Source organism: Camellia sinensis, chromosome 2 (assembly GCF_055761805.1).
Source record: "Camellia sinensis isolate YWXY chromosome 2, ASM5576180v1, whole genome shotgun sequence".
NCBI lineage: Eukaryota > Viridiplantae > Streptophyta > Magnoliopsida > Ericales > Theaceae > Camellia > Camellia sinensis.
This window is the reverse complement of record NC_138962.1, coordinates 223,433,087-223,505,175: the sequence shown is the minus strand read 5'-3', so window position 1 is coordinate 223,505,175 and position 72,089 is coordinate 223,433,087. Positions and strand designations below refer to the sequence as shown.

Genomic DNA, 72,089 nt, shown 5'->3' with positions numbered 1-72,089 from the left:
TATGTAATTTATGTGATTGTATCAGTGTTGACCAACTATCAATTGCTAATGTTTTAGTCATTGTCCATGGTTGGTTTAGTGTATTTCTACTGGGCTGTGGCTCACCCTATATGGGAATATCATTTTCAGGTACAGGTAGCATGCCACCTCCAAGGACATAGCTGGGAGGCTAGTGGCGGGCATAGTTTTGTCGTTTTACTTTTGATGTATTACATGTAATTTCAAGCCAAGGGCTTAATGTGTAAACGAGTTAGAACTCTTTGTTGTAACCAAGTGTTAACTTGGAAAGCTGTAAGCCCGTAGGGCATTTTGTTATGAGGTTAACATGTAATACTTATGTCTTGGAATTCTAATGAATGAAAGGAATGCGGTTAGTTTAAATGTAAATGCATGTCTTATCTGATGGGTTTATTGTTATTATTTTGAGGGCGTTACAACTTGGTATCAGAGCGTACCGGGTTCGAATACTTTGGGTACGTGGGAAGTGATTAGTATCACAATGGGTTTGTCTTGCTTGGTAGAGACTTAGATGTAGTATCATATGCTATGTGCTTAAATGCTAACATGCTTATGTGACTATGTGGGTATGGGATTTAATTTCTAGGATGTTGATTGGATCCTTGAGTTTCTGGGAGTCTTGTTGGAAAAGCACTTGATCAATGCTGTTTCTAACCGGAACTCTAGTAACGTCTTGGGACTATCATTATCCGGAAATGAAATTCGTAAGTGCTTATGTGTTTATGTGCTTATGTGGAGTGAATTACACTTGTCCATGCATTAGGACGTGAGTGTTTAGTTTCGGCACACCTATGAATGTGCTAACGTTCTGTGTTGCCTTTATTAGGATGTCAGGACGAGGAAGAGGTGCTAGGCGTGGTAGACCTGCGAGGCAGGAAGTACCGTTACAGGGTGAGATTCCGGCAGTGCAGGAGGGAGTTGGGCAGGCCAATGTGGCCGAGCCAGTAGGTCAGCAGGCTATGGGTGCCTTGGCCAGAGAGATAGCAGGAGCTTTAGGTATTCTTAGAGCTGGGAATCAGGCAGCTGAGGCAGGGCCTTCCTTCTTGAAGAGGGAGTTCTTTCGGTGTAATCCGGACGAGTTTATCGGGGATCCTAAAGAGCCGCTTAAGGCAGATGAATGGCTCGAACAGACAACGAAGACGTTTGAGATGCTTGGCATCGAGGACGGAGCACTGAAAGTGACCTTGGCATCCTTCCAGCTGAAGGGAGATGCGGGTCAATGGTGGAAGTACGAGAAAGCTCGTGTTGGTGGTACTTGGGAGGCGTTTGTGAATGCTTTTCAGGAGAGGTTTTTATCAGCAGCAGCTAGGGAGAAGTTGAGGGATCAGTTTAGCCGGCTTAATCAGCAGGGCTTGTCAGTAGCCGAGTTTGAGGCTACTTTTACCAGTCTGTCTAGGTTTGCACCTGAACTGGTGGCGTCAGAGGAACGCCGTTGCTATGAGTTTGAGAGGAAGTTGAGGCGGGGCCTCAAGTTGAGAATTGGTGGGTCTTATATTCGAGAGTATAGACACCTAGTGGACGCTGCAGCTCATATGGAGCTTATGATGCAGGAGGAGGATGAGGGTCAGAGAGGCTCCAAGAGGAGCCAAGATAGTCAGAGTGATGGCAGGAGACAGAAGGGTAATAACCCTCAGCAGTCTCAGGGTGCAGTCTCTAGATCGACCTTTCCAGTGCCGAGTGTAGGCTCGGGGAGAGGCAGTCAGGGGGAATTCACTTGTTACAAGTGTGGCCAGATGGGTCACAAGGTTTCAGTTTGCCCGCAGAAGGGTGGGGGTCAGAAAGCTGCTTCTTCTTCAGCTAGACCGCAGAGTCAGAGTTTGGGCAGGGGGCAGCTCCTGACTTGTTATCAGTGTGGACAACCTGGGCACATGAAGAGGTTTTGCCCACAGTTGAGTGCCACTTCGGGAGCGTCTGGTTCTAGGCAGACGCAGGATTTTCAGCCAGCTCAGTCTGTGCAGGCCTCGAGGGCCAATCCGGGAGTTTCGTCATCCCAGTCTGTGCAGCAGTCTTTTGCTCCGAGAGGTGAGCAGGTAGACCAGGGGCCTACGGGGCGCGTGTATGCTGTTACCGCGCAGGATTTAGTACCGGCTCCATCAGTAGTGAGAGGTACTTTTCTGTTTTGCAACTCAGTTGCTAATGTGTTGATAGACACGGGTGCATCTCATTCTTTTGTATCTGCTGCATTTGCATCTGTTTTGGAATTGGAGTTAGCACAGTTAGCATCTCCTATTTGTGTGGTATCGCCTTTGGGTGGTGAGTTGATTCTGAAACAGGGTGTTAGAGGATGTGATATAGAGGTCGCCGACTATAGGCTTCCTTTTCCGTTTGTTGTCATGCCCATGAAGGGTTTTGATGTTATTTTGGGTATGGACTGGTTATCGTCATACCGGGCTGTTATTGATTGCTACCGCCAGAGGGTTACATTGTGTACCTTGAGCGGGGAGTGGTTCCATTTCTTGGGAGACCGGGTTGGTAGGGTTTTGCCACCGGGGTATGATTCGCGAGGGCGAAGTGAGCTTAGTAGTCTACTTGCTAGCTTTGAGAGTGGTGAGAGTGGTGAGACTCAGCATGTATTGCCGAGGGTGGTTTGTGAGTATTCGGATGTTTTTCCCGAAGATCTTGTTAGTTTGCCACCTCACCGAGAGATAGAGTTCTCTATTGATTTAGTGCCTGGTACGGCGCCGATTTCTATGGCACCTTACCGTTTTGCTCCAGCAGAGTTGGTTGAGTTGAAAGTTCAGCTCCAGGAATTGCTAGATAAGGGCTTTGTTCGCCCTAGTGTTTCACCGTGGGGAGCACCGGCCCTCTTTGTTAAAAAGAAAGATGGTGCCTTGAGATTGTGTATAGACTACCGGAAGTTGAATCGGGCTACGATTAAGAATAAGTATCCTATGCCCCGTATAGATGATTTGTTTGACCAGTTGAAGGGTTCCCGTTGTTTCTCTAAGATAGACTTGAGATCGGGTTACCATCAGTTGAGGGTCAGGGAGGAAGATATTCCTAAGACGGCATTCCGTACGCGGTATGGCCATTACGAGTTTCTGGTGATGCCATTCGGGCTTACCAATGCACCGGCAGTCTTTATGGACTTGATGAACCGGATTTTCCGGGAGTTCTTAGACCGATTTGTGGTCGTCTTCGTGGACGACATTCTTATCTATTCGCCTTCTGAGGAGGAGCACGAGGCACACTTGAGAGTGGTGCTTGAGTTACTTAGAGCCCATAGACTGTATGCCAAGTTTGGGAAGTGTGAGTTCTGGCTGGGGGAAGTCAAATTCTTAGGCCATGTGGTATCCGGGGAAGGGGTGTCTGTTGATACATCCAAGGTTGAGGCAGTGCAAGATTGGGCACAGCCTAAGAGTGTATTTGAGATTCGCAGTTTTCTGGGATTAGCTGGGTATTACCGTCGGTTTGTGAAAGATTTCTCCAGGTTAGCGTCACCGTTGACTAGACTGACTCGGAAGGGAGTCAAGTTTGTGTGGAGTGAGACTTGTGAAAAGTCGTTCCAAGAGTTGAAAGTTAGATTGACTACCGCTCCGGTGTTGATTATTCCGGAGAGAGGGTTGGGTTATGCGGTTTATTGTGATGCCTCACGAGAGGGTTTGGGTTGTGTGTTGATGCAAGAGGGGAAAGTGGTAGCTTATGGCTCACGTCAGTTGAAAATACACGAGAAGAATTACCCCACACACGACCTAGAGTTAGCAGCTGTGATCTTTGCCTTGAAAATCTGGAGGCACTACCTTTATGGTGAGAGGTTCGAGGTATTCTCGGATCACAAAAGTTTGAAGTATCTGTTTACACAGAGAGACTTGAATCTGAGGCAGAGGAGATGGATGGAGTTCATCGAGGATTATGATTTTGAGTTGCATTATCATCCGGGAAAGGCCAATGTTGTGGCTGATGCCCTTAGTAGGAAAACCATTAGTGATGTAGCTTGTATAGCCATCCGGGAATGGGTGATGTTGGGAGCACTTGGCGAGTTTGATTTGCTACTGGGCGAATCTGTTGAGGCTGCGGCCTTGTTTTCTGTTGTTGCGCAGCCTACACTTGTGACTAGAGTGTTAGAGGCACAGAGAGGTGACCTTGAGGTAGAATCCCTCCGAGAGAAGATCTCCAGTGGGAAAGTTGAGAAGGGTTTGACGGTGTATCCCGACCTGAGTGTGAGATACCGAGACCGTTTGTTTGTACCGGAGTCTTGCCGAGAGGAAGTACTCCGAGAGTTTCACCATTCGCGCCTTGCGGTGCATCCGGGAGGTACTAAGATGTATCAGGATTTGGGTCGCCAGTTTTGGTGGCGGGGTATGAAAAGAGCTGTGGCTGTTTTCGTATCGAAATGCCTTACTTGCCAGCAGGTGAAGGCCGAGCATCAGAGGCCAGCGGGTTTGTTGCAACCCTTGCCTATTGCCGAGTGGAAGTGGGAGCATGTCACTATGGACTTCGTTGTAGGTCTTCCGAAGACTCAGCGGGGTAGTGATGCTATTTGGGTGGTTGTAGACCGGTTGACTAAGTCGGCGCACTTTATTCCTATGCACATGAGAGATTCGGTAGATCATCCTGCCAACTTGTATATTCGGGACGTAGTAAGATTGCACGGGGTCCCAGTGACGATTGTCTCAGATAGAGATCCTCGTTTTACTGCTAGGTTGTGGCAGAGTTTGCAGAGTGCACTGGGCACTAAGTTGACCTTTAGTACGGCTTATCATCCTCAGACTGACGGGCAGTCCGAGCGTACTATTCAGATCCTCGAGGATATGCTTCGGGGTTGTGTCCTGGACTTCAGTGGGACGTGGGAGAGGCACTTGCCATTGGTAGAGTTTGCCTACAACAATAGTTTTCAGTCTAGCATCGGTATGGCACCGTTTGAGGCCTTGTATGGCCGACCGTGTAGGTCTCCAGTGTGTTGGGCCGAGGTGGGTGATGCACCTTTGTTGGGTCCAGAGTTGGTTAGGGAGACGACGGAGAAAGTTGAGCTTATCCGTAAGAGGCTTGTTACAGCCCAGAGTCGACAAAAGAGTTATGCCGACCGTAGGAGGAGGCCTTTGGCGTTTGAGGTAGGTGATCATGTCTTTCTGAAAATATCACCTAGGCGAGGCCTGATGAGGTTTGGGAAGAGTGGGAAGTTATCCCCTCGGTTTACTGGTCCTTTTGAGATCCTTGAGAAGATAGGCGAGGTTGCTTATCGGTTAGCCTTACCGCCGCAGTTGTCCGGAGTGCATGACGTGTTTCATGTGAGTATGCTTCGGAAGTATGAGCCAGATCCATCACATGTGCTGGATTGGAGCGACTTAGAGGTAGATGAGGATGCCTCGTATGAGGAGAGACCGGTTCGGGTCTTGGATAGGCGGGATCAGGTCCTGCGTGGTAAGACCATTCCTTTGGTGAAAGTCTTGTGGAAACATCACGGAGTGGAGGAAGCCACTTGGGAACGTGAGTTGGAAGTCCGTGAGAAATATCCGGACTTGTTTGTTGATGTGTGATCTTGTATTTAAATTTTACATTATGTTGAACTTAAGAGCTTTTATATATGTCTTAAGTTGTAAAACATTGAGAATGTTTTGATTATTGGAAGCATGTTTTGGAACTTGCCTCATATGGTAGTTGGATGTAACACTATATATGTTGAATATATTGTTGACATTGGAAAGTTAGTGCATAATGTTGGTGCATGTTAATAATACATATGTTGTTTACATATTGTGATATGTCTCTTGTTAAAGGGATGGGATGACCGGTAATGGGTCGAATTGTTGAATGTTAAAATGTAACATTGTTTAAAATGGAGGAAAACTTGTTTTTGAAAACTTGTGTTTAATTTCGGGGACGAAATTCTTTAAGGGGGGGAGGTTATAGCGATCCCGGGTTTACCCTTGTTGTATAGTGATCCGGACATGTGTCCGTGGATGTTGGTAGTTGTTTATTATCTTGTTTACATCCTTTCTTACTTTGTATTTGAGTTATAGGATGTGTTGAGCGGGTTTGTTACAGGTTGGTTGAGTTTAGAAACCAAAACTAGTTGCCCAGATTTTTGGCCTGTACGCTCGAGCGGAGGTGTTGGCGCTCGAGCGTAGATTACACCCATTCAGTATTTTCCTGTGCAGCGTTGTACGCTCGAGCGTGGTATTGGCCGCTTGAGCGGGGTTGTCTGAGTGCCGCTCGAGCGTAGGGTTGGGAGCTCGAGCGGAGGCCTGGTTCTGCAAAAGTGCTGGGCGAGTGCATTCTGCGCTCGAGCGGGAGGTTGGCCGCTCGAGCGGAAGTCTGTGAGTGGCCGCTCGAGCGGGGTGTTTTACGCTCGAGCGGAGACCTGGGTTAAAGTCCCGAATTTGTGACTCTTTAAATCACTTTTTCACTTTCTCTTCTCTCTCTTACTTTTCCAAAATCACCATTGTTGAGCCTCTCACTCTAGACTCTACCTTCTCTCTAGGTTTTGATCTAGTAGGAGTGATTTACTCACCTTTGGCCTTTACAAAAAAGTTGTTGATCGTCGAGGGCTTCATTTTAATCTGAAAATCTCGGGTTTTGGAGCACGTTGGGTTTTGTCGTCTTCTCCTTTGGGACTCCGAATTTGAGGTAGGGATAACCTACTCCTCTCTATGGGTTTTGTCTTTAAATTTTGGTATTTTGAGATGTTGGGCTTGGTTTGGTAACTTTGTGAAAGTTTGGGGCTTATGTGTAATTTTACAAAAGTTGGGGTTTTATTCATAATAAACCTAGATGCATGTTTGGCATAGAAAAATAGAATGATTGTTGAATCATTGATGAAAATGAGACCTAAGGGTTGAAATGGTAATTATGGAAATTGGCCTAATTACATTGTTTAATTAATTGGGATAATTAATTGGTGAGAAATGAGGAAATGAAATGTTGATTGAATATCCATTTGTGCATTTATTTTCTGTTTTAGAAATAACTGCTTTGGGCTATCGGTGGAGGATAGTCGAGATTGTTGTAGACAATGCATGATGATTAGGTAAACGGAAACTAATCAATGGAATGTGTCATGGAACTTGACGGTTGATAGAATACATTAATTGTGTGTATTGTGTGATTGTATGTAGAACCAATGTGTTTATATACGTTATGTGTAGAGGAGGAGATAGGGGATGTACTCCGCGGTTTAGGGGAAGATAGGGGATGTACCTCTAAACCGGATAGGTATTGGGAGGAGATAGGGGATGAACTCCGTAGACAGAGCTCATATGCTTGTCTAGAGAAGTGAAGATAGAGCTCATATGCTTATCTTTGTGAAGTGTGGATACAGCTTGTATGCTTATCTGTGGATATTGTTGATATACATATCTGTTGTAGAATGTGGATACAGCTTGTATGCTTATCTGTGGATATTGTTGATATACATATCTGTTGAGAATGTGGATATAGCTTTTATGCTTATCTGAATGTGAGATATAGTTTTTATACATATCTGTGGAAATGATGATAGAGCTAGCATGCTTATCTGTTGAAAAAGGGAAAATGAAAAGTAATTGGGACTTGTAAGTCGTTGACATAAATATGTAATTTATGTGATTGTATCAGTGTTGACCAACTATCAATTGCTAATGTTTTAGTCATTGTCCATGGTTGGTTTAGTGTATTTCTACTGGGCTGTGGCTCACCCTATATGGGAATATCATTTTCAGGTACAGGTAGCATGCCACCTCCAAGGACATAGCTGGGAGGCTAGTGGCGGGCATAGTTTTGTCGTTTTACTTTTGATGTATTACATGTAATTTCAAGCCAAGGGCTTAATGTGTAAACGAGTTAGAACTCTTTGTTGTAACCAAGTGTTAACTTGGAAAGCTGTAAGCCCGTAGGGCATTTTGTTATGAGGTTAACATGTAATACTTATGTCTTGGAATTCTAATGAATGAAAGGAATGCGGTTAGTTTAAATGTAAATGCATGTCTTATCTGATGGGTTTATTGTTATTATTTTGAGGGCGTTACACTCTCCCTATCCGGTATCTCAATTGAATGCACTTCCAGTTCCCTCGGTCTCTTTGTAGCTAGAAGATAGCATGCCTGTACCGACTGCTAAGAGCCGCAAATCTGTTCAATACCGTATTCAGTCGAAAAACAGAACAGTTGGTGGTAGGTGCTTGGCACGACTTACATCGTATGTAACCAAGTTCTGCCCATGATCAGATTATACGGCGAAGAGAGCTTAACAACTAGAAACTCTACGTCTACTGATTTGGTTTTGGCCCGTACGGGGTAGTGTGATCTTGCCCAAAGGATACTCCGGGTTAGCATTGAAGCTGAATAACGGATAATCAGCCAGAGATAGGTCCGAATTGGTAAAACCAAGTTTGACAAAAGTTTATAATACATTATCTCTAAAGTGCTACCCTGGTCAATGAGAACACGCTCGATGGTGAATCTATTTACACGTAGCTCGATGACAAGGGGATCAGTGTGGGGGTGGGTTACTCCAACTAAATCACTGTCATCGAAACTAATCCTTCCAGTGTCGTGTGGCCGTTTCGCTGGCGTCATCGAGCTATGTGTGCTAGACGACAGCTAGATTGTGTGCACCTCTGCTGGTGCGGGCAAGCTGTATATCATATGGATTACACCAAGAGGGGGTGACTCTGGCCGTAGAGCTACTGTATTTGTTGAATTGTTCTTTCGAACGTATTGCATAAGACGGCCATCTTACACCAATTCTTCCAGGTGATCTCTTAAAGAAAAACAACTATCGGTGTCGTGACCATGGTCTTTATGATACTCATATCATTTATTTTGTCTTCTCGCATCGGGGGGTCCCGTCATCTCGGGCAGCCACTTGAAGAATGGAAGGTGTTATATTTTCGACAGAATCTTATTGATCGGCTCTGTCAACTCCATGTATTTTTTTCCCGGACGCCTTGTGCACCTGTTATCCACTTGGTATTGTTCATTAGCTCGTTGTGAACATTAGTCGGTTGATCGGTGTGAATCATGCATTTTGTCTCGTTTAGGTCGATTTTGCCGTTCGAGGCTTCTTGGAGGCACAGAGCTAATCGATTGAACAACTTCGTCGTGGCCGTCTCAACGGCTTTACGCCCGACCTTGACTCGAAGGGCATCATCTTCCTCTTTGTAGTATTCTTCAACCTTCTTCATTAATGCCCAAACGGTTTTGGGGGGACGCTTGGTCAATGAACTGTGGAGGGGGCTATCAGGATGCAATCCCATCTTAAAGACGGTGATGGCCATGGAATCATTGCAAGCATCATCAACCAGATTAAAGCATTCCCAATAGCGGGCTGAGTATTCGCAAAGAGTTTTTTCCGGTTTAATTTGCATGGCCCAGAGAGAGTCGGCTTGCTTCGGCTGGACCTCATTGGTGATGAATCTTGCCCTGAATGACTTTTGGAGTTGGTGGAAGCTCTTAATTGATACCGGCTCCAATTTATAGTACCACCTCACGGCCAGTGGTTCCAGACTGCTTGGAAATATCCAACACATGAGGGCTTCATCGTTAGCATGGAGCGTCATCGCTTGCTTGTAATGACAAATGTGATCAGTGAGGTCTGATTTTCCGTCATAGAGGGTGAATGATGGTGCCTTGAAATTCTTGGGTAGCACAACCCTGGCAATTCGTCGCATGAATGGGTCATGTTTTTCTTCCTCATCCGAATCATCGTTTTTCCTTCGTCTATGTCGTACATATGGACTTCCCTCAGATAAGCTGGATACATTAACGCGCCCTTTTTTTCTAGGCTCCGGGGTTGGTGAGTCTGAATCACTATCACTATTACGTTTCTGAAGTCGACGTCGGCGACCATCCTTTTTTCCCGAAGGTCGACCCCGGTCTTGGCATGTGGCTTCTTGGGACTTCGCCACCTCCAAGGCCAAATCTTGGCCCAGGCGCTCATTCTCAGCCAGTACGTTCTCCAGTCGCTATTCATTTTGCTTTGACTGATGCATAATCATCTGCATTGTCTCATGCATTGAAGTTGAGGATGATGTCTGAGCTACTGAGTCAAAGTTCAAGGCACGTCACACATGCTATAAACTCCGGTCCCAGCATGTTGCTTGGTGTGAGGTCGTCTCTTGGTGTAGTTTCGTCAGCGACTATTGGAGGATCTTCCGTTACACTCGCCATGGATATATTTGAGTATTTCCACAGACAATGCCAATTGTGGAAGAGTGGTTTGGAAATACTCTTGGATCCTGAAGGATGTTCCTGTTCCTCTGATTGTCACCTGAAGAAGGATTAACACTCCGGTCGGGGGTGCCGGAATTAGCACTCCGACAGACAAGTTAGTATACGTCTCACGTTTGCTTATGTCTCAAGTTTCTTGGGGTTATCTCTCACATACCTTTGTTTTTTAATCCACCGTGTGATTGTTTATTCGGCTACTTTTGTCGTAAACCAATTTCCATTCGGCTCCTCCCTGAACTGGTTCTATAGCCGATTAGGATGTTCGACTTTTGGATCGTACAAGACGGGGCCGAATATAATATATATCATGATTATCTAAGTGTATATTCGGCCTCTTTGCATCCCCTAATATTCGGCTCCCACATCAACATATTTGAAATATTATCATGTGTGTAAACCTTTCGAGTTGTAACAATTTTAATCTAACACATCACGAATCCAATGATATCTCACATCAATGTGTTTTGATCTCGAATAAAAAGTAGAATTTTTACTCAAATGAATAGCACTTTGACTATCACAATAAAGTACATACATTTTTTGCTTCAAACCCAACTCTTGCAAAAATTTGTTCAACCATAACTCTTCTTTGCAAGCTTTCGTAATGACAATAAATTTAGCTTTGGTAGTTAGGAGAGCAACACATTTTTTGTAATTTAGATTTCCATGCCACAGCTCCCCCTACAAAAGTCATCAAATACCCCGAAATAGATTTCCTAGAATCAACATCACTGGGCATGTCAGAATCCGCGAACCCATCAAACATTGGCTTACCACCCCCAAAACACAAACAGACCTTCGAAGTCTCTCGAAGATACCTTAGAATTCATTTTACCGCTGCCTAATGTTCTTTACCCCGATTAGAGAGAAAACGACTCACCACACCAACGGCGTGAGCAATATCCGGCATTGTAAAAACCTTGGCGTACATCAAAGAACCAACCGCTAAAGCATAAGGAATTTTTTGCATCTCTTCCTTGTCTTTCTCACTTGTAGGACGTTGATTCGAACTAAGCTTAAAGTGACCCGCAAGTGAACAAGCAACCGACTTTACTTTATCCATGTTGAACCTCTCAAAAACTTTATGAATATAACTTTCTTGAGACAACCAAATCAGCTCCCTTTTGCGATCACGAACAATTTTCATACCAAGTATTTGCTTTGCCATCCCTAAATCTTTCATAGCAAAAGACTTACTCAACTCCAATTTCAACATGTTAATCATAGTGTAATCTTGACCTACAATTAACATGTCATCGACATAAAGTAAAAGAATAATAAATTTACCATTCGAAATTTTTTTCACAAATACACAATGGCCCGAAGTGATTTTAGAAAAACCATTATTCATCATGAAAGAGTCAAATTTTTTGTGCCATTGTCGCGGGGTTTACTTGAGGCCATATAAACTTTTCTTCAATTTGCAAACAAATTTCTCTTTCCCTTTCTCTACAAAACCTTCCGGTTGCTCCATGTAAATTTCTTTTTCAAGGTCACCATGAAGAAATACGGTCTTCACATCAAGTTGCTCAACTTCAAGGTTCATACTTGCGGCCATGTCAAGTATAACCCGAATAGAAGACATATTCACAACTGGTGAGAAAATCTTATCAAAGTCAATACCTTTCTTTTGCCCCAAGCCTTTCACAACAAAACGTGCTCTGTACCTCAGATTCTTGCCATCATTCTTCAATTTGAAAACCCACTTATTTTTCAGAATTTTCCTCCCTTTAGGCAACTTCACTAAATCATAAGTGTGATTTTCAAGTAAGGAATTCATCTCCTCTTCCATGGCCATGTTCCAATCATCTTTCTTTGCATGCTCAATTGCTTCTTGGTAGCTCTCGGGCTCTTCTTGATCGGAAATCAATACAAATTCATTGAGAGGATACTTTCTCGAAGGTTGCCGGTCCTTTGTAGATTTCCTCAACTCAAGTTTGTGGTGACAGTTCTTGAGTTGGATGCTCTTCCTCAATTTCTAGCTCAAGTTCATTAGGATTAGTATCATCATCTACATCTTCAATAGGTGGCTGTACATCTCCCCCATTTTCATCATCCACCGAAGATAAAGGAGATGGATGATTACCTTTGCCAAAGTCTTCAACTGTTTGGTTTTCAAGAAACACAACATCATGGCTTCAAATAACTTTCTTATCGACCAGATCCCACAATCTATAACCAAATTCATCACGCCCATAGCTGATTAAGGCCAAATTGTGCAACACTGAGGCCGTTAATTAGGATCACTTAACTTTACTTGCTTGTCAAACTATATATTTTATGTTTGTTTAATGTCAATCAGGTTGTACATAGTGGGAGCATAAAATGAGTAAAAATGCAGGACTTGTGGAGAAAAGTGCTTCCTGCACGTGCATTGACTTTTTCGGCACGTGCGGTAGCACCTCGGAAATTTTGCCCCTGTTTTAAACCTATTTGAAAGACAGTAGAGGTATAAAAAGGCAAAAAAGAGGTTGAAATAGGGTTCTGAAATTTTGAAGGAGAAAGAAGAGGCTAGGGTTTGGAAAAAGGTAATTTTCAATCTTCAAAGCAAATTCCCATGGAGGGTTCCATCTCTTCCACCTCTTCCCACTCCTCCATAAGTGGTTAAGCTCTTCTTTTCTAAGGTTTTGATGAAACCTTAGCTATGTAATTAGGTTTTCTTTTTGGTTTTTAATTATGTAAAGGTTTGAACAATTGTATGGTGTTTTGTTTCATATATATATTTTCCACTATTTCTTCAAGTATTCGGCTTTTTGTAATTGTTAATACTTTCCATACAATAGTTTTCTATTCTTTCATATTCAAGGTATGAGATGAACCATACTACGAGGGACAAGTCGTGTCGCTACCCTAGTTTAGAGTGAACGATTTGTACTACCTGAGATGGTTCATGCCTGTACATTAAACGTGATGATTTTCTTGATAAATGTTTCGAACTTGTAGTTGCGAAATATTATTATGTTCGAACCGTAGCATAATTGATTTCAAATTGAAACGTTATTTACATAACTAGTGGTGAACTCATTACCCTAGGTTTTTTTCCAAATCAATAAATTTATCTTTATTTATGATTGCTAATTTATTCACTTATTTAATTTAATTATTATTAGGTTATGAACAATCAATCTTTTTATCAAAATTAATTTAGGAATTTAACAATTAAATTAGTTTAATTTCCCAATTATCCTTGTAGATCGATACCTAGACTTATCATTATTCTAAGGAATTTGGTATAGTTTAGTGTTTAATTTTGGTGTGTCAAACGACCCATCAATAGCCAAGAAAAATACATTGTCTGGACTTACTATCAAGCTTGGACCTTTCATCCTTTGGAATGTGAACAAAGGCTCGACAACCAAATACTCTCAAGTGCTCATAAGACACATCTTTGCCGGTCCACACTCTTTCAGGAACATCACCGTTCAAAGAATAGGAAGGAGACAAATTGATTACATCAACCGCTGTCTTCATTGCCTCACCCCAAAAGAATCTTGGCAATTTAGCATGTGAAAGCAGACACCTTGTTCTTTTCACAATGGTGCGGTTCATCCTCTCGGCAACACCATTTTGTTGAGGAGTCTTCTTAACTGTCTTTTGGTGCCGAATACCTTGGTTGCGACAATACTCATCAAATGGTCCAATGTATTCACCACCATTGTCTGATCATATGCACTTCAATTTATGCCCTGTTTCTCTTTCAACCATGGCCTAAAAATACTTAAATACATCTAGAACTTGATCTTTAGTTTTTAGTATAAATGCCCAAACTTTCCTTGAATAATCATCAATGAGAGTAACAAAATAAAATGCACCACTATGCGTTCTAACTTTTAAAGGACCACAAACATCCGAATGAAACGACTCCAAAAGATTTTTTTTTCTATAGAAGCATCATTTTTATGAAAAGAAACTCTATGTTGTTTACCCGCCAAACAATGAACGCAAGTTTTAAGATGTGTACCTTTCAAACTGGGTAGAAGCTCTTTCTTGAACAAAATTTGTAGCCCCTTTTCACTCATATGGCCAAGCCGCTTGAGCCACAATTCGGTAGAAGTATCATCTTCAAGTGCATTAATAACACCTTTACAAATTTTTCCTTGTATCGAATAAAGTGTATGAGTCTTCTTGCACTTAGCCACCACCAAAGAACCCTTTATGAGCTTCCATATTCCATCACCAAATTTGTTGTTGAAGCTTTCATTATCTAGCTTCCCGGTAGAGATCAAATTGAGGCGAATGTCGGGAACATGCCTCACATCTTTAAGCAACAACTTGCAGCCCAAATTTGTTTCCAAGCAAACATCACCCATGCCAATAATCTTGGACAAACCTTCATTACTCATTCGAACAGAATCATAATTTCCTTTGGTGTATGTAGTGAAGAAATCAACTCGAGAAGTCACATGAAAAGAAGCACCACAATCAATCATCTAATTGCTCTTTTGGCTCATAAAATTGATACAATCATCTTCACAAACGACCATGAGATCATCGGTAGTAACCGCTATTGTGTCTTCTTGTTTCTTACCCACACTTTTGTTACGCCTTTTCTCCTTGTTCTTGAGCTTTCGGCATTTTCGCTTCATGTGCCTTTTTTCATGGCAGTAATAGCACTCAATGTCTTTCTTTGAAAAAGAACCATCTCTTCATTTGTCACGGCTTTGATCACGACCATTAGGAGTCTTACCCCTCCCCTTTATTTTGCTTCGGCCTCTCACAACAAATGCCTCCGAATAAGAAGAACCTGCTGATTTTCTTCTAGTTTCTTCATTTAACAAGCTACTAGTGACTTGGCTCATTGTGACAACTCCATCGGACGCCAAATTACTAACTGTCATAATCAAAGTTTCCCAATTTTTGGGCAAAGAACTAAGTAGTATTAAAGCCTGCAACCCATCATCAAAAACAATTTTCATAGAAGCAACTTAGTTAACAATACTCTTTATTTCATTTAAATATTCTGGAATAGGGCTGCCATGTTTATATTTTAAATTAACCAACTTTCAAAACATAAAGGCTTTATTTATGGTTGATTTTCTGCCATAAAGACCTTCTAATTTTTTTTCATAAATCATGTGTCGAAGTTTCAGTAGCAACATGATGAAACACATTGTCATCAATCCATTGACGGATAACACTAACGGCTTTTCGATTAAGCCTCTTCCATTCATCATCTTTTATACCCTCAGGTTTGCTACTACCACTCTCAATAGGTGCATACAAATCTTTACAAAATAATAGGTCATCTATTATAGTTTTCCAAGTTATCCAATTGCTTTCATTGAAGCTAAACATACGACTCACATTCCCATCTATTGATTTACACAAATAAATAAACCAAAATAAACCGTATGCTCTAATACCAGTTGTTAGGGAAAATAAATGATTTCCCACAAGTAAATCAATTAATGAGAATAAAAACTAATGCAGAAAAATTAGTTTTTATTCCCATTGATTGATTCACTTGTGGGAAATCATATCTTTTCCCTAACACTGCTCTCAGAAATAAAAAAAAAAAAAAAAACTTCCCAGTGTGCACATCTATATAAATATAGGTGTTTATACATACAAATTTGAATCTATAATTAGTTGTATACATTTAAAAAGTGTGCAATCCTCTGCAATCTTTATAATCAAAATATAAAATCACAAATGTTTAGAACAAAAAATAAATTATTAAAGCAAAACAAAAAGAAAAATCAGGACATGCATTCGATGAGTCTTGACTGGTGATTTGAGAGGCGGGGTGGTGGGTGGTGGTCACCGTCAACCATGTTGAGCTAATCATATGGCCGTTGATAAGGAGTTGATGAAGTACATATATGGATATTTGTAATAGTGGACTGTTAGGATTATTTGTAGTAGTACAATTATGTATGGAGAGGGATTAAGGATTAGATGAGGTTTTAGAGGATATGGATAAATGTGTGAGGTTTTTAATTTATTTTTTAAAAAAATTATATATCTATCTATTAGTTTTATTTTTTGTTATGGAGATGGATGGGGTGTTGGCAATAAAAATTTTAGCCTCTTTTAAGTTAAAATTTATAAAAAAAATAAAATAGGTTAAAATAGCTAATAAAACAAAATGTTACATCAAACTTATAATCATTTTATTTTTTCTCTCACAAACGTCACATCCAATTATAAAAAAATTCAATCATCTTTCCAAACACAAAAATTTTAGCCTACTAAAATAATCAAAAACTAAAATAGCAACTTCTCAAACACTCACATAGGTTCGTTTGGGAAGCGGGTCGACTTTTTGGCTATTTTAGCCTAGCGCTAAAAAATCTCGTTTAGGGAGTATTTTTTTTGGTTTTTTAAACTTCTTGTGAGAGAAAAAATGTAATAATTATGAGTTAGATGTGATATTTTGTCTTATTAAGTTAAAAAACTTATTTTATCTTTTTTATGACTAAAATAGTTCTACACCTAACCCGACCCATCTTCCCAAACAGAGGCAAAGAATGTTTCTGAAGAGTTTCAATTTTAGTAAAAATTGTGGAGGTAGAGATGAGTGTAATCAAAATCACATATATAATTGTGAGTTTTTACTTTAAAAGAAACTTAGGGAAGAGAAATGTTAGTAAATTGACAAATTAGCTTCAAGCATGTGTCACGTAATTTTTTTGTATTTTTAGAATTTACAGTAAATTAGGAATTAGGATTTTTGGAAGCAATAATGACTTGGACTCCCTTTTTTGTCCACCTCCTTGACCCTTTCTTCACATGATTGGCCACTTTTTTTTTTTTTTTTCTTCTCCAATCACCACCCGCCACGTGTATGTGGGGGGTGGTGGGGGTGATGATTGAAGGGGGTCTCAATCATTACCCTTTTGGAAGTCTGTGAGACTTCATTACATTTGTATATTGATATAGTGGGTGTTTGGAAAGTTATTATTTTAGTAGGTTATTTTAATTTTTGACTATTTTAGTAGGTTAAAATTTTTGTGTTTGAGAAGATTATTAAATTTTTTTGTAATTTGATATGATATTTGTGAGAGAAAAAGTGAAATGATTATGGATTTAATGTGACATTTTATCTTATTAGTTATTTTAACATATTTTATTTTTGTGAATTTTAACCTAAACCAAGCTAAAATTTTTCTTGCCAAACACCCTATGTTATAGATACTCAAACAAAAAAAAACAAAAGATTGAAAATGATGTGGGGTAAAAGAATGGAAAAATAATATTATTGACAAATAAAAATGTAACGAGTAAGAAAAAAAATTAAATATTAACTAACCTTTAATAATCATTAAAAAAAAAAAAAAAGTGTGATATTCTCTCGCATGGTATAACCTCTTTAGTAAGTAGGTTCTTTATTAGAGAAATAATTTGGGAAAGGAAGAGAAAGTGTAAGGAGAAGGTTTTAATTTTTTGAAAATTAGTGAGAGATTATGATGAAGAAGATTATGGAATATTTTATTATTTTTTCATTTAAAATTAATAAAATAAGGAGTAATTATTATTTTTAAAATTATTATTTTTAAAATAGTTAATAATTAATTAAATATATTAATGAATAATTTATTTTTTAATTTATTTTATAAGTTAAAAATTCAATAATTTTAAACTTAGGCCTCATTTGGGAATCAACCCATTTAGCTAAAAAGACAAAAAGTTATTAAAAAAAATCAAAAAGTTAACAACTCATATAAAAAAATCAAAAATTTTCTTTTCTCTCTACTTTTTGCATATTTTTTCGTAAAAAGCCAAAAAGTCATCCCAAACATACTAGTTTTTTTTAACTCATATTTTAGCCAAATAGCCAAAAAATTACTAAATTAGTCTGTTCCCAAACGAGGCCTTAGAATACTTTTCACTAAAAAACCCATTTTCGAAATACAACATATGGTGGTGTTTGGGAAGTTTGTGTTAGGTTTTTTTTGATTTTTTTTCACAAAAAGACAAACTTTTTGAAAAATCAAAAATACACATCCAAACAAAATATCATATTCAATCCCATAATTATTTCGTTTTTTCTCTCACAAACATCACATCCAATCACAAAAAAACTCAACTATCTTCCCAAACACAAAAATTGTTTTCTCTAATAATATCCTACAACTAAAAAAACCTACATAAAAACCCACTTTCCAAACAACCACATAGATAGATGGACTGACAGATAAGAAGAAGCAAAAAAAAGAAAAGAAAAATGTTTGGTTTTGTTTTTCTGAAAATAGTTTTCAGAAAATTCTACTTTCTTATTTTCCGTACGTTTTTGTTTTTACTAAATTTTTTTAATATTTTAAGTATTTTTTTTTTAATTTTTAGACATATCTAACATAAATATACCTAAAAAGTAAAAAATTTGTGAAAAAAACCTTATAAAAATTCACAAAATACCAAAAATACAAAAAAAAAAAACGATAATTTAGTACATTTTTTTTATATTTTTATGTATTTATTAATTTTTTAAAATATTTTTTCACAATTTTTTTACTTTTTAAATACATCTAAGTAAGGTGCATTTAAAAAAGTAAAAAAAATACTTAAAATTTTAAAAATATTCACTAAAAAAAAAACATGAAAAACAAAGAAACTCAGGGTGTGTTTGGTTTGTATTTGTAGAGTAGTTTTTGAAATAAAAAGTACGAAAACTTGTTTGATTTGTCTTTTTTTAGAAATGATTTTGAAAAATTATTTTGAAGAAAGAGTTTTAAAATAAGTGATTGACTTGATGTGTATGAGAGAGTGTGTGATTTTGGAAAGTAGGTATCTAAACAAAATTTTAAATTTTTTTAAAAAAAATTTGTTTAATTTGATTATTTTTTAAGAAATTTTTTTCTAAAAAACAAACCAAACAAACCCTCGATTTTAAAAAAATTTAATTTAGAAAACTCAAACCAAACTGACCGAGTAAAAGGGGACACCAAATCAAAATGAAATAGAGCGGGAAGCAAATCGGATCATGCTCTGTTGAAGCACTAGTTTCTGAATTTCTGATTCCGAAGAAGAAGAAAACACAAGAAAATTTCTCTATCTCCGAATTTCTCTTTGAATCTGAAAATCATCAGAGATTTCAGAAGAAACTGGAGAGAAAATCAAGTTTGAGTAGAGAGTATTAATAGTAGCAGATCATCGAGCATACTATCAAACTCCCCCCCTCTCTCTCTCTCTGCGGCATTTCGTCGAACACATGGCCAGATCCAAACGCCGCGGACGAAATCGCCGTCAACCCTCCGGTATAGATCCACTCTCTCTCTCTCTCTCTCATCTCTCTACTTTCTCTCTCTAAAACTGTCCTGTACTCTGTTCAATATACCCTCATTTTTCAAAACCCTAACTCTCTCTCTATCTCTCTCAAATTGAAGATGCAGAAGCAGCCTCACAAGCAACCCCTGGAACGAGATCGGTACTCTCTTTATCTCTCTCGCTATATGTATAATTTCTCGTTTATACAGCTTCGTGTGTGAGTATAGGTGGGTATGTGAGCATTTTCCAAATGTCTTGCTAAAATTGTTAATTTGTTACTGTCTCTCTTTCTATATGTATATATATATATATATGTATATGTATGTATAATTTTTCATTTACATATACAGCTGAATGTGAATGTATAGGTGGGTATGTGAGCATTTTTCAAATGTATAGCTAAAATTGTTAATTTGTTAGCGTGTTTCTCTCTCTCTCTCTCTCTCTCTCTCTGTGTATAATTTTTTGTTTATATATACAGCTTAATGGGAATGTATAGGTTGGTATGTAAGCATTTTCAAACGTCAAGCTAAAATTGTTAAGTTGTTACCGTGGTTCTCTCTCTCTCTCTCTCTCTCTCTCTATATATATATATATATATATATGTATTGTTAAATATCAAAGCTTTGAATACTGTAGTGCAAAGTACTTGTGAAAAGTTGACTTCTTATTGAATGAAATCAGAGACCTAGTTTAAATAGGCTTACAGAAACAAACTGAACAGAAAATCAAGAAAAATAATATCCCACATCTAACAGCCCAAGACTTATGGGATTCTCCAAAGGAATAGATCAAATGCTAACTAAGTCCCTAACAAATAGGGATTATTTAACAAAGCAAAACAAAAACAGCGGCTAAATATCTAACACTTTCCCTTAAACTGAATGCCACTCAAGCAATCAGTTTACAAAGGAAATTGAACAGACTGTAAGCAAACCTCGCAGTTTCACAAATGCTTCCAGCTTCAATGGTTTGGTTAATATATCTGCGATCTGTTCTTGACTCTGACAATACACCAGCTCAACCACGTTTTCTTTTGTAAGGTCACAAAGAAAATGAAGCCTGACATCTACATGTTTGCTTCTTCCATGTAGCACTGGATTCTTGGAGAGTTTAATAGTTGAACTATTATCACAATAAATCAATGTTGGTCCAACCTCATTGCAATATAACTCTTCGAGAATTCTTCTTAACCAAACAGCTTGGCAAGCACAAGAAGCAACTGCTCTGAATTCAGCTTCAGTTGTGGTTGTGGATAAAGTGGCGACATGCTGCTTCTTCAAGGACCATGAAACAGCTCCTGAACTCAGCATAAAAAAATGGCCAGATTTACTCTTTCTATCTTCCAAATCCCCAGCATAATCACTATCACTAAAACCAATTAATTTATTCCCTTCTCCCTTCTTGTAAAACACTCCATAATCAACAGTACCTTTCAAGTATCGGAGCACTCTTTTTGCAGCTTGAAGATGAAGTTCAGTTGGAGCTTCCATGAATCTGCTGATGAGACTAACCACAAACATCATGTCTGGTCGAGTGGTTGATAAATACATCAAACTACCAACAATTTGTTTGTAGTGAGTGTTGTCAACTCTTACTCCTTCTGCATCTCTTGTGAGCTTACAACCTGGAACAATTGGATTCTGAACAGGATTGCAATCAGTCATCCCAAACCTTTCTAAAACTTCTTGAGCATACTTTCTTTGGCCGATGAAAATTCCAGCTGGTGATTGTACCACCTTAATACCAAGAAAGTAATGCATCTTTCCTAGATTAGTCATATCAAACTCATCCATCATAGACTTTTTAAACTCAATAAACATTGTTTCATCATTTCCAGTGAATATCAAGTCATCTACATACAGACAAACAATAAGACGATTACCTCCTGAGAGGGTAGTTTTTGCAAAAATTGGGCCGAGCTGGGAGATGGTCATTATGGCCCACAATACGAAGGGCTGAGTAAAGAGGCCGTAAAGTTACTCCGGCCCAAGAGAGGTACAAAATTACTCCGGCCCGAGATAAATGTGATGTTACTCCGGTCCGGAAGTAACTTGGAGTTAGGCCGGTCTCAGAGTTAGCCCGGTCATGGCGTATTGTGGTTAGAACGGTCAGAAACTTGCTACTCGGTAGCTCGGTCTAAACGCGCCATGGTTTGTACGTGAGAGAACCGAGATAAGTTGTAGCAAAAGGAAGAATCGAACTAAGGATAGTTCGGCCTACAATACTGGCTCAGCATAGCCAGTATTACTTCGGTCATGTTGGAGTTCGGCCATGGTAAAAACCATCTCACTTGGTTTAAGCAGTGAGGGGGGTGTTGAAGGATAAGTATTATCCTTCAGGAGGTTAAATCCTAGGAGGACTCTGCATGGAGGAGTAGAAGTCCTATTAGGATTGTGCCACACAAAACCTATAAAAGCTCACAAATATCACCTTTGAAAAGGTAACACACAACTTTGCTTTCTGAATACACAGAGCTTTTGTCTATTTGTCAAGCTTACTGACTTAGGCATCGGAGAGGTTTCCGGCACACTCCCGTCGGCTAGCTCACGTTTGTGTTTTCAGGTGATAAAGCGACGACGTACAGAGGAGCGCAGACTTGATCAACAGGATTATACGAGAAGGTTTATTTCTTTCCCGTACAATTGGCGCTGTCTGTGGGAAGTAACAGACAGGACAAAACCTCTTGATCAAGCTTTACCTCTTTAGAAACAATGGCACACATTGAAGAATTGCCACAGTCCGCCATCGGCGGGCAAACTCTAGATGGGGGTGCAAGGCGTGAGGGATTACCTTCTATCCCTCCCATGGCAGACTTGGAGTCCCAACGACATAACATCAGGAGGGATACTAGGGGGAGACGGACTCACAGCCCTTGTCACTCTCGTTTACAAAGTCCTGACAGGCAAAGGCGGAGGATTGATCCCCAAGTTTTGGAGGACCGCGTGAAGGAGCAAGACGAATTGATAAGGAAGATGGCGGCGGACATGGAGGCCTTGAAGCGCCAGATAAAGAACAAAGAAGTGACGACAGGAGAGGGGCGCAAAAATAAGACGCCCCCTCGCCACTCAGAAAATTGTAGTAGGAATACCACACTCTCGCAAGGAGAGAGGAGAAGCCTCAGGACAGGCGATACTCAATCCAGGTCTTCCAGAACTCGTCACTCCAGGTCTGAGAGGACGAGATCTGAAAGATCATACACTGAAGGAAGCACGTATTGGCCCTCACATACGCACCAAACCAGATCTAGACAGACGGAGTTACCCAGATCATCCGACTTACGAACCGTGCTCGAAGAAAAAGCACGATGCAAGGAGGATGCCAGGGCACGGGATCCACACAGAGTTTTTGCCTTACAGCGGTTGGCTCCTCGGACGCATGGAAGTGTCGAGGTTGGAATGCCAATACCGCGCCCTGCCTACGAACCAACGGACAAAGCATTAGCAAGGCTGCAAACTTCGCCTTTTGTTCCGGCGATTGAAAATGCGCCCCTACCATCAGGCTTCCTTCGGCCCAAATTCACTACATATGAAGGGAAGACGGACCCCTACTCTCAATTGAGCCACTTTCGCCAGGTCATGGCTGTATACAGGCGAAACGAGGCCTTAATGTGCATACTCTTCCCATCTAGCCTTGGCGACCTAGGCTTGACTTGGTTCGAGAAACTTCCAGAGGGCAGCATAGCCTCTTGGGCGCAATTGGTAGAGGCGTTCGTAACAAGGTTCCGAACGAACACTAAAACCCTGGTGGAGATTGACCAATTGCTCTCCATCGACATGGGCGATAAAGAGACCCTAAGATCCTACAATAGTCGCTACTGGGAGACATTCAATCAGATTGGGGACTGCCCCACCAATCTCGCCATTGCACAGTATAAAAGAGGCCTTCCAGTCGGGAACAGACGAAGGGACTCAATCACCATGACGCCACCCCTCACCATGGAAGCCTTGATGGAAAGAGTGCATCAGCACATCAGGGTAGAAGAGGATGGCGCACGTGCCAAAGCCAAATCTGGGGCAACCACAGTACCAGAAAGGAAGACCTCAGCGAAGGTTAATACGGTAGATCGACCAAACAGAAACGGATGTGGCAAACGAGATAACGGAGAAGACCCGGATAAAAGATGGTTGAGAATCCGCACTGCCATAACCACGGTGTTCAAGAAACCAATATATTGGATTCTGAGCGAAATAAGAGATGAGCCTTTCGTCAAGTGGCCAGCTAAGCTGGGAGAAGCACAGAAGGACTACGGCGAAAGATCGCGGTGCACCTTCCATAAAGAAAAGGGGCACCGCACTGAGAATTGCACACCATTGAGACAGCACCTGGAGGAATTAGTGGCGGCAGGTCACTTGGATAAATACATTGAAGGAGGGACGCAGCCAGCCCCCCAGGACCATAATAACCCCAATGGGATGCCAATCGACGCCCCGCCTCAAGGCATTATCAATGTGATTCATGGAATTTTCGAACCTGAGCGTGTATGCGAGCTCAGGGGATCAATCAAAAAGGCTGAACACTTAAGAGAGGTGCTAAGTGCCCAACCTGCCATCAAGAAGAGGAAGACAGAAGCCACAAACGTCATGTCCTTTTCAGATAAAGACTTAGAACGGATATATTGCCCTCACAATGACGCCCTGGTCGTCACTCTCCGAGTCAAGGATTTTGACGTCAAGCGGATTCTGATTGACCAGGGTAGTTCATGTGAAATCATGTACTACGAAACATTTAAACAACTGAAGCTACAAGACAAAGACTTAGCGCCTGCTGTATCTCTCCCAATTGGATTCAACTCCATGCCAGAATGGCCCGTCGGCAAAATAATTCTTCCAGTCAGAGCAGGAAGCGTGACGAAACAAGTGGAGTTCTGGGTATTGAAGGTCCCCTCCACTTACAACATCATCTTGGGCAGAACATGGCTGCATGCCATGCGATCGGTGGCGTCATCCTACCACCAAGTAATGCGGTTCCCCAACGATACCGGGGTAATTGAAGAAGTCTATGGAGACCAGATCATGTCGAAGCAATGCTTCGCCACGGTGAATGGCAGCCACGCTGCCAAGGGATATGTTCATTCGGTGGAAGAACCTGAAAGCAATGAGCTATTCGCAGATGTCGGCAAAGCGGCGGATCAGAAAGCAGTGGAGGACTTGGTAGAGGTAAAAATAGATGAAAAGAACCCGGATAAGTTCTTTTTGCTTGGTTCGTCGTTGTCCAGCACTGAGAGATTGGAGGTCTTGGAATTCTTAACCTCTAACATCGAAGTGTTCGCCTGGACACCCTACGACATGCCAGGCATTGATCCAAACTTCATCTGTCACCAACTCAATGTCTACCTGTCCGCCAGACCAGTCATTCAACGCACTCGCAGATCGGCACTTCACCATGCCGAAATAGTGGCAGAAGAAGTAGGTAACCTGCTAGAGGCAGGAGCAATCAGAGAGGTGCACTACCCAAAATGGATCTCCAACACGGTCGTAGTGCCAAAGAAGAATGGCAAATGGTGTGTCTGCGTTGACTACAAAACAGTTAACAAGGCGTGCCCAAAAGACAGCTTTCCTCTACCACGGATAGATCAACTGGTAGACCTAACGGCGGGGCACAACCGACTTAGCTTTTTGGATGCATACAGAGGCTACCACCAAATCGCCATGTATGAACCAGACAAGGAGGTCACATCCTTTACAACTCCGAGAGGACTATACTGTTACAAGGTCATGCCCTTTGGCCTGAAGAACGCAGGGGCAACATTTCAACGAATAGTCACCAAGATGTTTGAACCATTGTTAGGAAGAACGATGGAGGCTTACTGTAGAAATTTAATGTATAAAGAGAAAAAGAGAATTGTATTATTGATTGATGTTTGTAATATTGAATAATTGAATGCTACAATGATTCCTATATATAGAAGAGTAGGTGGTAGTAGGTGGTAGATGGAGTAGGTAAAGTGGAGGTGGTAGGTGGAGTAGGTGAAGTGGAGGTGGTAGTGGTGTAGTGGGTTTAGTGGAGTAGGTGAGGTGGTAGTGGTGTAGTGGGTTAGGTTTAGTGGAGTAGGTGAGGTGGTAGTGGTGTAGTGGGTTAGGTTTAGTGGGTGAAGTAGGTGATAGGTTTTAACAGCCCCCCGCAAACTCAAGGGGGATAAGAACTAACCAACTTGAGTTTGGAGAGAGTAACAAAACAAGAAAATACATAAAAAATAAAAGAGGATAGGAGACACTGTATGGTCGTGTCAGACCGTTGTAGAAGACCGATGTAGAAGACACTGGCTCGTGTCGGACCGATGTAGAAGACAGTTTATGGGGTCATGTCGGACCGTTGTAGAAGTCAGTTTACGGAGTCTTGCTGGACCCTTGTAGAAACTAACCGGAATCAATGTCGGGACAATTTACAGAGTCTTGTCGGACCCATAAAGGAGCTAACCGGAATCAATGTAGGGACAGTTTACAGAGTCTTGTCGGACCCATGAAGGAGCTAACCGGAATCAATGTCGGGACAGTTTACAGAGTCTTGTCGGACCCATGAAGGAGCTAACCGGAATCAATGTCGGGACAGTTTACAGAGTCTTGTCGGACCCATGAAGGAGCTAACCGGAATCAATGTCGGGACAGTTTACAGAGTCTTGTCGGACCCTTAAAAATCGCACCCTCAAAAGGTGTGCCCAATTTTTCAAAAAAGGCGTGCCATCAAAAGGCGTGCCCAATCCATAAAAAAACGTGCCATCAAAATGCGTGCCCAATCCATAAAAAGGCGTGCCATCAAAAGTTGCGCCCTCAAAAGGCGCGCCCACTTCATCAAAAGTCGTGCCCGACAGAAAGCGTCGAGCCATCAAAAGGTGAGCCGGAGACGCGGCGTGTCGGCCGCGTCGTCAGTGTCAATATAAACCAATGCGGAGGCGGAGGAAACCAAACCAGACTGAAACCTCTGAACTTGTCATTCTGAAACAATCTGTAAATACTCTGTATCCAACCCTTCTCGGAAACACTCAGCAACCCAAAAAACATGGCCTCTTCTTCCCTTTCAGCTACCCAGAACATGGCCTCATCTTCCCATGGTCTGCTCACTCTCTTTCCCGACCTCAACGAGTCAACAGGAGAGATAACAGGTGCGGTGGCCCGTGAACCTCAACCAAACACCTCTGGTTTTGCTCCGTTGAACTTTCCGATGTGGTTGGTGGAGCAAAAAATGGCAGTGCAAACGGATATTGAGGCCAATCAGTATACATTGAAGTCATGTGTGGAAACCATGACTGCGGTCACAAACTTGTCGCACCGGCTGCAGAGTAGGACAAATGAGGTGCAGCAGTTAAACGCCCAACTGGCTCTGCTCCAGCATGTATAAGGATGCGCGAGCAGAGATAAGTGTGCTAAAGGCAGAAAATAAGGAGCTGAAGCGGAAGGCCACCGTGATGTTCCGATTTGGAGGTCCGCCATATGCTGCAGTGGAGGAGTATAGGGGAGTGAACGTGCTGGGCGGCGTGGAAAACACGGAGGCAGCACCGGTAAGGGCCGCTCAGGACGGAGGCAAGAAGAAGAGACCGGCGGCAGAGTAGAGAAGAAAAATCCCGCCTGTGAATGTGGTTGTTTGGGTTTGTTGTTGTTGTTGTTGTTTTTTTTTTTTTTTTTTTTTTTTTTTGGTGTAAAATTGTGATCAGGGCGATATCCCGATAGAAATAAAATGAGTGTATTGTGCAAATCCGAATGGCTTGAAGGTACAAGACTGAGCAGAAAAATTAGATGGAATGAATTTTTTTTTTTAATTATTTTTTTATATTTTTTATTTTTTTATTTTTAATAATAAAAAATTGAGGTTCAAGGAAAAGTTGGGCTGTGGAAAGAAGAAAAAGAAAAAGTAGCACCCACGTGAGTTCCATCCAATTTTTTATATATATAAGATTAAAAAAAAAGGTTTGGACGGTGGAAAAATATTTTAAAATAGAAAAAATTATATAATATAGTTATCTCTTTGAAACTATATGCTGGTGTTGATCAAAAAAGTGGGTCAAATTACCAATACCGCCAATCTTGTAGACATCCTGAAGTGGGAGACGAAGAGGCTTGTCTGATGGCCTCTTGGGCTCTGTAATCATGTCGAGGGCATCAAGAAGGGTTGGGCCCTTGTACCATGTTACCGGTGTAGAAGACACTGTTATATAGACTGCCCAAAAGATATACATGGATATAGATATCAAGCCCTCAAAAGTCGTGCCCTATTTTGTGGCTTGGAATAGCAGGGGATTGAAACCAGACGCAAGGAAGGCCGGTGTCGCGACGGAGCTTTGGCAAAGGGACATCGACGTGCAAGCGGTGGTGGTCTCCAGCGACTGAACAGTAGTGCACTCAGAAAGGAAATTTCAAGGTATGTGTAGAAAAATTTTAGCAGATTAGGTTGAGGTCCGGCGGACGGCCAAGGCGAGGTTGCCGCCCGCCGGTGAAGCGAAAAATACTAAGTGCTTAACCTTGCTCTGATACAATGTAGAAATTTAATGTATAAAGAGAAAAAGAGAATTGTATTATTGATTGATGTTTGTAATATTGAATAATTGAATGCTACAATGATTCCTATATATAGAAGAGTAGGTGGTAGTAGGTGGTAGATGGAGTAGGTAAAGTGGAGGTGGTAGGTGGAGTAGGTGAAGTGGAGGTGGTAGTGGTGTAGTGGGTTTAGTGGAGTAGGTGAGGTGGTAGTGGTGTAGTGGGTTAGGTTTAGTGGAGTAGGTGAGGTGGTAGTGGTGTAGTGGGTTAGGTTTAGTGGGTGAAGTAGGTGATAGGTTTTAACACTTACATCGACGACATGGTGGTCTAAAGCAATGATGAGAATGACCATCTCAAGGACCTGGGAGAGATGTTTGAAATCCTAAAAAAGCACAAGTTGCGCCTCAATGCATCTAAGTATGCATTCGGAGTAGGATCTGGCAAATTCTTGGGCTTCCTTGTGACCAACCGGGGAATAGAAGCAGACCCCTCCCAGATCAAAGCAATCCAGGACTTGGAGAGTAGGGGTGAGCATGGACCGGATTGGTCCGGATTGGGAGAAAACTAGGACCAATCCGTTATCTACGGTTCCTGAAAAATTAAAACCAATCCAATCCATTTAAATTGTAGAACCAATCCGAACCAATCCGTTGAAACACGGATTGGATCGGTTTAGGACCACGGATTTAAATAATTAAATAACAAAATGGGTCCCTTTCTTTAGGTGCAAAGCAAACAAAATGGGTCTTTTACCCCATTCTAAGAATGGAATCATTAATCATTAATCAGTAACTACCACCAATCTTAGTAAACAACTAAGATAGATCAATAAATTTCAAGTCCCTATTTTAATTAAAAGCATTCTTATATTTTATTAGTAAGAGATGCACATCCAGAGAAAACTGTGTTAGGATGTAATGTTATAAATGTTGTACACATTTGTGGGTATTATTGTAAATATTCAAATGAGGGTTTTGTCAAATCCTTCCCATATATGAATATACATTCTCAACCCTGTTTGGGTCCTCCAGTATTTTATGGTATTGGAGCCAGAGACATCTCTCTCTCATATACTTTGTCTCCCTCTTTCTCTCTTACTAATATGGCCATTGGCCATCAGCTCTTTCCACTTTCTTCTTTAACTGTTCATCTCCACAATATTATCAACCATGTATCTGTTAAAATTTGATTAAAAAATATTCTGTTATGGAGAGACCAATTTACATTGATCCTGATTTGCAATGACCTATTTGGCTATATAGATGGCACAATTGTTGCACCATCAAGAAAGACTGTTGATAAAGAAACTCATAAACAGGTTAATAATCCAAGCTATAAATCATGGGTTCAAATGGATCAAAAAAAAAACACAGAAAACTCAGTCTGAGATAAAACAGAACAAAACCAGATAACATGAACAATCACATTTCAGAGTGTGACATAATGAAAACATAAAACATAAACAATCGATCTAAATAAAAACATAATGAAAACATAAAAATAATAAAAATAAAAACAGAAAAGAAAAACCTCCTACTTACATTTACCGAATCCACTGTAGATGACATGAAACAATCGATCTAATCTGCGATGGATGATCTGGGAACCCATTTCAGAGTGTTAGAGAGAGAGAGAGAGATGAGAGATGAGAACACCGAGAGAGAGAGAGAGAGCTCACCGACAGAGAGAGACGAGCAGCAGCACACCGATCTGATCTGAGATGGATGAGAGTGTGAGAGAGATAACTCAGTCTGAGATGGGAAAGAGAAGAGAGAGAGAGACACCATCTATATAGAGACCTCAGAAGAGTGAGAGGCGTGAACGAGTGAGGTGAAGCTGCTGGACCTGGATTAGGTTTACATTTTAGTATTTATATCATATAAGAAATTATATGGTGTGGGAAGGGATATAGTATAAAAATATAGATTATTTCTAGATGGTCCAGATCGGTTCCAATCCGGAACCGTGGAGTTCAATCCGGAACCGATCCGTAGCCTACGGATTTTGAAATTCTCAATCCGGAACCGAACCACGGATTCAAAAAACCAATCCAAACCTATCGGATTGGACTGGACCGGATCGGATTACGAATTTTACAGATTCCTTGCTCAGCCCTATTGGAGAGACCCAACTCGGTAAAAGAAGTGCAGCATCTCACCGGCATGGCGGCTGCACTCAACCGATTCATCAGCCGATCGTCAGACAGACTACGACCATTCTTTCAAGCTTTAAAAGCCAAGTTTGAATGGGACGAAGAATGCGATCAAGCTCTGGAAGGCCTGAAAGAATACATGTCCTCTCCACCATTGCTAGTCACCCCAATACCAGGAGAAAAACTCTTCCTATACCTTGCAGTTTCTCAGCACGCAATTAGCGCAGTGTTGGTCCGTGCGGAAGGAATTCAACATCTGCCCATCTATTATGTCAGCAAGACATTGCTGGGAGCCGAAATAAGGTATTTGCCACTGGAAAAACTGGCATTAGCCTTGATGATGGCCTCCAGGAAATTGGCACACTACTTTCACGCCCACACCATAGTCGTCCTCACAGCTTTCCCACTAAAAGCTTTGTTTGAGAGGGCGAACTTTTCTGGGCGAATTTTGAAGTGGGCAGTAGAGCTGGGACAATTCGATGTCAAGTTCCAACCTAGAACCGCAGTAAAGGCCCAATCTTTGGCAGACTTCGGCGCAGAGTTTACTCCTGGAAGTCATCATATCTGCCTAGTCGACCTAACTGACACAATCGAACTAGGGATGGAAGTTGACGCCGGAATAGCGCAACCCCTAGCAGAAGGTACTCAGTTAGACTCCAAGGCAGACCAGACTAAAGACAGCAAGGAAGAAACAAACCAAGACTCACCAACAAATAAAGACTTGGTTCAATCAGATAGCGAGGGGCAGACAGCAAACATGAACCTTGAAGAAAACACCAGCAACATTCTTGACCCCACAACATCATCCGACCCCTCCACTTGCTGGAAGTTGTTCGTTGGTGAGATGTGGAAGCTCTTTGTGGATGGAGCATCCAACCGGCATGGTGCAGGACTTGGCATAGTCCTCATCTCACCGGACGGCCTGGTTGTGGAGCAAGCAATCAACCTTGGCTTCCCAGCATCAAACAACGAAGCGGAATATGAAGCACTTTTAGCAGGACTCAAATCAGCATACCACATGAAGGCCACCGAGTTAATGGTCTACAGCGACTCACAGCTGGTGGTAAACTAAATTTCTGGCGACTATGAAGCAAAGGATGATAGGATGGCCAAGTACCAAGAATTGGTCAGAACAGAAATCAAGAAATTTGAAGTAGTGAGGATAGAACAGATAGGCAGGGAGGAGAACAGCAGAGCAGACGAACTAGCAGGCTTCGCCTCGATGGCAGACACCTCCATCCCTCATCCACTACTGATCGACTATCTACCTAGACCAAGCATTGAGGACCCCGAAGCAGAAGAAGTATGTTGCGCAGAACTAGGCCCCTCATGGATGGATCCCATCATACTATTCTTGAAAGACGACGTCCTACCGGAAGAAAAGAAAGAAGCCAACAAAATTAGAGCAAAGTCACAGCGATTTTGGCTCTCCTCATCTTTGGCATTATACAAAAAGTCATTCTCAGGACCCTATCTAAAGTGTGTCCACCCCAGCAAAGTAGAAGCATTCTTGTACGAGATACACGAAGGGGTGTGCGGAAGCCATCAAGGAGGAAGATCGCTAGCTTACAAGGCCATTTCACAAGGATACTGGTAGCCATACATGCAGGCAGACTCAGAGAAATATGTGAAGAAGTGCGAGAAATGCCAAAAATTCGCACACCAAATACATCAACCAGCTAGAGAACTCCTACCATTAACTAGCCCATGGCCTTTCGCAATGTGGGGCTTGGACATAGTAGGACCACTTCCAACAGCACCCGACAACAGGAAGTTCTTTCTCGCAGCAACAGACTACTTCACAAAGTGGGTGGAAGCAGAAGCATTGTCATCAATCAAGGAAAGAGATGTGAAGAAGTTTGTCTGGCAAAATATCATCACTCGGTTTGGAATACCAAAAGCCCTAATCTCAGACAACGGCACTCAGTTCGACGGCAGAATCTTCAGAGGCTTTTGTGAAGAGTACAAGATAGAGTTCTATAATTCTATACCAGCGTATCCTCAAGCAAATGGCCAAGCAGAAGCATCAAATAAAGTTGTCTTGGATGGATTGAAGAAGAGGTTAGAGAAGGCAAAAGGCAAGTGGGCGGAAGAACTTCTTCATGTTTTATGGGCTTACCGCACCACACCTCGACGATCAACAGGAGAAACACCATTCTCCTTAGCCTACGGAATGGAAGCAGTAATCCCACTGGAAGTTGGCCTCCCCACAATTCGAAGCGAAAATTTTGATCCCGACTTGAATGGAGAAGCCATAACATTGGAGCTCGACCTTGCGGAAGAAAGAAGAGAAAGAGCACTGGTTCACATTGCCTCATATCAACAAGAGTTATCCAGGAAATACAACAAAACGGTGCATCTAAGACAATTCAAGATCGGAGATTGGGTACTGCGCAAAGTGATGGGAAACACCTTGATACCAGGAGATGGCAAGCTAGGGCCAAATTGGGAAGGTCTTTACAAAGTGGTTGGGTTAGCAGGCAAAAGAGCATACCACCTAGAAGACAAGGACAGCAAAGCAATCCCTAGGCCATGGAACACCGCCAATCTCAAGTTATTTTATTTTTAGCTTTCCTCTTTCAAACATGTGTAATTTTTTCCTTTCTCAATAAAACAAGTCGATTCTTTTCAGCATAGTTGTTTTTTTATCAGTTTTAGAGAAGTCAGGAACATTGCAAACATTTTACTTTAGGTTGGCTGGAAAAACCAATCTATAGGTTGGCTGGAAAAACCCACACTCTTCCTAAGCCTAGGATAAGGATCTAGGCTGCAGGACGTTTGGTCGGAATAACCAACCATTTTATTCTAAGTTGGCTAAAAAAACTAACTTAGAGGTTGGCTGGATTAAACCAACACCCTTCCTAAGCCCAGGATAAGGATCCAGGCTGCAGGACGCTTGGTCGGAATAACCAAACATTCTATTCTAAGTTGGCTGGAAAAACTAACTTAGACGTTGGCTGGATCAAACCAACACCCCTCCTAAGCCCAAGATAAGGATCCAGGCTGCAGGACGTTTGGTCGGAATAACCAAACACTTCATTCTAAGTTAGCTGGAAAAACTAACTTAGAGGTTGGCTGGATTAAACCAACTCTTGTTACTCTTCAGCCAAAAGTAAGGGTATGGCTGAAGAGTGGTTGGCTGGATTAAACCAACTCTTGTTACTCTTCAGCCGAAGTAAGGGTATGCCTGAAAAGTGGTTGGCTGGATTAAACCAACTCTTGCTACTCTTCAGCCAAAGTATGGGTATGGCTGAAGAGTGGTTGGCTGGATTAAACCAACTCTTGTTACTCTTCAACCGAAGTAAGGGTAAAGCTGAAGAGTGGTTGGCTGGATTAAACCAAACTCTTGGTACTCTTTAGCCGAAATAAATACATCGGCTAAAGAGTGGTTGGCTGGAATGCTCAGTTAGACTACACAGCTGAGACTAGATTAAAGTATCTCGGCCACAATACTATTAAGAAGGCAAGCTCAAACAAAAATTCAAACCGAGATAACAGTTGGAAGTGAAAAGATCATAAAAAAGTTATTACAAACATACAGATAAACCGAAACAAGAGTTCAAAACAAAAAGGAATTTTTCATTCATCGAAAAGTAATTACAAAGGGGGGGCCATAGCCCGGTTACAAGAGCAAAAAGTAACAAAGAAAAGAAAAGTACAGAATCAAGTGAAAAGGTCTTCAATTTCGGCGTCAATATCAACTTGAACACCGGTTGCAGATGGAAGATTAGTCTCAGTAGCAACTGGCAGAACGATATCAGTCGATGGCTCAACAGTCAGGTCTTCAACCGTTGCCTCCAACCGACTTGATTGATCGTTGACTTGCTCGTTGACTACCGGAGTAACAGTTTGTTCGTTTTCTTCATCTTCATCATCTGAATCCTGCAAAAATTGTTCTTGGACAGAAGCAGCATATTCCGCTAGTGAGGCCGGAATAAAGTATTGCGGAGCATTGTAGACCTCGGTTTCAGGCCCACAACCGAGCTGTTCCACAGCACTCCTCCAGCCACACCTAAAGAATAAGTCCTTCGCCCCCTTACACTGTGGAATATAGAGGCCCTCCGCCTCTTTGAAACCTTGGGCGTTGGCATCACCGACCTTCTTCTTCAGATCGGCTATTTCGGCGTCTTTTTTGCCTTCAAGTTTGGCCAACTCGCGCAAGTATTTGTCTTTCACCGTTGCTGCAATTTTTTGTTTTTCGGCTTCAGCCGAGCTAACAAGTCCTGTCAAGCGACCGTTCTCGAACTGTAACTCGGCTATCTGCTTCTTGGCTTGCTCAAGCTCGGCTGTCTTTGCCTCGGCATCTGCCATGGCATGCCTGGTTGTCTTGCGGCGCTCCAGCACTTTCTTATGTGCAATATTGTTCTTCTGAATGGCCTGCAGAAGGGTAGTGACTCTCTTTAGCTGGACTGACAGTTGGGAAAAGTTAGACAAAGAAAAGGGAGAGCCACTTACCAGGATCATTGATTTTGTTGATGACCGGATGGCCTTCAGTTCGGTGTTTAGTTGTTTGTTGTGGTGTTCCATGTCTTTTGGAAGGCAAACACTCTTGGCTAGATTGAAAGCCATCAAGTGATCCTTCTCAGCAACAATCAAGTTAGTTTCCTGAATATCTCGGTTTTGAAAGGTAAGACTTGGAGCCCATTTGGAGGAGTCAGCTCGGTCAGAATACTCCGGTTGAAGGCTTGGTTGAGGGTTGGGCGGAAGAATGGTCTCATCCTCGTCAACAAGTCGCTGCTCGGTTTGGCTAGTCCGGGCACGCTTGTTCGCCCGAGATGAGGATGGCTGCTGGGATGGAAGGGCTACCACGGTCTCAGTCGTTTGGCTTGGTGGCGGTACTTCGGGTCTGTTGGTCTCGGTCAAGAGGGCCCTGACTCTATTTCTTTTGGCCATTTCTTCTTCAGCAGTTAGTGGGATTAGTCTGATTTTTGGCAAGGTTAGGTCCGGTTCTGGGGCCTCCTCTAGCAGAAAGTCGGTTACTCTCGCTTTTCGGCGGCCGCTATATCTGTAGGTCGGCTCGAACTTTAGTAGCTTAGCCCAACTACGTTCTGGATACCGTAGTGCAGCGCGCAAAGTCGCTAGATTTGGGTAGCTGTATAAAGAATGGAGGTGGGCAGAATTTGCGAAAGAAGACAACTGTTAGTTCAGCTGAAAGATTAAAAAACCGAAATATAAAATAGCACGCAAGAAAACCGAAGTAAATATACCAGGTTCTCCTTTTTTCCAATTGATGCTTCGGCCAGGAATCTGGGCTTGGTGATCCTCAAAGTTCCCAGACACCCAGAAAAAATCGTCGTCGTTTAAGTCTTTATCCGGTGTGTTCTTTATTATTTTCTTACGACGGCGGCGTATTCTAAGATAATACACCCAGCCGTCTTCCTTCGAACCAATGGAGTATTGGTGAAAGATTTCGGCTAGACCGAGGTTGAGACCGGCTTGGCGGTTCAGTTCGGCTATACCCATTATTATACGGTAGGAATTGGTGGATAGTTGGGTTGGGCATAGTCTGGTTTGCCTAAGAAACTCACAAATTAAGGGTTGGACTGGAAATCGTAGTCCGGTTTCTATTATGGACAAAAGGGTAAAGGGGACAAAGCCTTCATTGCCCCAAGGTATGACATCTTTTTCGGCTAAAATCAGGTAGACGTCATCGGGTATATTGTAGTCTTTTCTGAATTCGGCTAGGCCGCCCGGAGTATTTACTAGATACCTATACTTCCCCATTTATTGTATAAATTATGAATAAATTAGTTCGGTCCAAAAATTGTGCTCAGTAGCACGGTTGAGTGCGCAGAGGAGTGCCTGGGCAACCTAAGTCTGCAAAATAGAAAACAAAGGGGTTAAGTACAGGTCATTGGACCGTGCTACAAGATAAAAGTAAAAAAATAGGAGCCCTACTTCGGCTATATGGATGCTACAGGTTCTATCTCGGTTTCTGCAAGGTGATTGGTAGCTCGGTTTGAGCAGGGCTTTTATTAGTTCGGGCTTGGCAAGCGTCTGGATATCTCAGTATGCTAAGTGCAAACTTAGTTCGATTGTTTACCTCGGCTAAGGTCTATCAAGAAGTGGTTTTGACTTATTCAAAGCTACTGGTGTTAACATGAAGTGTTAGTCCGGTTATAAGCTGACTAGACTTTTACCCTTAAACAGTATCCTAGTTCGGTTGCATTATAATTTTGGATCAAAAACCAGTTTGGTACAAGATATATCATATACTCATGTGTTCTACTGCTAAGTTTTTCCATAGAAAGTACAGAGCAAAGCAAAATGGAAAAACGTGTTTGCAAAAAACACAGAAAACAAAACACAGAAAGCAAAATACGAAAACAAAGTAAAAGTACAGTGCTTACCTGATGAAGAGGCAAGAGTTGGAGGGAGACTAAAAGTTATGAAGAACACGAGCTCAGAAGATTGAAGAAGCAGTAGAGGCACAGAGAGGGAAAAATTGCAAAGAGTGTCAAAATGAAGAAGCAATGGAGGCTCAGATAAGGAAAAGTTACAAAATATGGCAAAATGAAGAGGCTCGTTTTAGGTAAAGGGAAAAGGGCGGGACTGTTCAAATTTCACGTAGTACGAAGACGGCGTGACAGCCGTCCTCAGTCAATCAGTGCGTGCCACGTGTCCTGAGAAGGAGGAACGATTCAGTTGCTGTGATTGAAGAGACGTTTGTGTGAAATTAGCTCAGCTGGAAGGCTTAAGAGTTTTAGCTCGGCTGGAAAGGCTAAAGGGTTTTTAGCTCGGTTGGAAAGGCTTAAAAACATCAGCTTGGCTGATAGACAGGTAATCCCTATCATGCTGTGCAGATGGAATTAAGGGGCAATTGAGAGGGTAGTTTTTGTAAAAATTGGGCCGAGCTGGGAGATGGTTATTATGGCCCACAATACGAAGGGCTGAGTAAAGAGGCCGTAAAGTTACTCCGGCCCAAGAGAGGTATAAAATTACTCCGGCCCGGGATAAATGTGATGTTACTCCGGACCGGAAGCAACTTGGAGTTAGGCCGGTCTCAGAGTTAGCCCGGTCATGGCGTATTGTGGTTAGAACGGTCAGAAACTTGCTACTCGGTAGCTCGGTCTAAACGCGCCATGGTTTGTACATGAGAGAACTGAGATAAGTTGTAGCAAAAGGAAGAACCGAACTAAGGATAGTTCGGCCTACAATACTGGCTCAGCATAGCCAGTATTACTTCGGTCATGTTGGAGTTCGGCCATGGTAAAAACTATCTCACTTGGTTTAAGCAGTGAGGGGGGTGTTGAAGGATAAGTATTATCTTTCAGGAGGTTAAATCCTAGGAGGACTCTGCATGGAGGAGTAGAAGTCCTACTAGGATTGTGCCACACAAAACCTATAAAAGCTCACAAACATCACCTTTGAAGAGGTAACACACAACTTTGCTTTCTGAATACACAGAGCTTTTGTCTATTTGTCAAGCTTACTGACTTAGGCATCGGAGAGGTTTCCGGCACACTCCCGCCGGCTAGCTCACGTTTGTGTTTTCAGGTGATAAAGCGACGACGTACAGAGGAGCGCAGACTTGATCAACAGGATTATAAAAGCTCACAAATTCCAGCTGGTGATTGTACCACCTTAATACCAAGAAAGTAACGCATCTTTCCTAGATTAGTCATATCAAACTCATCCATCATAGACTTTTTAAACTCAATAAACATTGTTTCATCATTTCCAGTGAATATCAAGTCATCTACATACAGACAAACAATAAGACGATTACCTCCCTTTCCAGATTTGACGTACAAAGTATGCTCATGGGGACATTTTTGGAAGCCAGCACTTGGGAAGTAAGAATCTATATGACTGTACCAAGCCCGAGGTGCTTGTTTCAGTCCATATAGAGCCTTTTTCAGTCTATAAACTTTTTGCTCATTCCCTTTCTGTACATAACTTGGAGGTTGATCAATGAAGATTTGCTCATTCAACTCACCATTAAGAAAAGCGGATTTTACATCAAGCTGATAAATGGACCAAGAATTTTGTGCTGCCACCAAACGAATGGTGTCATGCCTTGCAATAGGTGCAAAAACTTCAACATAATCAACGCCATATTCTTGTGTATATCCCTTAGCCACCAGCTGAGCCTTAAATTTATCAACCTCTCCTTTCTCATTTAGCTTTGTTTTGTAGATCCGTTTAACACCAATGGTTTTCTCCTTCCAGAAGATCAATTAATTTCCAGGTATCATTCTTTTCAATTGCTTCTATCTCTACATCCATTGCTTTCCTCGATTTTAAGTTCTTGACAGCATCATTAAATACTATAGGATCACTATCTGCAAATAGAGCAAGATGAGCAAAAGTTTCATTATCAGATAATTCATTCACACTTACATAGTCTGTCATCCAATAGGGTCTTTTTCTTGGATGTTGAACATCTTCACTTGAAGGTTCAATTTCAACTAGCTGATTTAATGGAACATCTGATAAACTGTCTCCAGCGGATTGCACTTCCTCTTCAGTGTTGTTTTCATCTTTTGCATTTAAATCAACCGAAACAGATTTATTTCTTGTGATACTCCAATCCCAGCTGCTGTCTTCATCAAACACCACGTCAAGGCTAATGATTATTTTCCGAGTGAGTGGTTTAAACAGTCTATATGCTTTGGATTCTTTACTGACACTGAGCAACACACATTTCACCCCTTTGATCAAGTTTGCTTCTCTTCTCATCAGGTACATGTGCATAGGCTAAGCATCCAAATATCTTGAAATGATCAATTGCTTGTTTGTGTCCGGTCCATGCTTCCTCTTGTGTCATGGTCTTTATAGAAAGTGTAGGGCTTCTATTCAACACATGAACGCTCCAGTTTACAGCTTCAGGCCAAAAACTCTTAGGAATGTTCTTCCTTGCAATCATGCTTCGCACCATATTTAGGATCATGCGATTTTTCCTTTTTGACACACCGTTTTGTTGTGGTGTGTATCCGACAGTAAGCTGTCTACGAATGCCATTTCTTGCACACAAGTTAGTGAATTCATGTGAGGTAAATTCACCGCCACGATCAGTACGGAAAACCTTTATGGACTTGCTAGTTTCTTTTTCAACTTGAGCTTTAAATCTTTTAAATACAGCAATAGCCTCAGACTTTTCTATCAAAAAATAAACCCATGTTTTTCGACTGTAGTCATCAGTAAAGGTAATGAAGTAACTTTTATTGCTGTTCGATGTTGGATTAATTGGCCTGCAAATGTCTGAATGGACTAGCTGCAGTGGTTGGATGGCTCTCCATGCGCCCTTTCTAGGAAATGGGTCATAATGCTGCTCGCCAATGATACAATCCTCACAAACCTTTGAAGGAGATTGAATATGTGGAAGTCCTTTCACCATTTTCTTTTGTTGCAAGGTTTTTAGCCCATTAAAGTTCAAGTGCCCATATCGATAGTGCCACAGCCATGCAAGATCTTGTACTGTAGATTTGTGACATATCTGATCAGCATGTTTAGTTTGAGTTTGCAAAGGAAACACCTGATTTCCTGTCATTTTGACCTTTGCAATAAAGCCCTTCTGTGGATGATGAATTTGACAACAACTCTTTTGAATGATGATGGCAAAACCTTTCTCTTGTTACTGACCAAGACTAATCAAATTACTTTTGAGTGTTGGAACATAAAACACGCTAATAATAGTGTACATATTGTTATTCATTAGAACTTTGATGTTACCCTTCCCCATGACACATATATTAGTATTGTTTCCAAGTTTCACTTTCTCTCTAAAAGTCTCATCTAAATCACAGAAAAGGAGTTTGTTACCACTCATGTGATTGCTGCAGCCAAAGTCTAAGTACCATGCATCATCTGATTTAGTCTCCCTCTTGTCGATGTACGCCATCAAAAGTAGCTCTTCTTCAGTTTCAGCAAAATTCATCTTTGTATCCTTCTCCTTGTCTGGGCATTCATATTGGAAATGGCCAAGCTTATGACAATGATAGCATTCCATACTTGCCTTGTCAAATGGTGCTCCTTGATTGTAGGAAAGTTGGCGTCCCCTACCTCTTCCTCTTCCTTGAAATTTGCTATGTCCTCTGCCTCTCCCCAGGGATGTTTCTCGATGAATTGAAACTTGCAAGTCTTGCTCCTCCACAACATGCCTAGTCATCCTCTGTTCATGTACCAGCAATGAGCTTTGCAACTCATTAATCGAAATACTATCAATGTCATTCGATTCTTCAATGGAACATACAACATAATCAAATTTGGGAGTCATTCAGCGAAGGATTTTCTCAATGACTGCAACATCTCCCATTTTCTTGCCATGAATACGCATATTGTTTGCAATTGCCAGTGTTCTTGCAAAATAATCATTTACTGACTCCTCTCCCTTCATGTGAAGGGTCTCAAACTCTTGGCGAAGAGCTTGAAGTTGTGCACATTTGACCCTTGCCGTGCCTTGATACTTCTTTTTCAGGGAGTCCAGATTTCTTTAGCAGTGTCCTTGAGGATGGTTTCCAGAATGGCACGATCTATTGCCTGGAACAAGTAATTCTTTGCCTTCAAATCCTTTAGCTTTTGTTCTTTGAGAACCTTCGTTTGTGCATCAGTCAGAACTACATCGTCTGCTGGTTCAGTAATACCATTCGCTACAAGACCCCAGTACTCTTTAGATAGCAAAAAGTTTTCCATCAGCATGCCCCAAAGGTCATAGTGACAATCAAAGCGAGGGATTGCTGGTTGCACAAAACTACTATTTTCTGATGCCATGTGATCTTGCTGCTGCAAGTGGGAAGACTGTTGCTTTTTTGATAATCAAGCCCCTTGATGGAGCTCTGATACCAAATGTTAAATATCAAAGCTTTGAATATTGTAGTGCAAAATACTTGTGAAAAGTTGACTTCTTATTGAATAAAATTAGAGACCTAGTTTAAATAGGCTTACAGAAACAAACTGAACGGAAAATCAAGAAAAACAATATCCCACTTCTAACAGCCTAAGACTTATGGGATTCTCCAAAGGAATAGATCAAATGCTAACTAAATGCTTGTTTGGGATATCCTACAAAAGACAAAAAGCCAAAACGTTATAACTATTCACAAAAAAACAAAAAACCACAGAGATTCGCCAGACTCGTACAGGTACTAAAATTAATTTTTTATATGACTGGCACCACTTTCATACAAGTACAAACAACAAAAAAACCAAAAAAAAATAAATTAACAATTTGAAAACATTGTACCAGACCTGGGAAAAAAAAAAAATTATTTTCCAACAATTACGAAGGCCACAGAGGTCCGCCAGACCCGTATTCACATGCGGAAGATTCCATGTCAGTATGCATATGGGCACAAATGTAATTTTGTTATTTATCCAATGTTTTAGGACACATTTTTTTGTAAAAAGTTAAAAAGTTATCACAAACAATCATATTTTTTTCCTCCACTTTTTTACCCAAAAAGTCAAAAAGTGCACTTATATAGTTCATCCCAAACAACCCCTAAGTCCCTAACAAATAGGGATTATTTAACAAAGCAAAACAAAAACAACAACTAAATATCTAACATGTATAACTTTTCGTTTGTATATACAGCTTAATGTGTATGTATATTTGGGTATGTGAGCATTTTCCAAATGTCTTGCTAAAATTGTTAATTTGTTACGATGGTTCTCTCTCTCTCTATATATATATATTTGTATAACTTTTTGTTTGTATATACAGCTTAATGTGTATGTATAGCTGGGTATTCGAGCATTCTCCAAATGTACCTCCAAAATTGTTGATTTGACCGTGACTTTTGATATTTTGTCTTTAGCAGACGCGTGCAAGAAGAATGAGGAATGCTCCTTCGAGTGAGTTCATCTATTTGCATTTTTCAGTCCATCTATTTGCAATTTTTTCAGTTGAAATTGTGGCATTTTTTATTTGGGAATCTAATATTCAGGTTCAAGAGAGGAGCCAAGGCAGGCAAAACGCCGCCGCTATAAGCCGGGTACAGTGGCTCTTCGTGAGATTCGGTTTTACCAGAAGACCTGTAAGCTTATCATTCCAGCTGCTCCTTTTATTAGAACTGTGAGCTCTCTACCTCTCTACCTCTCTCCCTCTCTCCCTCTCTCTCTCTCTCTATATATATATATATATTTATAATAATAATAAAAAAAACAACGCCCAATTAGTACACATTAATGTGTGTTTGGGAGGGAAAAAATTGAGTACACACCTAACTTTTGGCATAATGCCTATAATAATAATAATAATAGTATAGATATGTGTGTGTGTGTGTGTGTGTGCACATTTATGTTGAAATGATCAGTAATCTCATTTATGCCACTTTCTTTGTTTGAACTTATGTGGGTCTTGTCGGGGCGAGTTCTGGAGTTTGTGTGGTCTTGGGGTGGAGCTTGTGTAAAAGGCTTGAAGTTTGATCCCATTGGCAATTATGTGGTTTATATGGAATGAACACCGGAGAAGAAAGTTTGTTGGCCATGCCAGGACAATTTTGAAAATTAAGAGATTTTTTATTTTTATTTATTTTTAATTTTTTGTATAGTTGGTATTCTAGGAGGATTAATCTGTTCTTAAATTAATTTTTTTGATTTTGCATGGAGTAGACGTTTTTGTATAGAGTTGAATGATCCTTCTTTACATGGGTTGGGCATACCCTTGTGCCTTCTTATTAATATACCTTTATTTACTGAATAGAAAAAAACTAATATGCACTTCTATCTACAAGTTATAAGAAAACCAGTCAATAGTAGATTTCCCGATCCTATTTTAACTACTTTACCATAAAGCTGTCCCCTATCATGTCAGAGCACATAAGGCACCAGTTTATTTGTAAGATTGTGGTAGGCTTGGGAACTAGGTTGCAAATTTGGTACCTGTTCCAACTAATTCAAGGAATTTGGTGGGTATATATTTCACCAGTTTAGTGTGTTAGCCTTATCACTGGATTCTGGTGAACATTTTATTTACTTAGGCACTATATGGCATAAACTAAATAAGTGCATTTATTTGGGTCACATCAACTCTCTAGTTTTTGCATATCTTTTTCGTAAAAAGTCAAAAAGTATACTGATTTAGATCATCCCAAATAACCCCTTACTTTAGTATTCAACTAATGCTGCATATTTCTGTACCATTCTCAATGTTTTTACTCCATTATTTTGCATCATTTATTACAAGATTCTAATTTAATAAAAGTGAAGTTGAGGAAAGAATCAGGATTTGTGAACAAGGATTTAGAAGAATTCTTACACTAATGACTGACTGCTTAACTAATAGTCTCCTACAGCGTCATATCTTGCGGAATGTCTCCTAGGTTGTGTGCAAGTTTATAGCCAATCATCCTAATATGAAGATTAGGAATTTATATGCAATTCTTTGCTAATTTTGCTCTTTGTTGGATTTTTTGTTTTTTTATTGCTTATTTTATTTTTTACACATTTGATCTTATTATGTGGTTTGAAGGACATGGCTTACTGTTTCTCATCATCTATGGTAGGTGAGAGAGATTAGCAATTTTTTTGCCCCACAAATCATTCGGTGGACAGCTGAAGCTTTAGTGGCAATTCAAGAGGTAATTGCAACCTTTTCCAATTTAACGAGTGCATGGAAGTGTTGGTATGAATGCATGCATGTTAAATAGGTGGTGATGATGTGCATTTTTGTATTTGTAGACATAGTTGTGCACATGCCATCATTTTTTTGTTCAACTTGTCCAAGGTTTGATTTATTTTCCCTAGTAGCCTATAGACACCAAGCAAGTTTTACCCTAGAATCACAATTCCAATATGTTGTCCAACTAAGTATTGAAAGTTGATCTTCATCATCATGAATTTATATCAACATTGAGATCTTAGGTAAGCTATGAGCAACTGATTAACTAATGTAACAAGTAATTACTGTCTTGCAGCGTTAGGATTTACCACCACATTGTTACTTGCATACAAAAATTTATTGGCCACATTAATAGACAGATTCATATGATTATACATTCTACTTATCCAAAATATATATAACTAAATGATTCTACTTTCTATTTCCTACAAATCATTCACATTACCTTTATTATCACCTCATAATAATTGCCAAAGATTAATCTCCCTTCTTGCTTCTCTGTCTTTTGAATACTTATATCCTGGTTTTGTTTCTCTTCTTTGTTTCCTGCACTCTATGCTTTTGGTAGCTATACCACATGGTGTGCTATTTTAGAATTGTCTTATTAAATCTGACTAATGTATTTGTGATCTTTTAATGTTGGTAGGACATGGGATCTAAATAGCAATGTTAATATTGTGTATGGAAGTTTTTATTGTTTATTTATGTATGAGGACTTAAATCTTTAACCATGTTTGGTAGGTTTCGAAATTGCAATGTCTATAATCATGATTTCACATGATTTGTGGGTTATTTAGATCGGAAAGTCAACTTTATTTTGTAATTGTAATTATGATAGTAAGGCAGTGATAAGTAGTCTGCTATTTTAGAATTGTCACATAATTAGATGAGAACCAATGTTTGGAACATTGCTGTCCAGTGTTAAGTGGCTGTCTTGGCATGTCACATAATTAGATGAGAACTTAAGGAGCAGAAATGGAGAGACCATATGCAATTTTTGGTTGGTATATAATGAGGTAGATAGGTAGGATGTTGACTGTAGAAAAAGATGAGTAGTTATGCAATATTAGCATCTTTGCCCTTTCAGAGGTGGAGATTGTACTATGCATTATTGCTGTTGGCTCTCTTTTGTCAATTTTCTCCCTTCCTCTTGTATCGTAAGTCATAACTAAGCAGAATAACAAAAAAGGTATCTTGTTAATTTTTGTGGAAACTGGTGTTCATTTTTTATACATCATACATGACTCAATGTTGACATTTGCAATTTTATTGTTTTCATTTGGTTTAACTGATTTATTGAATTCATTATGATTACTTATCTGGAACTAGGCCAATACGCAAGTTGGTCATCTGGGTATTTTTCTTTGGGCACACATCTGTCACATCTTTCATATAACCAAGGGTGGTGCCCGCATATCTGCCTACTAGAATGATGATTCTAATAACCCTCAACAACTAACCCTTTGTCCATCAATCATCTCAATGAAGCTTTATCAGGACTACTTGAGATCATTTGTTATGTAAAAATCTTAGTTTTGATTGGATATGGGACTATGATTCTGTTGGTTATTAACCTATTACAGTCAGTGATATCATTTTTTTAGGCAGCAGAGGATTATTTGGTTCATTTGTTTGAAGATGCAATGCTCTGTGCAATCCATGCAAAGCGTGTCACACTTAGTAAGTGAGAGTAAATTAATAACCATTCTGTGAGATGTTCATCTATGTTTTTACAGTCTCCTCTTTCCTGAGCATGTTTGTCCTACCAGTTATGCATGAAAGCACTAGTTAAGTGCTATTGAAACCTGGCCAATTGTTGTTCAAGAAACTAAGTGGTACAAGTTGTAGTAAAAGATCTCAAGCTCAATTTTTATTTGTTCATTTAAATTTTGTTTACTGCATAACTGATCGACCAACTTGTTTCTGGCCTTGCTTCCATGTTGCAGTGCATGCATTCTATTTGCATGGACTGATGAGCAACTGACTTGATATTGTGAATTATGTAGTTTATATTCTTCATTAAGGATAGTATAGTCCTTTAGGTTGTTAGGGTTTGATTAGGGTTTGACTCTATTAGATTATATATTTGTACTTATTTGATTGATCATAGAATAATAAGACAGACCAGTTTGTTATCATGGTATCACAGCCACGACTTAGATGTTAGCATACCTTCGCAGGTCATCATCGACAAATTGCAGCCCCTTTCTCTCTCTTTGCAAGGCCTTCGCTGAAGTTCTCTGTGGTCTCTATTCTCTTCGTTGCACATTGCTCTTGTTGGTTGCTGGTTCTGAGCCCTAGGTTGCGTGTTCATCTGGTTGCATCGGAGCCCTAGGTAGAGATGGCAATTTGAAACCGGCCCGATGGGGACCCGACTCCCCGACCCCGAATTGAGCGGGTTTTCCCCGAAAAATACCCCCGACGGGACGGGGATGGTATTTAAAAATCAATCCCTGAACAGATTCGGGCCGGGGACGGGGATTAGTGTCCCAGTCCCGTACCCGGTCTGGCCCCGTCCCCGATCCCCGGCCCGATTTATCCCCGATGTTAAATTACAATTTTACCCTTATATATATATATATATATATAAACCACGTCTCTCAGTCTTAGATCTCATGTCTCATGTCTCTCTTCTATCCCGTCTCTCAACTCTCTCTAGCTCACTGACTTCTCTCTCTCTCAGATCCACCACTGCCGCCGTCCAGCTCGCACCACCACCACCACCACCACATCGCGTCTCTCATTCACTCCACCACCGCGTCTCATCTACTCCCTCTTCTCGACGTCGCCGACCACCGCCGCGTCTCATCCACTCCCTCACAGATCAGATCTTTTTTTTTTTTTTTTTTCAAATCTGTTTCAGATCTGTTTAACAGAGTCAGATGTGTCTCGGATGATGAGTTGTATTTTCTGATGATGAACTTCTTGTTGTTGTTGTTGATGATGAGTTGTATTTTCTGAAACTTTTTTTAGTTGTTGTTGATGATGAAAATTTCCGAAAATTTCTGAAACTTTCCGAAAATTTCTGAAACTTTTCTGAAATTTTTTTTTTTGTTTCAGATCTGATTTAGATGATGAACTTCTTGTTGTTGTTGTTGATGATGAGTTGTATTTTCTGAAACTTTTTTTAGTTGTTGTTGATGATGAAATTTTCCGAAAATTTATGAAACTTTTCTGATTTTTTTTTTTGTTTCATATCTGATTTAGATGATGAACTTCTTGTTGTTGTTGTTGATGATGAGTTGTATTTTTTGAATTTTATTTTTTTTTTATCCGGGGAACGCTCGGGGTCGGAGAAACCCGATCCCCGTTGGGGGCGGGGGTGGGGGTAGTGACAGGCTCCCCGTCGGGGATCGGGGCCGGGGCCGGGGAAAATTCGAGCATCGGGGATCGGGGACGGGGAGTGTGATCCCCGGCCCCGCCCCGCCCCGTTGCCATTCCTAGCCCTAGGTCATCATTGACCGTTGCAGCCCCTCATCTGGTTCAATCGAAGCTCTGTAATTCCTTTACGTGGCTCGGATTGGTGACCCCTCTCTCTTCCTCTAGTTCACACGATCAAAGTAAGGTCTGCAATTAGCCTCTCTGTCTCTGAAATTGACTTTTGATTTTAGGATCAGTCTCTCTCTCTTCTCTGCCTTGGTTCTCTTGATTGATATTTGTGGTGATAAGGTTATTATAAGTTTGACCTAATTGGTTGTGTAATTATAGCAATAGCAACTTTGATCAGTCACTCTGCTTTGGTTTTATTGTATTGCTTAATTATAGTATTATGGCTGATGATAAATTCCAAGCTATCACCACTAAGTTCGATGGTACCAATTACTCTTATTGGTCTCATGTAATGAAAAATTTTGTAATGGGTAAAGGCATGTGAAACTATGTGATTGGTATGACGATTAGACCTACGGAATCTCAAGAAACTGAGGCTGATGTTGCTAAATGGGATAAGGAAAATGCACAAATTTTTACTTGGTTTCATAATTCAATTCAAACTACCATTTGTATGAATTTTTTCAACTATTCTACTTCTAAACAAGTTTGGGACTATTTGAAAATTATATACCTTGAGTCTAACTTTGCAAAACAGTATGAACTTGAGATGTCTATTCGCTGTGCTAGTCAGAAAGATAAGTCCATTCAGGAGTTCTACAATGAGATGACTACTTATTGGGATCAACTTGCTTTGATGGAACCGTCATATTTACAGTTACTTGACAGTTATACCAAGTATTGGGAGAAGCAACATCTTATTCAATTTTTTATGGCCTTTCAAGATCAACTTGAGCCACTTCGGGGAGCTATTCTTCATCGGTCTCCCTTGCTTTCTGTGGATGGTGCTATTCGTGAGCTTATTGTGGAAGAAACTCGATTTAAGGTGGCTCATGGTGCTCTTGCTTCCTAGTCAGTTTTTGCCACTCCTCTGCTCTTGCCCACCCCTTCTCCTTTATTTCAGGTTACTGGTAAGCCTAAGCCTCGGGTTTCCATGGATGAGTGCAACTTCTGTCGTCAAAGAGGCCATTGGAAACATGCTTGTCCTAAACTTTTGCAGCCTAAGGGTCGTTCATTTGGTCCACCATCCTCTAAGCTGACATCTTCGAGATCTCGGTCATTTGTCGCCTTTTCTTCACCAGTTTTTGAGAATGGTCCATCTTCCAATATGCAGTCTATGTTTGAGCAATTCAAGTCTTTCATGGTGGCTAATCCAAATCTTTCATCCCAGGCCTTTGCTATGATTACAACTCTGTTAGGTTTGTCTGGTTCATCCTCTTCAGGTAATATCCTCACTTTGTGGATTTTTGATTCTGGTTGTTCACATCATATGACCCCTGTTGCATCTTTTCTCAGTAATTGTGTCTCCCCTTCTTCTTCTGTCACTATTGCTATAGCTAATGGTTCTGCTATGCTTGTACACTCTATTGGTTCTATTTCTTCTTCCCATTTATCTATTTCTCCTGTATTTTATGTGCCTCATATCTTATTTAGTCTTATTTCTATTAGTCAATTATCTGATTCCGGTTTTGATGTTGTTGTCTCTTCTTCTCATTGTGTTGTGGAGGATCGGGTATACAAGAGGCAGATTGGGATCGGGCGTAGAGTTGAGACAACTTGCATGTTCCTCTAAAAGTGTCTTCTATTGCATTGTCTTCTTTTTGTTTAAACAATAAGTATTCTTTATTTTATATTTGGCATTTTGGGTTAGGTCATCTGTTGAGTGATTGTTTGAGGATGTTAGTTCGGTCTAGACATTTAGGCAATTTTTCTATTGATGATATTTCTGAGTGTCGTGGTTGTAAACTGGCTAAAATGTCTGCTCTACCTTTTAATAAAGGTGATTCTATTTTATCTTCTCCTTTTCAATTGGTTCATATTGATGTTTGGGGTCCTTCCCCTATAGTTACCAAGGGTGGTTCGCAATATTATGTGTCTTTTGTGGATGCTTACAGTCGGTTTACCTAGGTTTATTTGATGACTCGAAAATCTGATTTTTATAAAATATATTTTACTTTTCACTCCATGATTCACACTTAGTTTTCCGCCACCAATAAAGTTCTCCGTTCTGATTTAGGGGGTGTGTATTACTTATCTGAGTTTGAGAAGTGTTTAGCTACTCATGGCACTATTCATCAGCCTTCATGTTCTGACACTCTTGCCTAAAATGATCGAGCTGAGTGCAAACATCGCCATCTCCTTGATACAGCTCACTCTTTGTTGCTCTCGTCTTTTGTCCCGTTTGTTTTCTGGGGAGAAGCTGTGCTCACTGCTGCATATCTGCTCAATCGAATACCTTCTCCTCTTCTCTCAGGCTCATCTCCGTATGAGCGTCTTTTTGGTGTTACTCCTAATTATTCTCTTCTTCGTATTTTCGGTTCTGCATGCTTTGTACTCCTTCCTAAACGAGCACGCTCTAAGCTTAGTTCTCGTTGTGTCCTATGTGTCTTTTTAGGGTATGACATTAATCAGAAAGGTTATCGGTGCTATGATCCTGCCACCTAAAAGCTATATGTGTCTAGGCATGTCACCTTTTTAGAAAAACTACCCTATTACACTATACCTTCCACCCTTGTCCCTATTACCAAGGATGAATTGATTCACATTGACTCATTTCCTCCTGATGTTTCTCCCGATGAGTTTGTTTTTGATCTTGAGGTCTCTACTTTGCCTCTTACTAGCACTTCTGATATCTCGCCAGCCTTTTTCTCTCCAGCTCCCGTTCTTCCTGCTCCTCTTTTTGTTTATCGGCACCGTAAAGCACTTCCGAGCTCGCCTGTCTCTAGCTCTACTGCCCTTCCAGCTGTTTCTTTGGATCCCGCTCCTCCTGCACATCGCTTTCCAAAGCGAGACCATCAGCCTCCCAACTGGTATGGTTTTGGTAATACATGTTTTTTCCTTTCCTATCAGTCTTTTCTTTCTTGTCTTCATACTTATTTTGAGCCCATGTCCTACAAGGAAGCTTTTCATGATCCCAATTGGATTGCTGAATGACGAGTTAACTGCTTCGACTAACACTTAGACTTGGGATTTAGTTCCATTACCTGTTGGCAAGAATGTTGTAGGTTGTAAATGGGTCTATAAGGTCAAAACCCTTTCTGATGGTTCTTTGGAACAATACAAAGCTCATTTGGTTGCCCAGGGCTTTTCTCAGGAGTATGGGATTGATTACGATGAGACTTTTGCCCCCGTTGCCAAGATGACTACTGTTCGTACTCTTATCTCTGTTGATGTTGCCTATTACTGGCCTTTGTTTCAACTAGATGTCAAAAATGCTTTTCTGAATGGGCATCTTGCTAAAGAAGTGTATGTACACCCTTCACTGGGTCTCTCTCACCCTCCTGATGTTGTTTGTCATCTTCGCCGTGCTCTATATGGTCTCAAGTAGTCTCCTCGTGCTTGGTATGGGCGATTTCACTCTGTTGCACTTTAGCTTGGTTTTTGCCCTAGTCATCATGATTGTGCTCTCTTTGTTCGGCGCACTTCTGTTGGCCTTGTTCTTCTTCTTTGATATGTGGATGATATGATTATCATTGGCTCTGATTATAGTACTATTGAGGAGGTTAAGCATCAGTTGTTTCAGGAGTTCGAGATAAAGGATTTAGGATCTCTTCGATATTTTCTTGGTATTGAGATTGCTACTTGTTAAAATTGATGTATAAAGAAATAGAGAATTGTATTATTGATTGATTTGTATTGTGTTTACAATGAGTCCTATATATAGAAGATTAGAGGAGGTAGGTATGTAGTAGGTGGAGTAGTAGGTGGAGTAGGTGAAGTGGATGGAGTAGGTGTAGTGGTAGGTTTTGATACATTTTAACAGCCCCCCGCAAACTCAAGGGGGATAGGAACTAACCAACTTGAGTTTGGAGAGAGTAACAAAAACAAGAAAATAGACTAATACATAAAATAAAAGAGGATAGGAGACACTGTATGGTCGTGTCAGACCGTTGTAGAAGACTGTATGGTTATGGCAGACCGATGTAGAAGACACTGGCTCGTGTCGGACCGATGTAGAAGACAGTTTATGGGGTCATGTCGGACCGGTGTAGAAGACAGTTTACGGAGTCTTGCTGGACCCTTGTAGAAACTAACCGGAATCAATGTCGAGACAGTTTACAGAGTCTTGTCGGACCCATGAAGGAGCTAACCGGAATCAATGTCGGGACAGTTTATAGAGTCTTGTCGGACCCTCAAAAGGTGTGCCCAATCTTTCAAAAGGCGTGCCCAATCCATAAAAAGGCGTGCATCAAAAGGCGAGCCCAAGTCATAAAAAGATGTGCCGGACATGATGGCAAGGTGCGTCACCACATTGGCTTGCGCGCCCGTTTTGTCGTCTGGCGTCAAGTGGCGCGCGATACGCGTGTCTGCCTTGGCTATTTAACCAAGGTTGAGGCGGAGGCTGTGCAAACCAGTCTGAAACCGCTGAACATTTGCATTCTGTAAACACTCTGTAACCAACCCTTCTTTGACACACTCAGCAACCCATAACATGGCCTCTTCGTCCCGTAGTCTGCTCACTCTCTTTCCCGACCTCAATGAGTCCACAAGAGAGGTAACTGGTGCGGTTGCCCGTGAACCTCAACCAAGCGCCCCTGAGTTTGCTCCGTTGACCTTTCCTATGCGGTCTGTGGAGCAAAGAATGGCAGCGCAATCAGATATTGAGGCGAATCAGTATACATTGAAGTCATGTGTTGAAACCATGGCTGCGGTCACAAACTTGTCGCACCGGCTGCAGAGTAGGACAAATGAGGTGTAGCAGTTAAACGCCCAACTGGCTCTGCTCCAACGCATGTATAAGGATGCACGAGCAGAGATAAGTGTGCTGAAAGCGGAAAACAAGGAGCTGAAGCGGAAGGCCACCGTGATGTTCCGATTTGGAGGTCCGCCATATGCTGTAGTGGAAGAGCAGGAGGGAGTGAACGTGCTCGGTGGCGTGGGAAACACGGAGGCAGCACCGGCAAGGGCCGCCCAGGACAGAGGCAAGAAGAAGAGACCGGCGGAATAGGCGAAGAAGTGAGGTCGGTTGGTGGCCAGCTGCAGAAAAGAAAACAAAGCTGTTTTTTTTTTTTTTTTTTTTTGTGTGTGTGTGTGTAAAATTGTGATCGGGGTGGATCCCTGAGATGAATAAAATTTGCTTTGGTGTGCAAAGCTATACTCCACTAAACCTAACCCACTACACCACTACCACCTCACCTACTCCACTAAACCTAACCCACTACACCTACACCTACATCTATATAAGGAACCATTTGTAATAGACAGAATATATCAATAAATCAATCAATAATACAATTCTCTATTTCTCTTTATACATTAAATTTCTACATGGTATCAGAGCTGGTTTAGAACCTAGTATTTTCGCTTCACCGGCGGGCGGCAACCTCACCTTGACCGCCTGCCGGACCTCAACCTAATCCGCTAGAATTTTCTACACATACCTTGATATTTATTCAAGTCCACCACCACTGCCCCTCCTCTCACTGTTGTCCTCCCCTACACCACCGTCTCGGTCGTCTTCATCTACCACCACTGTTGACCTTAACCCGTCGCTGCAGTCCCTTCACTCTGATCACCGGCCGTCACACCGACCTCACCCATCGCCTTCACCGCCTTCCGCGCCCTTTAATCCCAATCCATGAGCCGCTACGACAGCCGCTCCGCCGACCCCGGCTCCTACCGCGACCGCCGAACTGATTCAGGGTTTGGTGGTGTTTCGAGTTACGGTGGAGCTCGTTCATCGTCGAGCAAGAAGGATTACGATGGGGCAGAGTCACCGCGCAAGTTGGATTTGGATGGGTTGACTCCGTTCGAGAAGAATTTTTACACAGAGTCGCCTGCTGTGGCAGCAATGTCGGAGAGTGAAGCTGAGGAGTATCGGCATCGAAGGGAAATCACCGTTGAAGGCCGGGATGTGCCCAAGCCTGTCAAGGCTTTCAGGGACGTTGGGTTTCCAGAATACATCATTCAAGAAATTGTAAAAGCTGGCTTTACTGAACCCACACCTATTCAAGCTCAAGGATGGCCAATGGCTTTAAAGGGCCGTGATCTAGTTGGACTTGCTGACACAGGTTCAGGAAAGACACTTGCCTACCTATTGCCTGCAATTGTCCATGTCAATGCTCAGCTAATAGAGAGAATCTGGTTCCGTGAAGAGAGAGGCAGCCCATGTGAAGAGAGAGAAAGACCATTCATTAGGCAGGTCACTTTTCACAAATCCACCACTAGCACTCTTTCACACCATTAGCACACTTTTTCTTTTATTTATTTATTTTACTTTTTTATACTCTTTATCCCATACCCTCCCGTCCATGTTCCCCACTCCCACTCTCTCTTTTTTGTCAAAATCATTGTCTTTTCCTTCCCATCAACTCTCTTTTTAAAATAAATGATTCATCCTCCACCCACCACACCACATTATCCTCATCATTCCCTCACTACTAATATATATATATATATATTTTATTATAATATCTTACCCACGGCACAAGGACGATTTAACCAAAAAAAACAAAAAACAAACAAAAAAAAAAAAAACAAAACACAACAACAAAAAAAAAAAACCTAACTCGTTTTAATTTCACAAACTTATCCATCAAATCCGATCACACTTTTACACACAAGAAAAACAAAAAAAAAAATACATGGCATGATCTTTTTCTTTCACATTCTTTTTAATCTTTTTCCAATTCCATTCATACCATCTAGCTTTGCACACCAAACCATATTTTATTCATCTCAGGGATCAACCCCGATCACAATTTTACAAAAAAAAAAAAAAAAAAAATACAAACAACAACCACATTCACAGGTGGGATTTTTTCTTCTCTACTCTGCCGCCGGTCTTTTCTTCTTGCCTCCGTCCTGGGCGGCCCTTGCCGGTGTTGCCTCCGTGTTTCCCACTCCACTGGGCATGATCACTACTCCCTGCTCCTCCACTGCAGCATATGGCGGCCCTCCAAATCGGAACATCACGGTGGCCTTCCGCTTCAGCTCCTTGTTTTCCGCCTTCATCACACTTATCTCTGCTCGCGCATCCTTATACATGCGCTGGAGCAGAGCCAGTTGGCCGTTTAAATGCTGCACCTCATTTGTCCTACTCTGCAACCGGTGCGACAAGTTTGTGACTGCCGTCATCGTCTCCACACAGGACTTCAAAGTATACTGATTGGTTTCAATGTCAGTTTGCACTGCCATTTTTTGCTCCACCGACCGCATCGGAAAGTTCAACGGAGCAAAACCAGAGGCGTTTGGTTGAAGTTCACGGGCCACCGCACCAGTTATCTCTCCTGTTGACTCGTTGAGGTCGGGAAAGAGAGTGAGCAGACCACGGGAAGATGAGGCCATGTTCTGGGTAGCTGAACGGGAAGAAGAGGCCATGTTTTTTGGGTTGCTAAGTGTTTCCGAGAAGAGTTGGATACAGAGTATTTACAGATTGTTTCAGAATGACAAGTTCAGAGGTTTCAGTCTGGTTTGGTTTCCTCCGCCTCCGCATTGGTTTATATTGACACTGACGACGTGGCCGACACGCCGCTCTGTCGCTCACGTGCCTCGCCGCGTCCCCGGCTCACCTTTTGATGGCTCGACGCTTTCTGTCGGGCACGACTTTTGATGAAGTGGGCGCGCCTTTTGAGGGCGCAACTTTTGATGGCACGTCTTTTTATGGATTGGGCACGCCTTTTGAGGGTGCGCCTTTTTAGGGGTCCGACAAGACTCTGTAAACTGTCCCGACATTGATTCCGGTTAGCTCCTTTATGGGTCCGACAAGACTCTGTAAACTGTCCCGACATTGATTCCGGTTAGCTCCTTCATGGGTCCGACAAGACTCTGTAAACTGTCCCGACATTAATACCGGTTAGCTCCTCTGTCACAACATTGTCTGCTACAACGGTCCGACATGACCCCATAAACTGTCTTCTACAACGGTCCGACATGACCCCATAAACTGTCTTCTACATCAGTCTGACACCGCCATCCAGTGTCCTCTACAACGTTATGACACCACCATCCAGTGTCTTCACCAATGGTCTGACACGACCATACAGTGTCTCCTATCCTCTTTTATTTTTATGTATTTTCTTGTTTTGTTCCTCTCTCCAAACTCAAGTTGGTTAGTTTCTATCCTCCTTGAGTTTGCGGGGGGCTGTTAAAATTTATCAATAAACCTACCACCACTACCACCTCACCTACTCCACTAAACCTAACCCACTACACCACTACCACCTCACCTACTCCACTAAACCTAACCCACTACACCTACACCTACATCTATATAAGGAACCATTTGTAATAGACAGAATATATCAATAAATCAATCAATAATACAATTCTCTATTTCTCTTTATACATTAAATTTCTACAATATGGTATGAATGGAATTGGAAAAAGATTAAAAATAATGTGAAAGAAAAAATAATAAAAATATATTTGAAATCAAAAATGAAAGATGGAGGAAATAAGGAAAGTGGTTTGGAGAAAATAAATAAAAATAATGGAGTTGGAAATCAAACGGAGGAGAGATGATGATTTTTTTTTTTTTTTAATATAATATAATAAAAAGAGATATATATATATATATATATATATATATAATAAAGAAAGTGGGGAACAAGAGTGTAATGAAAAGAAAAAGTATAGGTTGGAGAATCTGAACATCGTGGGTCACATGGGTGAGTCTTTGATGGAGGTCACCCACTGCTTGCTCTCATGGACAAGAGGATGTCCGGGGAATAGAGAAGCCACGTGTCCATCTGGGCCCATACCCAGTAGCATGAGATCAAATTTTGGAAACCCACTAGCCTCGGATAAATCCACCGTCTTTATCTTAACCAAATGTTTGAGACAGGTCTCATAGTCGTCAGCTGCAGCCTCTGCTGACAGTGCATCATTGATGGCGTAGACATTACCGGTGGTAATTGGTACCTTAGATAGAAAACCATCGTAGGCAAGCTTATAATTGCTATCTTCATGATCCTTAGGAACCACTCTCTCATCCACCCAAAAGATGTGCCACTTCGACCAATCCACTGAATCAATATATGGAGCTTCGACTAATTTCCTGAGCGACTTGATCAGAGAACCTCCAGACAAAACAACGGTGAAAGCACCTCTCTCCTTCGCAAACTTTTCCGATAGATCAGCGGTGTATTTGGCCAGAGAAATCGACAGAGATTCCTCCGAATCGAACACATCTACTTTCCCTTGGCGTTTCTCAGCCATTGAAAAGTTCGCTCTGCAATCGAATTTCTTCGGATTCGCTCCAATTCCTGAGACTTTTCTCGGTCTGATTAGCGAACAAGCGAGAGGTTTAGGGATGAATGGTTGAGATCTCGCCGGAATGCACGACGGCGATCGGTGGATGGAGGGGAGGCGCGTGACCGATGTGCGCAGATTAGCAGCAAGAGTGCTAGACGAGTTGATTACTGGAAAGGTGAAAGTAATCCTCTCCGGAGGTGCAGCCAAGAGGTGCAGCCAAAGGTAGTTGAAGTCGTGTTGAAGATTTACATGCACTGTGAAGGTTGTTCAGAGGATATCAAGTACCGCATCCACAAGATGCAGGGTGTGATGACTGTGGATACAGATATGAATAACTCCCAAGTGACTGTGAAGGGAATGTTTGAACCGAATAAGCTGGTCGAGTACTGTTAAATGTATAGATGAGAAGAAGAAGAAGAAGAAGGAATAGAACAAGAGAAAGCTTCTGTAGATTATTGATTCAAAAACTTAGGGTTTCCCCCTTACACACAACTACTTATACTAATAAGAATAATACATAAAGACCAAACTACCCCTAACACTTAACACTCCCCCTCAAGTTGGTGCAAAGATGTTTCTCATGCCCAACTTGCAACAAATAGAGTGAAAGACTTTACTACTAAGACCCTTAGTAAAAACATCCGCCAGTTGATCTTCAGACTTAACAAAAGGCATACATATCACACCCTTATTCAATTTCTCCTTAATGAAATGTCTGTCAATCTCAATATGCTTAGTCCGGTCATGTTGAACAGGATTGTGTGCAATACTAATAGCAGCCTTGTTGTCGCAATACAAAGTCATGGGACCACTCCAATCAAGCCCTATATCACTCAACAAAGATTGAAGCCACATTAGTTCACATGTTCCATGTGCCATAGCCCTGTATTCAGCTTCAGCACTAGATCTAGAAACGACCCCCTGCTTCTTACTACGCCATGTAACTAGATTTCCCCCTACAAAAGCACAATAACCAGATGTAGAGCGTCGGTCATCTATAGAGCTTGCCCAATCTGCATCTGTGAATGCTTCCAACCTCAAGTGACCATGATTAGAGAACAAAATTCCTTTTCCAGGGGCAGATTTAAGGTACCTCAAAATGCGATAGACTGCATCCAAATGAGGTACACGAGGATCATGCATAAACTGACTCACTATTCCAACTGCATAGGCAATATCTGGACGAGTATGAGAGAGATATATCAGTCTTCCCACAAGTCTTTGGTACCTTTCCTTCTCCACAAGCTCACCAATTCCACTACAAAGATGATGATTAGTCTCAATTGGTGAATCAGTTGGTCTGCAGCCCAACATGCCCGTTTCTTCAAGAAGATCTAGAATGTACTTCCTTTGAGAAATAAAGATGCCTTTGTCAGATCTAGAAACTTCAATCCCAAGGAAGTATCTTAATGGACCAAGTTCTTTTATCTCAAACTCCTTGGCTAACTGCATCTTGAGATGGGTCACCTCCTCCTCATCATTACCTGTCACAACTATGTCATCCACGTATACAATAAGCACTGTTACCTTATGTACATTGCGTTTGACAAACAAGGTGTGATCCGCATTGCTTTGCTGATATCCAAATCCCACCATTGCCTTGAGGAATCTACCAAACCAGGCTCTAGGAGATTGTTTCAAACCGTACAAAGCCTTCTTTAATCTACAAACCTTTCCAACTGTAGACTGAGATGAGAATCCTGGAGGTACATCCATATATACCTCCTCCTCCAAATCCCCATGAAGAAAAGCATTCTTCACATCTAGTTGTTGTAGAGACCATCCCAAATTAGCCGCACATGACAGAATAGTTCGAATGGAATTCATCTTTGCTACCGGGGCAAAAGTTTCTTGATAATCTATTCCATATGTTTGGGTAAATCCCTTGGCCACTAGTCTTGCTTTGTACCGTTCAATCGTCCCATCTGCATTGTGCTTAATGGTGAACACCCACTTACATCCGACTGGGTGTTTCCCATTTGGAAGAGACACCAACTCCCATGTGTTATTTTTACTCAAAGCTTGCATCTCTTCTACCATAGCTACCTTCCACTTAGGATCATTGATGGCTTCTTTCCAACCCTGCGGAATACACACAGAAGAAAGGGACGAAACAAAAGCACGATACGTAGAAGACAACGAATCATATGACACAAATTTAGAAATAGGGTGTTGAGTACAAGCTCTAACCCCCTTTCTGAGAGCAATAGGAAGACTCAAATCATCCGTAATAGGACCATCAACAACAGGTGAAGAAATGAGATGAGGATCATTACCTGAAGAGTTAGTGGAAACTGGGTGTGGAACTGGCATAGGAGATGATGATTGACTTGGTGGCACAAGAGAAGCCGGCTCTTTCTGACGCCGTGAATAAGTCTTAAGATCAGCTCTGTCCAAACGACCACTGATATCCGACTCCTCATCAACAGAACTCCTAGGCTCCCCCTCACCACAAATAACAGCCCGTTGAGGAGGAGGGAAAAAGGACAACTCATGCTGATATGATGCCGTCTCATCCGCAATCTCATCGATACCACGCTCCCCCTGAGGAGATGGCGGAGGACCAGGAAAAAAAGACTCAGATTCACGGAAGGTGACATCCATACTAACATACAACCTATGAGAGTGAGGGTCATAGCATTTGTAGCCTTTCTGAGTAGCAGAATAACCAAGAAAGACACACCGGACAGCCTTAGGATCAAGCTTCCCACGAGGCCGAGGGTGAAGATGAACAAAACAGACACTACCAAAAACCCGAGGCGGAAGAGAAGAAGTGGGATACGTCACAGGAAGAAGCTCAAGAGGAATTTGGAAGTGGAGGACACTAGAGGGCATACGGTTAATAAGATAAGCCGCGGTAAGAACCGCATCCCCCCAAAAGGACTTAGGAACGTTCATGGTAAACAAGAGAGAGCGAGCAACCTCAAGTAGATGGCCATTCTTACGTTCAGCAACTCCATTCTGTTCAGGAGTGCCAACACAACTAGTCTGATAAAGAATGCCATGGTCGTCGAGGTATGCCCGGAAAGCGCCATCAACATACTCAGTCCCATTGTCACTCCTAAGAATTTTGATAGTAGCATTGAAGAGATTGGATACCATTTTATGAAAACTTTTGAAGCATGAGAAAACTTCATTTTTTGTGCGAAGTAAATAAAGCCAAGTCACACGGGAATAACAATCAATGAATGTGACAAACCATCGATAACCAGAGGTAGAAACAACAGGGGAAGGACCCCACACATCGGTATGAATAAGCATAAAAGGAAAAGTACTTCTTTTATTAATTGAAGGATAACAAGTACGTTTATGCTTAGCAAGCTCACAAGCATCACAAACAAAGTTATTCCTAGGACAATCACGAACTAATAAAGGAAAAAGTTTCTCTAAAATGCTAAAGGAAGGATGCCCCAAACGGCGATGCCACTGATGAAGGAGACGAAGGGAGGAGCCAGAAGAGCATTGCAGAGCCTGAGAGGACAAAGGTGAGGCAGGCATGGCATCCAGAAAGTACAGACCACTTTGTGCTCTACCACTGCCAATCATTTTCCCCGTAGCCAGTTCCTGAAAGACACAATGAGTCGGAAAAAAGGTTACAGAGCAATTGAGAGCAGTAGTAAGGCTACTAACAGAAAGTAAGTTAGTTGAAAAATTAGGAACATGAAGAACAGATGAAAGCGAAAGTAAAGAGGTGCAACGAACAGAACCCTTGCCGGAGATAGAAGATAAAGTGCCATCAGCCACTCTAACCTTATCTCGCCCAGAACTAGGTGAATAAGAATGGAAAAAACTAGAAGTACCCGTCATGTGATCGGTAGCACCGGAATCAATGATCCAAGGAGACGACGAAGAAACACTGAGGGCACTAGCAGAAATACCTGTGTGAGCAAAGTTGGAAGAGGCAGAAGAGGAAGGAGCTAAGGCAGATGAAGAATCAAGTCGAGCCATCAAACGTCTGAGAGTGTGAAGCTCATCCGGGGAAAGAGAACTAGCATCATTCGAGGCACTAGCAGTAGTCTCAGAAACATGTGCTTGAGGACGAACACCACCACCACGACCACGGCCTCGAGTAGGGCGGCCATGCAACTTCCAACAGTGTTCTTTATCATGTCTATCTTTCCCACAATACTCACACTTCAACCGGTCCCGATCAACCAATGGACCCTTACCACCACCTGGAGGCAGAAAAGGTGGAGTATCACGTGACTTGGGGCCGACAACCATCGTTGACCGATCCAGAACAGGAGCATGCACCATAGCACTGCGACGACTCTCCTCCTGCTGAACCAGGGCATAAGCCTCACGCAATGTAGGAAACGGAGAGCGACCCAACACCTGAACCCGTATCTGATCATACTCCAAATTCAGACCAGCAAGAAAGTCATACACCTGCTCCTTCTCCACAGCCTGCTGAAACATAGTGGCATCCTTGGAGCAAACTGGCTGGAAACTCTGGTAGAAATCTAGCTCTTGCCACAAACCACTCAACTCAGCATAGTAGACTGCCAGAGAGCGATCCTTCTGATCCAAACCCCTAATCGTCTTACGCAATTCATAGGCCTGTGCATCATTCCCTTGTTGAGAATACATTTGAGAGGCAGCTATCCAGATCTTGTGAGCAGTATCCATCAAGAGAAAAGTCCGACTAATGGTAGGCTCCATAGAATTGATGAGCCAGGTCATAACTAAAGCATTCTCAGAAATCCATTGAGCAGATAAAGTACTATCCTCGGTAGGTGGCTGGGAACTACTACCAGTAATATAGCCAGTCAAACGCCGGGCGGCAATCGCAAGACTACAGGAGCGGGACCAAATCAAGTAATTAAGACCATTAAGTTTGACCGGACTAATCTGGAGAGAAGGACTATCACCAAGAGTCAGACCACGACTCAGTCCACTCTCCTCCTTGCCCTTAAGAGTCCTGACCCAAGCTGTCAGCCATGAGATGAGAAAAGAGGGTGCAAAAAACACAAGCCGGATATCAAACAAGTTCACAAATCACCCAACCAGCACACCAAACACCTTTTAAGGCTAAAACAGTCCAAAAGAAGCCCAGAACAGAGCAACCAGATCAACTACAAGTCAGAAAACCGAAGCAGAGCATCTAAACAGCGATAAAAATCCAAGATAGGGCCAAAATACATCAAACCAGGGACAACAAACCCCCTTAGGGTTCCAGTCGGCTCCCAAGGATAGGAGAAGAAGGGACAAAACCAGAAAAAAGAGGGTCAAACAGTGATTTTCGAAAAATCACCCAATTTTGACGAAAAATCAAAAAAATTAGAAAATTCAATCAATAATGACCAAACAATCAAAATGAGATTATAGGGTGATTACCCATTAAATTTCGAGCATACTGTAAAATTTTTTTTTTTTTTTTTTTTAATTTTAATTTTTTTTTTTTTCTGGCTGTAACAGACGTACCAGGAACAATATGGGGCTCTAAGGAACAATCTTCAAGGAGGAAGATAGTGCTCTGATACCATGTTAAATGTATAGATGAGAAGAAGAAGAAGAAGAAGAAGAAGAAGAAGGAATAGAACAAGAGAAAGCTTCTGTAGATTATTGATTCAAAAACTTAGGATTTCCCCCTTACACACAACTACTTATACTAATAAGAATAATACATAAAGACCAAACTACCCCTAACACTTAACAAGTACATCAACAAAAGGGCAGGCAAACATGCTGTGTGCATGGAAGAAGAAGATGGCGCAAGTGGCGAAGCCGGACTTGGCGAAGAGGACGGAGGTGAGCTGAATGAGCCAGCTCGACTCGCAGGTGAAGCCGTGGACGACGGCGATCGTTCCGATGATTCAGTTATGGGATTCGTGGCAGCGGATGGAAGGTATGTGTAGAGGTCCGGCGGGCGGCCAAGGCGAGGCTGCCGCCCGCCGGTGAAGCAGAATGACTAGGTTGTTAACCTTGCTCTGATACCATGTTATAATTGATGTATAAAGAAATAGAGAATTGTATTATTGATTGATTTGTATTGTGTTTACAATGAGTCCTATATATAGAAGATTAGAGGAGGTAGGTATGTAGTAGGTGGAGTAGTAGGTGGAGTGGGTGGAGTAGGTGTAGTGGTAGGTTTTGATACATTTTAACACTACTTCTCCTACTGGGTATCTTCTCTCTCAGACTAAGTATGCCCATGATATTCTTTCTCGTGCCAATCTCACTAATGGCAAAATTGTTGACACTCCTCTTGAGTTGCATGCTAAGTTTTCTACTTCTAATAGCGTTCCTCTTGAGGATCCCACTTTGTACCGCGAGTTGGTTGGGTGCCTTGTTTATCTCACCGTTACTGGTTCAGATATCTCCTATGCTGTGCACATTCTTAGCCAGTTTGTTTCTACTCCTCGTTCCACACACTGGGCTGCCTTGCTCCGTACTCTACACTACCTTCGTGGCACTTTGCTGCAATGTTTGCTATTATTTGCCTCTTCGGACTTGACTCTTCATGCCTATGCTGACACTGATTAGGTAGGTGACATCTCTGATTGCAAATCCACTTCTGGTCTTTGTGTTTTCCTCGGCAATTCTCTCATATCTTGGAAGAGTAAGAAACAGTCTGTTGTTGCTCGTTCCACTGCTGAGGCTCAGTATCGTGCCATGGCTCATGCTACTTCTGAGATCGTTTGGCTTTGGTGGCTTCTTTCTGATATGGGTGTCTCTCTTTCTGATCCGACTCCGTTGTATTGCGATAATCAGAGTGCTGTCCAAATTGCCCATAATTCAGTCTCCCATGAGCGGACCAAGCATGTTGAAATAGATTGTCACTTTATCAGACAGCATCTTCAGGCTAGCACTATTACTCACTTTTGTTCCCTCCTCTCTTTAGTTGGCCGATTTTTTTACGAAGACTCACACTATTACTCGTTTTCGTTTTCTTCTTGGCAAACTTTCGATGCTTTCTGCGCTCGCATCCTTAGTTTGAGGGGGGGTGTGAATTATTTAGTTTATATTCTTCATTAAGGATGGTATAATCCTTTAGGTTGTTAGGGTTTGACTCTATTAGATTATATATTTGTACTTGTTTGATTGATCATTGAATAATAAGACAGATAAGTTTGTTATCAGATACCTCATAATCTTTTCTTAAAAAGTATGGCCTTTGATATTCCCTATTCGATGTGCAATTTGAGTGGATATCTCAAAAAAGTCTACAAGATTGCAGTGTACATTTATAGTGACTGCAATGGATAATCCCAATGTTTTGTCCATTTCCCCTGCATGGGGATGACATGGACATGGGCTATTAAGAGCAGATATTCGCAGTGCTTATTTGAACAATCTTCCATTGTTCTCAAAAGGAAACTGTAAAACAAAAATATGGATTAATTGTTAATGTATGTATTAGGTTGGAACACTCATCTAGCATTCTTCTGCGTCTCCCAGTTGAACATGTGAGTTCGCAAATACATCACAGTGGGTATGCTTGTGTTGGGAGTATAACTTCTAAAGAATATTTTCTAGCCGGTTTATCTTTTTTGGATTTGACTTCTCATTCACCCTCTGGTTATACATGCCGGTGGAGGACTGTTGAAATTCTCTCTCCGTGGAGGGATGATTGAGTTCAAGAAGGAACAACTGTCCATAACACTCAAAAATCAACATTATATTCAAAGAAGACTACTAGTATCTTTTTCTGCTAGTTTTTGCTATCCGATGGGGCATTGATTGGTGTGATGGCTAAAGCTTGGCCTGCTAGGCATGAGAATGGACTAGAGCTGCCACTTTGCACAATTTTACTCCTAGCATCCTCGACTAATTAGAACCAACCCTAGATAATGTCCTTTTTCTTCAACATTTTTGTTATCTGATGACCATATTTAACAGCTCTAAGTTATGAATGTTACTGTGTATAATAGTTGATCTCCAATTTCCAAAAGTCCGGCTGTCACTATTTTCTTTCTATTATTAGCCTATTTTAATAAAAGTTTAATATTCTTCATTTCTTTGTATGTTTTCTGAATAAGGATGAGGATGGCATAGAAATGGGGGTTCTCAAGCATAAGCATTCGTTTGAAATGATGTCACGCTATACATGCTATGTCTATGTTTAGTCTGTTTAGACCTTTCAATCTTGCTAGTTCGTATACTTTATTCAAAACCTTTTTCGATTGCTTTCCTTTCTCAGTGAAAAAAGACTGGGAGCTGGCTCGTCGGCTTGGAGGAAAAGGGCAACCTTGGTGAAAGCATCTGACGGTGGTGATTTCACCAATTATGGAATCTGCTATACCTTTCCTATTGTAATTGGCTTGTGAAGTAGTAGTTAACAACCCTAACCCTATTTAGATTCAGTTACTTGTGCTGTAGCTTGCCCCCCAAAATTTACAGGCTGTGTAATGAACTTTGAATCATCTGATACATTGATTTTATCCTCCGGTGAAGATAGATCTCAGTTGTGCTACGATAAACAAGCTTTTACTGTAAACTGTTTAGATAATCTGTCAGTTTGATTGGGGTGTTGGGGTATGTAAGATCATTTTTTCCCCTCTTCATATATGCAAATTCTTTTTCTTTATTTATTTTTAAATTTTTTTAAAGTTTATGCTGAATCTTACGATTGTGTATTTGAATTGATTCGTGATTTGCAAATTTGAAATTATACTTCCATTTTTATTAAAAGACGATTTAGATAAGTATATTTTTTGATTTTTTACAAAAAAATGTGAAATATAGTAGGGAGGTGATGTGATATATATAAAAGGTGATGTCACTCAAATATGATAAAAAGATTAAAAAAAAAATGTGCTTTTCTAGCACATCCCAAACAAGGCCTTAATTTCTATTTTCTTTGCTTGAAATTGAAAGGTTATATGCCATCTGTTATCCCAGCAACATAGCCGGGGCAATGGGCATATCCCAATTTGTAGTAGTTTACATAAACGTAATAAAAAGCCCATGGCCCATCAGCCAGTCCAAGTCCGGCCTGACGCATCGGGCTTTGGACCGTCTTAAAATATATATATGGGTTGGGCTTGGTCTGAAGGTAGAGCGCGTAGGCTGACCCATGATTAGCTCAATGGGCTTTTCAATGCTCGACTAAAAATCCGGCCAATGAACTCATGCCAAACATCCCATATATGCTAAATAGTAATAGATACTATTTTTCCTCTTGTTTATTTATTTATCTTTTTTTTTTTTTTTGTATGTATATGTTTTTAATAAAAATAATAAAAAGAAATTGAGAAACCAAGTGAGCAGAACACAAACTACGAAAATGAGATAAAAAATGAATACAATTTAATTATATAATTATAATGAATGTAAATATGTAATTTTTATCCATAGCATTTTTTATAGTAAAAATAGAGTAATTAGGCCCCACCAAACCAGAGTGGAATGATAAAATAATCATTTTGTGTGCAATTTCCCAAATTTGCTGTGACAAAATTCAGCAAGGAGTGAGAAACCCTAGCTGTTCTCTTTTAAGAATTGATTTTTGTAGTATTTGTTTTTCAAATGGATGTATAAAAAGAAAAGTAGAGAAACGGGTTTGAGTTTTTGTATGTAGTTATTTTTTGATTTTTGATTTATTTTTATTTTTTGATTTGTTTCCGAACTAATTTTAAGATAGTGTTTGATTCAGTAGAATGAAATATAATAAAATAATCATTTTATCATAATATTCAATCTCATGTTTAATTGATTAAAAAAATAATAAAAAATATATTATAAATGAAATCGTTATTTACTTTTAAAAAAAAGAGAGTTAATTATATTAAAGTCCAGTTTATAAATGTTATGGTAACTTAGATCTTATCTAATATTTTTTGAACTAATAAGTCCCATTTAGTAAAATTAAAAATATTATTAGTTTTTTTTCCAATTTTTAAAATTAAGAACATTATCAATTTTACATAGTAATGTTTCAGATAATTGTTTCACTAACTGATGAAATAAGCAGAGTATGAGATTAACGTTTTTTGTCGTTCTATTTATTGGTTTAATTCAACTATCTAATAAAACCGAGCACACTATCAATTTTTTTCATTTTAATTTTTTTTTTCAATTTTGCATATCAATATTCCATCATCATACTCCTTTATGGACACAAAATTTCTAGTTTTGCATAAAAAAATAATTTAATTTTTTCAATTTTTTTTTAAAAAAACATTATTTTTTTAAAAAAAATTTCAATTTGAAAGTTTTGAAAGTCAAAATAAATATCAGGTTATCATGTTACTTTATAGAAAATAATAAATGATGTACAATCATTATTTGAAGGGTAATTTCGACTATTAAAAATTTAATAAAATTTGAAGGTCTAAAAAATTTTAATTAAAATTTAATAGAATATAAATTTATAAATTATGACTCGTAAATATCTAAAAAAAAAAAAATTATCATTCCAGAAGAGAGGTAAGGTATCTCGAATCAGATGTGTCTCTTCTATGGAGTCTTGGCCTGAGAAAGGAAAGCAGAGAAGGCAAAATTAATGCAGCACTATTATAATTGGACTTTTACCTGCAAATTTTTGAAAAAGAAAAACTGAAAAACCACTTTCTGTACCAAAAAAAATAAAAATTAAAAAAGAAAAAGAAAAAATTGTATTGAATGCAGTGGATGCAAAGAGTCAGGATTGAATTCTCTTTTTTGGTCTCTGGACTGAGCATTTATTAAAGTCAGTTCTGATCCAAATTGAATTTCAATATCCGAACCATGTGACAAATCCTTTTGCCCTTTTTTTCCAACTTGGTTTTTGATGGTCCCAACTGCTTGGTAAGTATTGTTCAAAAGAATAAAAAGAAAAAAAGAAAAAAAAGAAAAATAACTGCTTGGCAAGTGGTTTTATTAGTGTTTTTTTATTTATTAATATGGGTGATTTTAAGAAGTGTTAAAAAAATTAAAAAAAAATTATTACGAAAAGATGTGTTAAAAAAAATTAAAATTTCTAAAATATTGATTTGTTATTATATTTCAATTCTAAATAATAAATATCAATATCAATTAAACAATCAATGATAAATCAATACAACGATTTGACGTGAAAAAATTACAATTAAAACGCCTCTAATTGTGATAAAAAAAAATCACGGCCCAAAGTTACAAAACAATACACTAAGAAGGCAAATGAATTACACAAGTGTACCCTCAATTACTTAACAAATCAATGCCCAAATTGAACCGACCCCGACATGCCTCTTCCACCACTGTCTTCACCTCGGAATTGTCTTGCGCAACATTGAATCCAAAACACGGATGTCGAATCCACGATGATGAGTCACTCTGGAATCCACCAAAGCTTCAGGCCCAAGTTTTCCAGAATCCACCAAAGAACAACTCTCTCTTTTGTGAATAACAAAAAATAAACAAACCCTTTGATGATGTTAATAAAAAGTTTAAGGATTCATTGATCACTCTTAAATCATCAAGAAAACACTCATAAAGCACCCTCCGATATAAAAGGCTTTATTTTTTTCTTACTCTCTGAAAATTTGAACGGCTCAAATCCTAAAATGAGCAAACAACGCACTTTATAAAAAACTAGATCGTGAAAACTGCTTGAGCGTACACTTCACTGCTCGAGTAGTGTGAGTAAAGGCAGTACAAAACATATAGGTTGATCGCTCGAGCGCAACATTCACCGCTCAAGCGATAAAAATTGTTTCCCAAAAAATATTGGATGATCCTTTTCTTCGCTCGAGCGCACAAATAATCACTCGAGTGGTCAAACAATTTCGATTGTATTTTTGGTTTTTGTTTCAGGAGTGTTGCCCCTCAACCTCGCTTGGGCGCTGCCCCAGACCTGCTATATGGGGCATTGCCCCTTGGACTCCTGCGAGCTGATCAGGCAACTCGATCCTCGTACATAGTTAGCAAAGTGGCAAACAGGAAAAGATCCAGATCACAAACTCCTCTGCATAGGTACAATTCAGGTTGGATTCGCATTTAAACACTCATAGTCTCACTAAAACGAAAGAGTGAATAAAATTAACTGAAATGAGTTTTGTCAAACGAAATTGCTAATTACAAAAATCTAACAAGTATAAAAAGTCGAAAGGTAATGTGACCAAAGTAAACTAATAAGTTGGTTTTTTAGCACTTCCTAAAAGAGGCGTAAATAAGGAACTCTTTGAACAATGCTTAATAGCTATTATAACTAGTATTATCATATTTTAGTCACTCCAATGAGTTAGTTATTTTAACAAAATTCTTCAAAACTAACTATATTTGAAGAGTCTTGGGAGGCTCTTTATACAATTTGTGTGTATAATTATGTAAAATAAAGAGTAGTATTGAAGTATATAGATAAAAAATGAATTAGACAAAATAAAGAATATACTTTTTATTTATTTATTTAATAGTTTAGCTAGTAAAAAATGAAGAGTATGGTTGGAGTTGCTCTAAAGTGAAAAAATTAATATGTTTAGAAAGTATTTTGAGAAAATTATATAAATTTTTTTAGAATTTGACTCTTGTAACAAAATAAATATTAAAATTTTAATTTTATCATTCTAAATCTTAATTTTTTTTGATTTATTTTCTTGGCTACACCTAAAATAAACAGCTTATTAGCTTGTTTAGATCACATTACTTTTTTGCACGTCTTTTCGTAATAAGTAAAGTTAAAAAATAACACTACAACAAAAAAGACCTTTGGTGACAGACTGATTTTGTCTCCAAACATCAAATTTTCGTCACAGAAGTGACAAAAAAATTTGTCACCATGTTTGTCGCCAATACGTTGTCGCTGAAAGTACCTGGTGACGAAAAATAGTTTCGTCGTCTATTTTTCATTTTTGGCGACAAAATTTTTCATCTCCAAATGTTGCATTTTTCATCCTCTATAACATCAATTTCGTCACTAGAATTAGATAATATTTTATTTTAATTATTTTTGGCGACGAAATATTTTGTCACCAAATAGATTTTAGTGACGAAAGTTTTCCTCACTAATGATATAGATTAAGGTGACAAAAAAATTCGTCACTAAAATGAGCAGAAAAGAAAATTCTTCAATGACAAAAAATATTGTCACCAAATATTTCAATTTAGCGACGAAATATTAAGCAAATGTGACGAAATTATTTGTTTGGTATTATATCATTAGTGACAAAATTATTCGTCATGTTTTTGAAAACTAATAGCGACATTTTTTATTTCGTCGCTAATAATAATTAAAAAATTTTAAAATGGGGATACTATTTTCAAATTAAAAATTTTCTTTTTGTGACATTTTTTATTTCGCCGTTAATAATAATTATTTTTTTTTAAAATGGAGGTACTATTTTCAAATTAAAATTTTTCTTTTTACTAAAAATTCCCTGCGCATTTTAATAACCTGTTCAATAAAATATATATTATAAATCAATACAAAAATTTGTTCATTTTTATAAACATCACAATCGAATTTCAGCATTATCCACAAAAATACAATATCAATTGCATGCGAATTACCAAACATGTCTCCTAATATCCACAAAAAACATGTCTACTAATATTCACAAAAATACAATATCAACCACATGTGGATTACCAAACACGTCTCTTAATATCTACAAAAAAACATGTCTACTAATATCAACAAAAATATAATATCAAGTGCGGATTACCAAACATGTCCTGTAATACCAACAAAAATATAAAACTTACAATATAACCAAAATACATATAAGGTAATATGAATAAAAACACAAAATGAGCTAGCTTCTACTCTCCAAATTACCAAACATGTCTATATCTAATCTCGAATCTGCAAAAAAATGAAACACACACAAAAAAAAGAAAAAAGGATGCAAGTTAGACAATTATTATCTTATCAATTAAATATACAATTTAATATACATTTTTCGACTTAGTTTTCAAATCGGGAGTCACATGCTAATTCCGTAAGTTTCCACAACTTACATTGGTCCCTCCCGAGGTGTTTGAAGTGTTCCCTGGGCATTCCCATGCCTGTTACACGATTTTGGCCCCCGATGGCCTATATACAAGCTTAAATCTTGGAAAAATTCATTTTTGGACTTAGTTTTCAAATCGGGGGTCCCGTGCTAGTTCCGTAAGTTTACACAAGTTACAATGGTTGCTTCTGAGATGATTGAGGTGTTCCCCGGGCCTTCTTTAGTTTTCAAACCGGGAGTCCCATGTTAGTTCTGTAAGTTTCCACAACTTACATTGGTCCCTCCCGAGGTGTTTGAGGTGTTTCCTAAGCCTTTTCGTGATTATTACACGATTTTGGCCTCCGATAGCCTATTTTCAAACTTAAGTGTTGAAAAAGTACATTTTTTTACTTAGTTTTCAAATCGGGAGTCCCATACTAATTCCGTAAGTTTCTACAACTTACATTGGTCCCTCCCGAGATATTGGAGGTGTTTCCCGGGCTTTCTCGTGGCTGTTACATGATTTTGGCTCCCAATGGCCTATTTTCAAGCTTAAGTGTTTGAAAAGTGTATTTTTTGACTTTAGTTTTCAAACCGGGAGTCTTGTGCTAGTTCCGTAAGTTTACACAATTTACATTGGTCCCTTCCGAGGTGTTTGAGATGTTCCTCGGGCCTTCTAGTGACTGTTACACGATTTTGGCCCCTCGATGGCCTATTTTCAAGCTTAAGTGTTCGAAAAGTGCATTTTTTTACTTAGTTTTCAAACCGAGAATCCCGTGCTACTTTCCTAAGTTTTCAAAACTTACATTGGTCCCTTCTAAAGTGTTTGAGGTGTTCCTTGAGCCGTCTCGTGATTGTTATACGATTTTGGCCCCTGATGGCCTATTTTCAAGCTTAAGTGTGAAAAAAGTACATTTTTCGACTTAGTTTTCAAACCGGAAGTCCCATGCTAGTTCCGTAAGTTTCCACAACTTACATTGGTCCCTCCCAAGGTGTTTGAGATGTTTCTCGAGCCTTCTCATGACTGTTGCATGATTTTGGCCCCTGATGGCCTATTTTCAAGCTTAAGTGTGAAAAAGTGTCTTTTTCGACTTCGTGTTCAAACCGGAAGTCCTGTGCTAGTTTCGTAAGTTCTACAACTTACATTAGTCCATTCCGAGGTGTTTGATGTCTTCCCTAGGCCTTCTCGTGATTGTTACACGATTTTGGCCCCCGATGGCCTATTTTCAAGCTTAAGTGTGAAAAAAGTGTCTTTTTCGACTTAGTTTTCGAACCGGAAGTCCTGTGCTAGTTCTGTAAGTTTTTATAAATTACATTGGTCCCTTCCGAGGTGTTTGAGGTGTTTCCCGGGCCGTCTCATGGTTATTACATGATTTTGGCCCCTGATAGCCTATTTTCAAGTTTATGTGTGAAAAAGTGCATTTTTTGACTTAGTTTTTAAACTGGAAGTCCCATGCAGGTTCTGTAAGTTTCCACAACTTAAATTGGTCCCTCCCAAGGTGTTTGAGGTGTTCACGGGCCTTCTCGTGACTGTTACATGATTTTGGCCCCCGATGACCTATTTTCAAGCTTAAATGTGAAAAAGTACATTTTTTGACTTAATTTTTAAACCAGGAATCCCGTGCTAGTTCTGTAATGACCCCGACCTCCGATTAATACTAATTCATAATTAATTATGCTTAACAGTAATTTAGGAAGGATTTGGGATTTATTTGCATGTGTATTGCATTATTTATATGTTTTTATCTGTTTGCCATAAAATGATCTGTTTATGTTTTGACTTGAAATTGCGAAGTGGAAGCCTTATCGGCGTTCGAATCAGAAATTGACTTGATTTATGTGCTAGTTAGGATTTATAGAATTTTATGGTAGGTTTAACTAAAATTCGGTTCGGAGTGATTAAATTAGATTAAATCATGTTAATTTATACTTGTTTGGGTTATTACACAAATGCCA

The 72,089-nt window shown here is 40.4% G+C and overlaps 2 protein-coding genes and 1 long non-coding RNA gene across 7 annotated transcripts; 1 reads left to right on the top strand and 2 right to left on the bottom strand.

The window, feature by feature from the left end:
* The first annotated feature begins 19,037 nt into the window (after positions 1-19,037).
* Positions 19,038-64,835, top strand: LOC114314482 (histone H3-like centromeric protein CENH3). Of its 5 annotated transcripts, none has more exons than XR_014362676.1 (7): positions 19,038-19,360; positions 19,490-19,530; positions 41,753-41,789; positions 41,882-42,009; positions 43,442-43,516; positions 45,141-45,237; positions 64,445-64,835. XR_014362676.1 is itself a non-coding variant. In XM_028260970.2 (7 exons), the coding sequence occupies exons 1-7, from the start codon at positions 19,315-19,317 to the stop codon at positions 64,498-64,500; spliced, it is 459 nt and encodes a 152-aa protein (XP_028116771.2). In that variant the 5' UTR covers positions 19,044-19,314; the 3' UTR covers positions 64,501-64,835. The 5 variants fall into 5 exon arrangements, 4 of the variants coding, with proteins under 4 accessions (XP_082773278.1, XP_028116774.2, XP_028116771.2 ...); XM_028260970.2 differs by having other exon boundaries at positions 19,044-19,360; positions 45,162-45,237; XM_028260971.2 differs by having other exon boundaries at positions 19,046-19,360; positions 41,756-41,789; positions 45,162-45,237.
* On the bottom strand, positions 28,688-29,687 carry LOC145820674 (uncharacterized). Its single transcript, XR_014362677.1, has 3 exons — positions 29,520-29,687; positions 29,383-29,440; positions 28,688-29,016 (listed from the first exon to the last, which is right to left on the bottom strand). It is a non-coding gene; the product is annotated as an uncharacterized LOC145820674 (long non-coding RNA).
* On the bottom strand, positions 55,693-56,336 carry LOC145820673 (putative 6-phosphogluconolactonase 4, chloroplastic). The gene has a single exon (XM_082917151.1). The coding sequence runs from the start codon at positions 56,263-56,265 to the stop codon at positions 55,708-55,710; it is 558 nt and encodes a 185-aa protein (XP_082773277.1). The 5' UTR covers positions 56,266-56,336; the 3' UTR covers positions 55,693-55,707.
* Positions 64,836-72,089: the final 7,254 nt, after the last annotated feature.

Coding starts and splice junctions, on each gene's coding strand:
- LOC145820673 (XM_082917151.1), bottom strand. CDS start 56,265: ATGGCTGAGAAACGCCAAGGGAAAGTAGATGTGTTCGATTCGGAGGAA.
- LOC114314482 (XM_028260970.2), top strand. CDS start 19,315: ATGGCCAGATCCAAACGCCGCGGACGAAATCGCCGTCAACCCTCCG. Junction 19,361..19,489: donor AAATCGCCGTCAACCCTCCG/GTATAGATCCAC, acceptor CTCAAATTGAAG/ATGCAGAAGCAGCCTCACAA. Junction 45,238..64,444: donor TGCAAAGCGTGTCACACTTA/GTAAGTGAGAGT, acceptor TTCCTTTCTCAG/TGAAAAAAGACTGGGAGCTG.